This window comes from Coregonus lavaretus (genome assembly GCF_964263955.1).
Source record: "Coregonus lavaretus genome assembly, chromosome: 2".
NCBI lineage: Eukaryota > Metazoa > Chordata > Actinopteri > Salmoniformes > Salmonidae > Coregonus > Coregonus lavaretus.
In genome coordinates this window covers 10,185,841-10,257,459 of record NC_139989.1, presented here as the reverse complement: position 1 = coordinate 10,257,459, position 71,619 = coordinate 10,185,841, and the positions used below count along the sequence as shown (strand labels likewise).

The window sequence follows — 71,619 nt, the reverse complement described above, 5'->3', positions numbered from 1 at the left end:
CTCTTCTGGATCATCCAAATGCACTCTAGCAAACTTCAGACGGGCCTGGACATGTACTGGCTTAAGCAGGGGGACACGTCTGCCACTGCAGGATTTGAGTCCCTGGCGGCGTAGTGTGTTACTGATGGTAGGCTTTGTTACTTTGGTCCCAGCTCTCTGCAGGTCATTCACTAGGTCCCCCCGTGTGGTTCTGGGATTTTTGCTCACCGTTCTTGTGATCATTTTGACCCCACGGGGTGAGATCTTGCATGGAGCCCCAGATCGAGGGAGATTATCAGTGGTCTTGTATGTCTTCCATTTCCTAATAATTGCTCCCACAGTTGATTTCTTCAAACCAAGCTGCTTACCTATTGCAGATTCAGTCTTCCCAGCCTGGTGCAGTTCTACAATTTTGTTTCTGGTGTCCTTTGACAGCTCTTTGGTCTTGGCCATAGTGGAGTTTGGAGTACATTTAGTAACGAGTACATTTATGTCATTTAGCAGACGCTCTTATCCAGAGCGACTTACAGTTAGTGCATACATTATTCTTTTTTATTTTCATACTGGCCCCCCATGGGAATCGAACCCACAACCCTGGCGTTGCAAACACCATGCTCTACCAACTGAGCTACCTCCCTGCCGGCCATTCCCTCCCCTACCCTGGACGACGCTGGGCCAATTGTGCGCCGCCCCATTGGTCTCCCGGTTGCGGCCGGCTACAGCAGAGCCTGGATTCGGACCAGGATCTCTAGTGGCACAGCTAGCACTGCGATGCAGTGCCTTAGACCACTGCGCCACTCGGGAGGTTGTGGACAGGTGTCTTTTATACTGATAACAAGTTCAAACAGGTGCCATTAATACAGGTAACGAGTGGAGGACAGAGGAGCCTCTTAAAGAAGAAGTTACAGGTCTGTGAGAGCCAGAAATCTTGCTTGTTTGTAGGTGACCAAATACTTATTTTCCACCATAATTTGCAAATAAATTCATTAAAAATCCTACAATGTGATTTTCTGGATTTTCTTTCTCTCAATTTGTCTGTCATAGTTGACGTGTACCTATGATGAAAATTACAGGCCTCTCTCATCTTTTTAAGTGGGAGAACTTGCACAATTGGTGGCTGACTAAATACTTTTTCCCCCCACTGTATTAAACTATGGGTCTCCTTGTTTGAGTGTATAGAATACACTATAAATATCATGAATTACACCAACTGTGTCTACTAGTAAATGATAGATTTCACTAAATATTTAAACAAGCAACAATGTCCAGTATTTATTACAATAAATCAAAATGTGTTGCATGCCATCACATTGTAAGAGACCACTGAAACATATACAGTGCATTCGGAAAATATTCAGACCCTTTGACCTTTTCCACATTCTGTTACGTTACAACCTTATTCTAAAATGTATTTTTTTCCCTCATCAATCTACACACGATAACCCATAATGGCAAAGCGAAAACAGGTTTTTAGAAATTTTTGGAAATGTATGAAAAATAAAAAACAGAAATACCTTATTTACATAAGTATTCAGACCCTTTAGTATGAGACTCAAAATTGAGCTCAGGTGCATCCTGTTTCCATTGATCATCCTTGATTGGAGCCTTCCTGTGGTAAATTCAATTGATTGGACATGATTTGGAAAGGCACACCTGTCTATATAAGGTCCCACAGTTAGCAGTGCATGTCAGAGCAAAAACCAAGCCATGAGGTCGAAGGAATTGTCCGTAGAGCTCCGAGACAGGATTGTGTCGAGGCACAGACCTGGGGAAGGGTTCACTTTCCAACAGGACAACGACCCTAAGCACACAGCCAAGACAACGCAGGAGTGGCTTCGGGACAAGTCTCTGCATGTCCTTGAGTGGCCCAGCCAGAGCCCGGACTTGAACCCAATCTAACATCTCTGGAGAGACCTGAAAATAGCTGTGCAGCGACGCTCCCCATCCAACCTGACAGAGCTTGAGAGGATCTGCAGATAAGAATGGGGGAAACTGCTCAAATACAGGTGTGCCAAGCTTGTAGCGTCATACCCAAGAAGACTTGAGGCTGTAATTGCTGCCAAAGGTGCTTCAACAAAGTACTGAGTAAAGGGTCTGAATACTTAAATAAATGTGATATTTCAGTTGTTTATTTTTGTAAATAAATGTGCTAAAATTTCTAAAAACCTGTTTTTGTTTTGTCATTATGGGGTATTTTGTGTAGATTGATGAGGGGGAAAAAACAATTTAATCAATTTTAGAATAAGGCTGTAACGTAACAAAATGTGGTAAAAGTCAAGCGGTCTGAATACTTTCCGAATGCACTGTATATCATGCTTCTGAACCAAAATGTTTAAACCCATGACAGGGAACAATATTTCAATGTATAGTTACAGTTGAAGTCGGAAGTTTACATACACCTTAGCCAAATACATTAAAACTCAGTTTTTCACAATTCCTGACATTTAATCCTAGTAAAACATCCCTGTTTCCCAGTGGGTCAGAAGTTTACATACACTCAATTAGTATTTGGTAGCATTGCCTTTTAATTGTTTAACTTGGGTCAAACATTTCGGGTAGCCTTCCACAAGCTTCCCACAATAAGTTTGGTGAATTTTGGCCCATTACTCCTGACAGAGCTGGTGTAATTGAGTCAGGTTTGTAGGCCTCCTTGCTCGCACACGCTTTTTCAGTTCTGCCCACAAATGTTCTATAGGATTGAGGTCAGGGCTTTGTGATGGCCACTCCAATCCCTTGACTTTGTTGTCCTTAAGCCATTTTGCCACAACTTTGGAGTATGCTTGGGGTCATTGTCCATTTGGAAGACCCATTTGTGACCAAGCTTTAACTTCCTGACTGATGTCTTGAGATGTTGATTCAATATATCCACATAATTTTTCTTCCTCATGATGCCATCTATTTTGTGAAGTGCACCAGTCCCTCCTGCAGCAAAGCACCCACACAGCATGATGCTGCCACCCCCGTGCTTCACGTTTGGGATGGTGTTCTTTGGCTTGCAAGCAATCCCCTTTTTCCTCCAAACATAACGATGGTCATTATGGCCAAACAGTTCTATTTTTGTTTCATCAGACCAGAGGACATTTCTCCAAAAAGTACGATCTTTGTCCCCATGTGCAGTTGCAAACCGTAGTCTGGCTTTTTTATGGCGGTTTTGGAGCAGTGGCTTCTTCCTTGCTGAGCGGCCTTTCAGGTTATGTTGATATAGGACTTGTTTTACTGTAGATACTTTTGTACCTGTTTCCTCCAGCATCTTCACAAGGTCCTTTGCTGTTGTTCTGGGATTGATTTGCACTTTTCGCACCAAAGTACGTTCATCTCTAGGAGACAGAACGCGTCTCCTTCCTGAGTGGTATGACGGCTGCATGGTCCCATGGTGTTTATACTTGCGTACTATTGTTTGTACAGATGATCGTGGTACCTTCAGGCATGAACCAGACTTGTGGAGGTCTACAATTTTTTTTCTGAGGTCTTGGCTGATTTCTTTAGATTTTCCCATGATGTCAAGCAAAGAGGCACTGAGTTTGAAGGTAGGCCTTGAAATACATCCACAGGTACACCTCCAATTGACTCAAATGATGTCAATTAGCCTATCAGAAGCTTCTAAAGCCATGACATCATTTTCTGGAATTTTCCAAGCTGTTTAAAAGGCACAGTCAACTTCTGACCCACTGGAATTGTGATACAGTGAATTATAAGTGAAATAATCTGTCTGTAAACAATTGTTGGAAAAATTACTTGTGTCATGCAAAAAGTAGATGTCCTAACCGACTTGCCAAAACTATAGTTTGTTAACAAGAAATTTGTGGAGTGGTTGAAAAACGAGTGTTAATGACTCCAACCTAAGTGTATGTAAACTTCCGACTTCAACTGTATATGAATGATAGTATGGTTATTGGACATCATGGGTCATTTGCAACGAGCATTGGTCAAGCGTACACAAGGTAATGTATCGTTAAACCATCAATACAGCTGCAGAAGGTAACCCATACAAACGACTGGAAGTATGGAGGTAGTTTTGTGGGCCAAAAAATATGGGGTTAAACATGTGAAAAATGATTATGATTTATTTTTTTACTCTCTTTACCATTTATTAATGTGTTATTCAATGCGTTTCTATGGGCTGTAGCAGTAAAGGATAAACTCAATATTTTATCAAATTATTTATTTTTTTATTTTTGGGGGATACCTAAAGGGGTCCTAACATTCAAAATCAAATAGCTAAATAATTGATGGTATAACCATCTTAATTTTTTTTTTAGATTTTGTTGTTCTTGATGTTACTTATTTCGGGTGGGAGTAGTGAACACAGGCAATGGCCATTTCCGCAGTCTAGTATCAAGCTGGCTTGGTGGCGTAACAACATCATATCAGCTGGTCTGCTAGTTTATTTTGGTGTTCTTTTCGTTGCAACCATGGTTATTTTGTTTTGAGGAAACCAGCGCTAACACAGTGGTACCTGAGAAGTTCAGCTTGTTCGTTGCAATCAACCCTTTATACTTACAAAGCAATTGAGGTTGGGTCTGTCATCATACATGACATAAGGGAGTTTGCAAATTATAACCAATGTAATTATGTTAATTGAAAGAACTGACCTGGGAACCGGCATCACAACTCTATACCTCACTCCTCATCCTTTCCTTTCTGTGACAGAGAAGATAGATGAATTATGAGAACATTTTAATTTTACTGTGTACTGTAAAACATTTTATGCTGCCATATATTGTGTACTCTGGTTGAAATAAAAAAATGGGGAACTTATACCGGTATGTATAGTTACTTGGTAACAATGTAATAAATTATGCATTTATTACTTATTTTCTTAAGGAATCAATGGGTGAATATCGGAAATTGAAATTACTATTAAACAGTGTCCCAGACACCAGGTTGAGGCTTTTGCCATGGGAATCTGCAAAATTATAACCATTACAACTTTGTACATTGACAGCAAATTCACTGACCTTGGAACCGGCATCACGACTCTTGGCTCTCATCTTGTTGACCTGAGACTCAGCAATATCAGCCCTCTCTTCTGCCTCATCCAGTTCATGCTGAATCTTACGGAACTTGCCCAAATTGGCATTGGCTTGTTCCTCCTGTGAAAAATGTTAAATGTGATTAAATTTTCCAGCAAACACAACAATTCGATAATTACAGATGCACCAGTTGGATGATGGAAGGTTTTCTACTTACGGCCTCCTCTGAAGTTCTCTTGTAGGATTTGACCTTCAGCTGCAGTTTGTCCACCAGGTCCTGCAGACGGCTCAAATTCTTACGATCTTCCTCAGTCTGCACCCAAAAATAATGGAAAAAATAGAGTCATACTGAATACAGTATACATTTTACATTTCATTCTGAACATGTTAATAGTGCACTTTCAACTTAAAGTTTATGATGTACCTGGTAGGTGAGCTCTTTAATGCGTCTCTCATATTTACGGACTCCTTTCACAGAATCACTGCTCCTCCTTTGCTCCATTTCCACTTCAGTCTCTAGCTCTCTCACCTAAAAATACATGATCGATGTTAACACACCATTTCCAATTATTTTGTTAGTTACCACTACTTTCAATATTGAAGGTAGAAATATGACTAGAAATATGAAATGTGACTTGAATTAATAGAAGAGAATGTAGCTTAGACACATACTCTGGCCTCCAGCTTCTGGATCTGCTTCTTGCCACCCTTCATGGCGATTTGTTCAGCTTCATCCAGGCGGTGCTGCAGGTCCTTGATGGTCTGCTCCATGTTCTTTTTCATGCGCTCCAGGTGAGAACTGGTGTCCTGCTCCTTCTTCAGCTCCTCTGCCATCATGGCAGCATCAGTAATGGCCTTCTTGGCCTTTTCCTCAGCATTCCTGCACTCCTGCACAGCCTCCTCCACTTCATTCTGAAGCTGGGATGTGTCCCCCTCCAGCTTCTTCTTCTGGCTCAGTAGGCTGGTGTTCTACACATATATATGCAACGTTATTTGTATATTACCTATACATACTTCAAGTAGCAGACATTTAAGGAGAACCCTAATTGTTATCTATTATTGTCTTACCTGTGAGTGCAGCAGCTGAACTCTCTCACTAACATCCAGCAGTTCCTGCTCAGCCAGTTTGCGGCCTCTCTCAGTCTGCTCCACCAGGGCTCTCAGCTCATCCAGTTCAGCCTGAATCAGGTTGTTGCGTCTCTCCACAATGGCAATGTTCTCCTTCAAGTCATCACTGACACGAAGAGCATCATCCAGCTGCAGTTGAGAATCCTATAGAGAATTTATGATTTTATTATATTTATTTTATTGTTACACAGTGTGGCATTTTTTGAAGGCAAAAGCAATGTTTTTAATTCAATGGTGTGGAAATATTACCTTCAGATGGGAATGGAGACCCTTAAGTTGCTTCTGGGCCTCGGATGCCTGCCTGTTGGCCTGGCTGAGCTGGATCTCCATCTCATTGAGATCTCCCTCCATCTTCTTCTTCAGCCTGAGAGCTTCATTCCTGCTGCGAGTCTCTGACTCCAGGGAGCTTTGCAGGGTATCCACAACTCTCTGCTGGTTCCTCTTATTCATCTCCATTTCCTCATCCTTCTCCACCAGTTTCCGTTCAATGTCAGCTTTCACCTGATTAAACTCCAGCTGAGCTCTCATGATCTTGCCCTCCTCATGCTCCAGGGAGCCCTATGAGAACACAGCCACCCATAGTTTGTAAAATCTTAAAACTAAAATTTCACCACCAGTAAATATATTAAAGTCTCACCTCAGCTTCCTCTAGAGCAGATTGTATCTCAGCCTTCTCCTGCTCCAGCTGTTTACGGATCTTCTCCAGTTCATGGATGCTCTTTCCTCCCTCACCAAGCTGCTCAGTCAGGTCAGAAATTTCCTCTGTGGAAAGACATAATTGTACATCAAAATCTTTTTGTGATAACTGATCTCTATAACATATCAATCTTTAATTGACTAAGTTATATAGGCCATTAATTCTTATGCTCTAACCTTGGAGGTTCTTGTTCTCCCTCTTCATGGTCTCCAGATGATCCAGAGACTCCTCATAAGAGTTCTTGAGTTTGAAGAGCTCAGTGCTAAGAGATCTGGCCTCTTTCTGGGAGCTCTCCAACTCAGTCTGAGACTCCTCAAACTTCTGCTTCCACTCAGCCAGGACCTGGAAGTCATGTATTGTAGGTAGTTGGAATACAGTGTATGATTAAGATAAGATATACTTTATTGTCCATTAACTTACAGAGAACCGAAATGTGTCTTTATGCTCACAACCCAACCCCCCGTGACACACAGGGGCTGGAAGCAATGGGTCAGCTGCAGTGCAGCGCCCTTGGAGCAATTATTGGGTGTTAAGTAACTTGCTCAAGGGAACAACAGCAGGCGGTGGTACTGTAGGATGTAGGACAATGCCAGCAACACTCTGGTTGCTGGCTAACTCCGCACCAGGTTTTCCCATCTGAGGGTGTTGGCCCACATCTCTAACCACTAGGCTCCCTGCCACCCCTATCATGTACTATAATTAAGGCTAATATTATTTTTTTCTTACCTTGTCAAAGTTCCTTTGCTTCTTGTCCAGAGAGGCAGCAGCTGCATTGGATCTCTCCACATCCACCATGAGATCTTCAATCTCATTCTGGAGTCTGTGTTTAGTCTTCTCCAGGGATGAGCATTTAGCATTTACAGCTTCCACAGCTTCCTCTGCATCCTGCAGACGCTGAGCCAGCTTCTTCCTAGATTGACATAGATGAGAAACACATTTCAGAACGTCTTTTCTGGCTGATATATAATATAATGGTTGATTAACAGTTAATCAATGTATTATTTATTCATCATGTACTTTTGTGTATCGCTCATTCACCCAATATTCAACAGCCTGAAAAGTAAGAGAAAGTAAGAAAACATCCTTACTTTGCATCCTCAAGCTCCTCAGTCTTCTGGATGGCATCAGTTTCATACTTGGTTCTCCACTGAGCCACCTCAGCATTAGCCTTGGACATGCCACGCTGCAGCTCAGCCTTGGCCTCCTGCTCCTCCTCATACTGCTCCCTCAGCAGATCTGAGTCATGGCGAGCAGACTGCACTGCATGGGCAAGTGCATTCTTTGCCTGGTAATGACATTAAAAAATATATAAATGTGACTTGTTTCAGGAAACTAGGTGTATGTCGCGCGTCACTACTTCACAGGACAGGCATTTTAACCTAAAAAGGTTTTTGTGTTTTTATCAAAATGTGTTTTTTGACAGAAATGCCTTCTGGAACATGTGAACTTTCATGTGCCTTAATAACAAACTTGTATGCCATCTGTAAATGCGAGTAAAGTTGTTAAATTACGAGCCTTGTTGATTTAGCCACGGAAAAAGACCGGAACCTTCCCGCTAGCCATGATTGGCTGAGATAATGGATGTGCACGACATGTCGAGAGATGAGTTTGGATTGGTCTGCCATGTAGCATGCTTCTGTCTATAACAAAAGGCTGTTCAGTATGTGTAGGTAATCATTTCTAACACTGCTTTTTTTTAAAGATATCACTAATAACTGCAAAAGTGTTGCTAATGCTCTTGACTTTCTGGAGGACCAAGTTTTGAAATCAGTGTAATGCCCGGTGGAAGCAGAGTATGATAGCTAAGGAGATGGAGAAATGTCTGGCATTTGATTGCAAATATGCGGATGGAGTCGAAAAGAGAACACCCAGATGGCTGTTGTATAAAACACCTGTCTGGATTACATCTTCAAACTAAGCGCTGCCATGGCATCCGTGACAGAGAGGGAGAAGCGTTCATCCATGTATACGGGTAAGATAATCTAGCAAGCTACATTTTCAGATATTAGACATTTCTAATTTTGTCAGAAAGTTGTTGTCATTGGAAGTTAAAGTGTACTGTTAACTTGCTAGCTAACGTTAGCTGGCTGGCTCGCTAGCTAACGTTACATGTATGAATTGTGTCGTAATATTATTCGTATGTCAGAGCCATTTTTATTGGTAGTTATAGCCTAATGTTGGCTAGCTAGCTAACATTGAATCTAGTTGGTTAGCTACCTGCAGATTCATTCCAGGGTGGTAACGTTATGAGTTGGGATTATGGTTAATTGTTTAGCTAGCTAGCTACATGTCTAAACAAAAGACTCCACTATGCAAGGTACCATTTCGCTGTACCGTTTACACCTTCCGTATCCCGTGCATGTGACGAAGAAATTTTGATTTTATTTGATATAGTGTGTGTTTAGCAGAGACCGTAATGTGAAGAACAACATGACCTGCAAGTCAAATTAGGATACAACGTTAGGCCAACGAGACAGTGTCCAAGTTCTAAAATTCTCTTGTAGAATGCCCTGCTTTTAAAGTTTTATTTCGTCACACTCACAACCGTAAGCTATTTTCTGTAATTAGCTTGCCATTAACTTGTAAATAGTGATCTTGTTGTGGGTTTATTTTCAATAATGAATAAAATTAGCTAAAGTTAAGACGATGTTAGCTATATGATGTGGTCATTATTTGAACTGGCTAGCCAGCTAACTTAACATGAGCTACCTAGCTAACAAGCTAGAAACTAACCAAAACATTGTTTAGAAAGTTGCTTTTAGTTGCCTAGTTTGCTCATGTTTAAACAGATGGGTTTATTGGTGTTAAAATACACCAGTTATGCTATTGTGGACCACCAGGCTGCTGATGTCATGCATGTGAATCCTTAAAGAGATGGGTGGGGTTAAGGCTTAAGAGGGTGTGAACGATTCTGAATGGGTGTAGACAAAGAAGCGCTCTCCAGTACGTGTACCAAAACATTCAAGGGCCATTTCCTCACAGGTTTTCAACTTTCAAAATATAATTACTTTCCCATTGTTCCTCAACTGTAGTGTATGATACGCCATTTTCTAGCTCTGAGTCTCTACTTTTATCCAATGTAGACAACACAATTTCAAATTTTGCTACATAAACCCGAATCGAGCCGGTTGGTCACAAATGTAGTTAGATAAGGAACACGGCATTATTTGTCTAAATACCTTGACTTCCTCCTCCAGTTGTCTCTTGAGGTCTTCAATCTGCTGAACATTGGACTGCTTACCTCTGGTCAGTTGGGATACCAGAGAGTCCTTCTCCTCCAACTGTCTGGCAAGTTCACCTGTTTTCATGCAATTCAAATTATTTTAAATTATATTACTTAATCTGGTTATTTATTGTGGCTGTTCATGTGAATGTCCAGATTGTTTTTAAAATACCATTCTCAGTTTGAAGCTTTGCTTTCTGCATGGTGAAATCATTGATGGATCGCTGTCCTTCCTCAGCTTTCGTCCTGTATTCACTCATCTGGTCCTCTAGAGTGTGGCACATTTTCTCCAAGTTTGTCTAAAAACAGATTTGTTTTTGAATGACAGAACAGCGTCACTAGATTGCATCTTTAAAAAGCATGTATAGAAAACATTTTATTTCGATTTACCAATGATACCACATACTTTGGACTTGACAATCTGCTCCATGTTGGAGACCACATCATCCAGCTCCAGCCTGAGCTCACTCTTCTCTTTCTCCAGCTTCTGCTTCACTCTCTGAAGGTTGTCAATCTGTTCTCCCAGGTCAGCTACACTGTCAGCATTTTTCTTCCTCAGAGTTGCAGCTGTAGCCTCATGCTGCAGAGTAGCTTCTTCAAGGTCTCTGCGCACTTTCTGGAACTCAGCCTCCCTCTTCTTGTTCATCTCAATCTGGGCAGCAGTAGCACCACCAGCCTCCTCCAACCTCTCACTGATCTCTTCTAGTTCTCTGGCCAAGTCTGCCCTCTGTTTCTCCACCTTGGCACGGGCAGCTCTCTCAGCCTCCAGCTCTTCTTCTAATTCCTCAATGCGGGCCTGAAATGGTAGGAATTCAATTTATCTAGTTCAAATGTAACTTTAATAAATACAATGTTTTAACAATTGTTTTGAATTACCTGCAGCTCCTTCAGTTTTTTCTGAAGCTGGGCACCCAAGGCCTGCTCATCTTCAATCTTGCTGTTGAGTTGGCTCATCTCAAAGTCCTTCCTGTTGAGAAGAATATGCATTTTTAGTGTTTTCTATTGAATAATACTTTGTAAGCACATTTTGATCTGTGATCTTACTTCTTCATTCTCTCCTTCAGCTGCTGCTTGTCATTCTCCAGGTCCATTAGGCTCTCCTGGGTCAACTTCAAGTCACCCTCCAGCTTTCTCTTGGCTCGCTCAAGGTCCATTCTCACCTTCTTCTCTTGCTCCAGAGATCCTTCAAGCTGATAAAATATATATTAAACAATATTCGGAGTAACCAATTCACTGTAGCCTGTTTTTAGGATATTACTAATTTTGTTGTACTTTTTATGAATTCCTATTTCATACTCACGTCATCAACTTGCTGTTCCAGTTTGGCTTTGGCTTTGGTCAGCGTGTTGACTTTGTCCTCCTCACTTTGCAAGTCATCCAGCGTTTGCTGATGAGCCTCCTGCAGAGCCTTCTTCTCCTTGGTCAGCTTGGCAATGATTTCGTCCAGAGCTGCCATCTCCTCAGTAAGGTTTTTAACCTAAGGAAACAGAACAGTGTCATTACACTTTTATCCAAACAATTTAATTGTAGTTTTAACATCACAAGAAATAATCATTTATTTTACCTTGTTCTCTGTGGCATGCTTTTCCTTCTCCACTTTAGCCAGAGTGAGCTCTAGATCATCAATGTCCTTCTTGAGTTCTGAGCACTCATCCTCCAGCTTCCTCTTCTTTGCAGTTAGCTCTGAATTCATCTCCTCCTCATCCTCCAGTCTTTCTGTCAGCTCTTTGGCTTTGGCCTCTAGCTGGATTTTGCTCTTGATCAGACCCTCACATCTCTCTTCAGCATCAACAATAGTGTCTTCTTGCTATCAATGAGTCAATATATTGTAAGTATATAAAATTATCCCATGCTTAGACGTTTGTTTGGTGGCAAGATATTTGGACACTACAAATGACCGACAAATGCTCTCCTGATTGTATGTATCTATTTAGCAAATCATGTCTCTTTTCTCTCTGTTTTTCCATTTCTCTTGTTAGCTCTTAGCTAAAAGATAACTAGAAAGGCAATTTTGACCAAAGATGTGACTGCAAAATAACTGTAGTGCAGTTAAAGTTACTCACAGTTTGGACAGCGAGCTGCAGGTCATTCTTCTCTTGGAGAAGGGACACCATCTTTTCTTCCAGCTCCTTTTTACGAGCTTCAGATTTAGCATAAGCCTCTTTAAGCTTCAGGAATTCTTCCTTCATGTTGGCCATTTCCTTCTCAGTCTCTGCTGACTTCAACAGAGGTTTGATCTTGAAGTACATCTTCATCCAGGGCCAATTCTTGACACCCATGAAGGCACGAATGTTCCATTGGATCACAAGCAAGGCATCCCTGTGAAATTTTAATAAAATATAGTTAAATACAACCTTTCCTCACCCCTAACATATTGTCTGCAAAAGTTTAAGCTATTCTCATTCCTACCTGCGGTCAACAATTTTCTGGAACTCAATTCTGGCAAGTAGACCACGTGATCTGGCCTGGATGCCAGTGATGATAAGAGCGAGACGATCGTCTCTCATCTCCTCAAGTAGACCCAGGAGACCAGCCTTGAAGAACACCTAAAGATACACAAAGGACATAATGTGGTGCTTAGATGTTCTTGTATTTGGTAGGATTGTATCTTTCTGCCAAATGACCATAAATAACTTGAATGTGGTATCCCCCAGTTTCCCAAAACTTTCTTGCCTCTAGGAAAATGGCACAAATTGACAACAAGGTGGCCCTGTATTGAACAACTGATTTTACAACTTCCGACCCAGCATGTTGACCAAGAGTTGCTAGATTTGGCAAGGTCTTTAAAAACATGTACAGGAAGTCTATCTCAAAAAGTATGGCCACTATGCTTTTAATTGCTCACTGTATATCTGGATCTACTACATTATGGTGCTATAGCAAGTATCTATTTTTATTTCTTGACTTTACCCATTTGCCCTAGAGACAGATGAAATGAGATAAGCATGATCAGTGGTACATCAGCAGTTATTTCAAAAGGCATTGCTCAGGTTGGCCGGCTGGTGATGTATTGTTAATGTACTGCTTGGACCCTGTAATTGCTGCTACTTTTCCATCCTGGAATTTATGCTGCGTTCATAACCAAGTGGTAGGTCGCAATTTACCATTTGAATTCATTCACATGCTTTGAACTCATTGAGAAACGCCGATTGGCTAATGGCCATAAACTAAAAGTACAGCTATCATTGCTTGTAAACAAATTATAGTGTTCAAAAACCATATTTATAGATTGCTTTTTATGAATAATATTTTGTCCGATAATGCTGTTATCAAGGTAATTTCCTTAGTAAGGGACGTCAGAGGTCAGCATGTGGGAGAAGTGGGATTTCAGGATGATAGACGAGTTTCCCACTAGTAATTACCAGTTGAAGGGGAGTTCAAGTGGATTATTTGGTAAATGTGGTAAATTCCTACTTGCTACTTGGTTACGAACGCACCATTAGATAATTTACCTTAGTGTGTCCTAATCTGTACTGGGTGTGGTCAATGTCCAAAGTGCCCAGCAATTTTTCTGATGCCTTCATGTTGTCCATGAACTGACCCTCAGGGATAGCATTTGGATTGAGGATGCGGTATCTGAATTTAAATCAGAAAGCAATTATCTTCAAAAATGGAAGACTTGAATAAGTAAACAGTTGAATTTATTTTGGAAAAGAAATGAATAATTATTTTTACCTTTGTTTGAAGTCAGCATACAGGATCCTGTTGGGGAAGCCCTTTCTGCAGATCCTGATGCCTTCCAGCACACCATTGCAGCGCAGCTGGTGCATGACCAGAGGATTCTCCATGGCCCCAGGAGTCTTGGTCTCGTTGGGGATGATGCAACGCACAAAGTGGGGGTGAGTAGACCTCAAGTTGGTCATGAGTTTACCCAAGTTCTCCTGTGAGTATGACAAATGTTGAATTTTCCATCAGTGAATGAGTCTCCAAATACCTCTCGAGTCACAACGGCATTTAATACTAACATACCAATACACAACATACTGGTATTTTAAATTTAGTGCAAATATAATACATTTGTTAATTATCTTCCATGTGAAAACATCAGAAATATATTGATTTAAGCTCAGATTTACCCTGTGCAATGCAGACACAGTCTGGAAGGAAGAGCCTTTCTTCTTTTTTCCTCCAGCCGCTTTTTCTTCAGGTGCTGTATGATAATGAAATAACAATTCAAATATACGATTATTACTACTATCATGTAGATCAGGGGTCTCCTACACGTCGATAGCAAGCTACCAGTCGCTCGCAGCCAATCTATGAGTTGCTTGCCAAACAATTCTGAAAGTATATGCAATTTTCAAATTCCACTGCAAACTGTCATAAACAAATCTCACAAGTAGGCCTATCAGACACCGCAAGCTCCCAGCTACTACCAAAATCAATGGAACATTATCCCACCCCTGGTTAGCCACTATTGGCTTAAAAAGCCAAACCTGACACAATATCTGCCAATTAATTTCCAGCAATATTACCTGTCTGTTTGTGTGGTGCGTGTGTTTGTTTGTCATTCCATGTGTAGCCAGTTGATGATTACTGTATTGTGCGTTGACAGAAATACTTTCCCCAAAACCTTCTCAATTAAACATTAACTGCAAAGTAGGCTTACCTGGCAGAAGTATACAGTGTCATGATTAAGTATATAATTTGTATCTATTATTTGCAAACTTTGCTATGAAATGAGCAGCAGCATTGCTAGACCGGCACATTACACTGTACATTCTTCACATGCTAGATGCGCAATTAAAGGGGCCAGATGCGCAATTAAAGGGGAATTAAACTCAAAAATAAAAAATGGTCATCTGATGTGATATAAGCATTGACATCGACTCAGAACATCCCATTTCGTTGTTTCTCTATGAACATTTTTAATTTTGAGAGTAAAAAAAGTACAAAATCTAAAACCAGGAAAAATAAAACTGAGAAAACAATTTCAGAAAATATAAAACATAATTAGGGATAAAAACTGATTTTATAGGGCCCCCCTTATAGTTGTTTTATGAACCATTATTTTACCAGGTATATTGACAGGAAACATAGTGCACTACTTTATCTTATACACTAAGGACTCGAGGAAGAGTTGCAGGGGAGAGGAGAAGAGTGCCTATTTGAAAGCTAGAAAAAAATGATTAGCTCAAAACATGTTTCATTTTTAAAAAGTAGCTCTCATAGTAGAAAAGGTTGGAGAGACTCCTGATATAGATTGTTATGTATTTTAGTGGTTTGTAGTGTTTGCAGATAGAAACATATAGTACCTCCTTCTGCACCAGCATAGTTTGCAAAGAGGTTGGCCAGGAACTTAAGACTTGACTTCTGGAACAGTCCGACCACAGTCTCATTCAGCGGATCCTTGTTCTTCACCAGCCAGTTACCAATGTTGTAGTCAACAATGCCAGCGTAGTGAACCATGGAGAAATGGGCCTCTGGTTTACCCTTAACAATCCTAGGCTTCTGGAAGCATGCATTTTTGCCCAGATGGTTTTCATACAGCTTAGCTTTGAATGTAGCATCACTGGCCTTGGGGAACATGCACTCCTCTTCAAGGATGGACATGATACCCATGGGCTAGTGGAAGGAATATATTAAAATAAATTAATGCTAAGGGAAAAGCATTGTGAATAAATAAAATAATAATTTGTCATTGAAGCACATTTATAAAGATTGCCCTTGTAATGTTTGAAATCTCAAAGAATACTCTGTACACATCATATAAACTACTGCACAACTGAAGACACCAACCCTTTCAATGAGGTCAATGCAGGCAGCCAAGTCCATGCCAAAGTCAATGAACTCCCAGACGATGCCCTCTTTCTTATACTCTTCCTGCTCCAGCACAAACATGTGGTGGTTGAAGAACTGCTGCAGCTTCTCATTAGTGAAGTTGATGCACAGCTGCTCAAAGGTGTTGAACTGGAAGGGAAGTTCAGTTACTTTATTTTGTCAGCTGTAATGTTCTAGATGACATGTTATAAAATTTACATCAAACACTCACATCAAAGATCTCAAAGCCAGCAATGTCCAGCACACCAATGTAGTGCTGACGAGCGTTCTTAGTGTCCAATGTAAGGTTGATTCTTATCACCATCCAGAGGAACATGTTCTCGTAAATTTTCTTTGCCAGTGCACCAATAGAGTAGTACACCTACAAAATATTAAGAAAATAAAATACCAAAACATAGCCTCAACATAAACACATAGGGACAGTTTCCTAGAAACAGATTAGGCCTAGTCCTGGACTAAAAAGCATGCTCAATGGGGAATGACAGGTATGAACATCTTAGCAACTTTATAGACAAGTTTTATGCTTAATATAATTTTTTTAAAATTGGAGACTCACCTGGTTGACATTCTGACCTTTGGTGACCCACTCATTTCCAACTTTGACCCTTGGGTTACACAAGCCCTTGACCATGTCAGCAGAGTTCAGGCCCATCAGATATGCAGCTTTGTCAAGATCTAGAAAGGCCACGTTTTATGATTGAAAGAGGCAATCTAACAGATTTTTCAGATACTACTTTATAATGAAGTGAGAGGTTTTAAATCCTCAGCACTCACCCTCAGTGCCATCTGCCTCTGCTTGCTCCTCCCGCTGCTTATTCTTGAACTTCATGTTGCCGTAGTGCATGATGGCACCAGTCAGCTTATAAATGCCATTCTTCTCCTCTTGGGAGAAGCCCAGCACATCAAAGGCATCCTAGTTCCAAAAAGGCCATTGTTTTGTATTGGAGAAAGAGTTGGATACAAGTGGAAAATTATCATATGTACAGTATGTACATATTTTACTCACATCAGTAGCCATTAGCTCATCTGCATCATTAATGGAAGTTACAGCAATCTCTCCTTGGGAGATGAAGGCATAGTCATAGGGATTGCTAGTGATGAGTAGCATCTCTGAAAAGAATTGAACAGCACACTTTAATCTGTGTTCGTGCTGTGGTATAGGTCATAACATAATCTACTCAGTATTAGGGTTGGGGTCAATTAGAAAATTGGCATTGTGTTATATTATAAGTAGACAGGAAGGCAAATTAGTCAGAGGTGATTGTTTTGTGTGCATTGAATTTCAATGTTGTGTGCTTAAATGGCATTTAAATAATTGCACATTTCTGATGGACAAAGGAAATGTTCCAACATAAATCACGCTATATTGTGTTGTGAGTTTTACGTTGGGGGATGGGGGTAGCACACTGCCTGGGCTGGTTACATCATAAGAATTTAATTGATTTCATCAGAAATCTTTAGTTTAATCCAGAATTGATCTCAACCCTACTCAGTTTGATGATTCAATACTCACCCAGCAGTTCTGGTTTCTGTTGGGACAGGATCTGGTAGAAGATGTGATAGTCTCTCTCAGCCTTGAGCTGGAAAGTTACACGTGACTTCTCCAGAAGATCTGATCAGTATGGAAAGTGCTTTTGGTATTAATGTGTTTCCTGTCAAAGAGATCTGTTCAAACCTGGGCAAATTGAGTATTGTACTCACAAGTCTCAATGTCAGCAGACGAAAGCTTCCCAGTGACTCCAAAATGAATTCGGATGAATTTACCCTGGAAGTTATTGTCAAAGCAGAAATTAATAATCACATTAGATCTGGGTTCAAGTAGTATTTGTTTTCTTTTTTGAAGACCTTAGTAGGTGCGCATGATTGAGCTTGCATGGTGTAATGGAACTGATGGAATAGTCCTAAAAGTTTTAATTCCACCTATCTGGTTCTCAATCAGACACTGAAAATATTTTAAAGAAAACAAATACTATTTAAACCCAGCTCTGTTGCACACATACAGTCCCAAAAGGGAAGATTAGTTGATGGACACGAGGAAGATTAGCTGACGTCATGACATCAACTAATTGTATCCTAATAAATTTCAACCACAGAATATAACAGATAAGATTAACATGTCTGATGAGATTTAAATGATATTTGACTGCAAACAAAGACCAAACGTACAAATCGGGAGGAGTTGTCATTCCTGATGGTCTTGGCATTACCAAAAGCCTCCAGGGCAGGATTGGCCTGGATGATTTGATCCTCCAGGGTCCCCTACAAACCAACAACCATACAGTGTTAAAATGCTGCAATAAAGATCTGTAGTCAACATATGCTTATCCAGCCATGAAGAATGTTTAATTTAGGAGAAATAATGATGCAGTGATGCTTTTAGGACTTTTTTCCCACAGCAGTTGCAGAAACGTTTTTATTTTGGTGATTGTTAGTTCTCAAAGATTATCTTATTAAGAAATATATTGGTCCATTATATTTTCAACATACTTATATCTGGTTTTAATTTATCCCAAAATTATTATAATTATTTTATTTTTTAATAGTGGCGGCCACAATTCAGCACCGCTGCTAAATGCATATTGGGAAACGCTGAATGATGAACATTTGCGTTCTATTTTACCTTTTTTTCTTCTGATGCACTTTTCTTTCCACTAACAGCAGCAATACTGGCGAAGTACTGGATGACTCTCTTGGTGTTAACAGTCTTTCCAGCACCGGATTCTCCACTGGGATTTAAAAATACAAATGTTGATGTCTCAGAATTTCTCTTAACTTTAAATAGCCTCAAATCGATATAAACTTTGGTTGATGTACTTACGTGATAAGGACAGACTGATTTTCCCTGTCTGTTGAAAGAGAAGTATCAGTAAAAGTGTCATAAAAAAAAAATGTATGTCACTGTAGACTAGTGCTGAGAGATTAGTGCTTTTTGAGGTCAGTTCGGTTTAGGTTCAATTATTACATTTGTATTTTATTTGTAAACATTAAATGCATTATGAAATAATACATAAAAATAATTCTAGGTTTTTAATGGAAATTCCAAAGCCAAATAATGAAAATTAACTTGCAAAAACATTGAAAGTATTCCATGTCAGGTCCACATTGGGTAGACATCGATAGAAAAATAGAAACTTGCTATAAAACATAATAAAATATTTCAGTTGTGTAAATGACTTAGTTATTATTTAATGAATTTATTAAATTAAATAAAAATAAAAAAGTCATAATCTCATCTCTGCTCAGGCAGTAGCAGCCAACCAGCCAGACAAAGTTCTCTCTGCTCCCAGTACTGTACTGTCTTTAGTCATCCTATTTAGCTAGGATACCCTGCCTAAGCATGGTGAGAGCTGTCTGACGTACCGGTAATAATACTTTCACAAACGGTCTCTATCCCCCGCTATTATCATTGTGTTGTTTACATTCCTCTCTCATGCGGTCTATGCGGTCTGTGTGTATCTAACCTAACGTAACAGGCGCAATGGATTAAGGTCATTGTAGTTAATTACCATGTTTCTGCGCTGAAGTAGGTTGAATATTTGCTTAATGAAAACTACAACTTCCTGCAGTCCAGCGTCCCACTCTCTCATTTTGATTTGATTTCTCTAGAGAAACGGCGCGTTGGGCTCACGAAAAAACAGAACTAAATGGAATTCAAGTAACGATGGTCAATTAGTTGTTTAATAACCCCCCCCCCAAAAAAAAAAAAAAAAATCAGCACTAATGTAGATGACAAGTTATATTTTACCTGACAACATGTACTGGTAGGCATTGTCAGAGATGGAGAAGATGTGAGGTGGAGCTTCACTCCTCTTCTTGCCTCTGTAAGCATTTACAACCGACTGATCGTACACTGGCAGCCACTTGTATGGGTTGACAGTGACACAGAACAGCCCTGAGTAGGTCTGTGAAAGACGAGAATGACGCAAATTTAGTTTCATTCATTGAATGAATGATTGATTTAATGGAGATTTCAGCAGACTGGTCATTACTTACGTAGATCATCCAGGCTGCGTAACGCTCTTTGAGGTTAAACAGCACAGCGGGCTCGTGCAGGAAGGTGAACATCGCCATGTCCTCAATTTTATCAAACTTTGGCGGGTTCTGGGGGTGGACGTCGTCCTCCTTCACAGTAACAGTCTGAAAGAAGAGCAAATGAAATAGTTTTTTTTACATTTTCAATGTGCAGAAGTATTCCATTTGAGACAAATCTTAATTTGAGATTAAACACAGTGTAACATTTTCACAAATCAACCATTTATATGTAATGCCTGATTTGCATGAAAGTTAAAGATCTCAAGTTAAGATTCTGCTCTTTGTTGTCTCTTCTTAGAAGGATTTTAATAGTAAACATTAAAGCGCATAACTCAATTCAGTTTGTAACTAATTGTTAATAAATCGTAGAGTTATCCTAATAGAAAAAAGTATTATCTTATGATTTTCCAGATCATATATTTTCAGAAATGTTTTTCACCAAAATATTTACCTTTCCAAACTCCGTATCAGCAGTGACTTTAGCCCCATCTCTGCTAGTGATTGTGGCCTTGACGTACTCAACCTCAGGGTCAGGCACATAGCACTCTCTCTTTATGTCAAAGGGTCTAGTCTGGCATTCCATGCGCTCCTTGTCTGACTTACGCAGAAAGGAAGCTGCAGCGCCAAACTCTGCCATCAAACTGTCCCCCATTCTTAAACCTGTAAAAGCAGGAACAGAGCATTGAATACATACATATGTACATATTACATACATTACAATGAATACATACATATGTACATATTACATACATTACAAGGATTGAGTTAATGCAGCCCCAAACTCTACCATCAACGCATCCCCCATTCTTAAATCTGTGCAGGTATGTATCTATTATTATTAGGTTGAATTTGCTAAACTTCCCGATTTACATGTGGCTGTCCTCTCACTGTTGCCGTGGTTTGTTGTATACTAGGATTCTCATGACAAACATTTCTCAAACTTAAGAAAGAACAACTATTTAGATGTTCATACTTTACAGTATTTTTTACAATATCAACCATATTTTGATAGTTTTACATTTTATTCTGTTAATGACAAAGGGAACCATGCATATTGTGGTAATAATCTTATATCAGTGTAAAGCATTAATATTAAATAACATTAAATACATCAACAACTTTAGGGCTCCTGGGCTGTATTAGTGTTCTCCATGGAACCAGTTTTGGAATGCATAATGTAAATAAAAAATGTGGTCCCAAACATTTTCCACTAAAGACCTAAGTTAATTGGAGAATGGTATACTAGTATCACTATGTATACATGTGTACTGTATATGAGTAGTATATTGTACCATAGCATAATAGTCATGGCAGAACAAAATAACTTAAATATACGCCTAAAATAGACACGAGCGTCGAGGCAGGACAGCAGTAAACTACCAGATTTAGAGTCATAGATTAATAAGAGTTTATCTGAACAATATGAAGGTCAGCCAACCAATAGCACATTCGAAATAAAACAAAACATGTGAGGTTCACAGCAGACCAAAAGTAGCTAGGTCCACTGTAGCTGAAATATACCACTTGTGTTAGTGATGTCACTGACAACATGTAATTACTGTACAGGAGAGATGTGTTATGCAACATATACAGATCTTAATTTGACCTATATTGTCACCGCAAAATAATCCTACAGTAAAAGGATTTAATCGTCCATAATGTTGCTTGATCGGTGGTTAGGCTATTATTAGCTGGCCAAAGGTAGGCTACATGAAAAGTGCAATACCTTTTATATAAACCGTGTGTTAGTATTGGTTTTCAGTGAATTCATGTAACTCACAAAGCTCATCTGCATTTCCTGCGTTGCAGAAAAATTCTCATCAACAAAAGAGTGTGTACATCTGTACAAGTTGACTACATTGATGTGTACAGACACTCAAATGTTTGCATTAGTATGCAAATTTGGCAAGCTGTTATAGTTTTCATGAAACACATTTAAAGACTTCACGCAAACCACTAGGAGGCGTGTTGTAGAACCTCTATTTTAGAAGATTATGATCCTTACCTGTTGGTCACCCCTGGGATACGTTTGGTGGAAAGGATCTCGACTGAAAATGAAACTGACATACAAATACCAATATCAGTCAACTGACCAGCTATGTGTGGTTATGAATATTGTTAGATCCTATAATGATTATCTTTGCCCTCCTCAGCAGACTGACTCTATATGTTTACCTTCAGGATGTCCGGTGCCTTGTGTCTCCCCCTGGTCTGTCTCCCCCTGGTCTCCGACACTCTTTATGAAGAGAGTTGCTCTGCCCTATATGGAGATGGTCCATCTATTATAATAAATTAGTCTGATTATTTTAGAAGATCTGTATTTGGGGTAGAGGTGTATACCTCTTTGACCTATCAGGCTGGTTGTAACAACAGGCTATTCCAGGGTGGAAAGAGGATGCTTTGAAATGCATTGAAAGCATTACCCATGTTGTTTTACTTCTGAGATTCTCATTGTGAGGTAGCTTTGGATCGACAATAGCAAGCAGCAGGTCTTTACGGCTCCATTTTTGCCACTTCGATCAAATTGCAATCTTAGGCAATGTAGTCATCTAAAAATGCCAACATAAAGTTAAGTAATGGAAATTCTTAAAATTATGTATTTTTGTGCAATGACAAATTGCTAGTTAAAAAACATTTGGAAATGTTATAACATGTACATTTTTAAAAGATTGATTTAGTTGTTCTTGTGCTCATTTGTGAACACTTGGGCTTTTGTGCTGTTACTGCTTAACACCATTATGTTGGATTATTAAGGTGACATGAGAAGGTGTTCTTGCTGTGTGTAAGCTCATTTCATAATTTAGTTATTATGATGTAGACAACTGCAGCTGTCCTCCTTTGTTCACCATGGCAAGGTCACTCCCCAATCCATTGTCACCAAGAGTAATAACCCTAGGCCCTGTTGACCCGGCATTGTTTCCTTTCCTTTATTGTTGATGACAAAAATAATCTTGTGAAATTGTTCTTGGATGTGTCTAACATTAGTCCCAAAATGTTTTTTATTTTTTATTTTTTAAAGTTGAAACATCCTTATTTAATTTCATAACCGGTATTCAGCTGGTTATTTCAGCTTTTATGGATGTTAATGGTGTGTAATTGGATGTACAGCATAATGCAGTAAGATTATAATTGACATATGTAATCACATATTATTATCAGAGATGTTTGGAATAAAGTTTGACTCCTCTAATGTTCACTGAAGGTGAGCATAGAGAAGCTCAAGGACATTCGTATAGTAATAGAGACATGTGATTACATTTCCTGAGTACTTTCCTCTTGAAAAAGTTATAATAACCTGTGTAATGTGATGGCTAATGTGTTTAGAGTAACCTGTGTAGAATACTTAAAGCTGCAATATGTAAGTTTTTGGGCGACCTGACTAAATTCGGGATAGAAATATGTGTTATAAATCTGTCATTCTCATTGAAAGCAAGTCTAAGAAGTGGTAGATCTGTTCTATGGGCACTAAATCTATGCTTCCTGTTCTTAAGTAAAGGTTTTGTGTCTTTTACTTTCAGTTTTGTACACCAGCTACAAACAGCTGTAAAGCAATTTCACAGCAGTTTAGATGGTACGATGATTATCACATTGCTTGTTTTTTCACTAAACTGAAATTAGGCAAACTATTAGAATTTTAGATACCAGGAAATAGCAGAGCGATTTCTGTATATTGCAGTTGAGCCAAGGGGCATAATGTCTTTGATTTGCAACACACTCTTAAAGGTCGCGGTAACTGTCAATGCATTAGTGTGAAGCTGTCTACAAGCTGTCTACAAGGTGATAATATAGTGTTTGTCATCGCCAAAAAGAGTTCCCCTCCTTAAAGACCTGTGCAGGGGGCATAGAGGTGCCTTACAACTTAACACCTTGGGTCTCCCTTCAGCTGTGATGTTACCTAATTAGCTTCCAGAGCTGAATATATCACATGCTACTCAATGACACTGTTAGGGGTCCAATTCCCAGCTGTCGTGTGTGCGTGCATTAATATGTGATTTGAGGGGAAACATTTGTAGATTTTAATTTTAAAAACACGTGTGTGAACCTACACTCCCCTACATATTTATTTGGACAATGAAGCAAAAACGTTTCATTTGGCTCTATACTCCAGCATTTTGGATTTGAGATCAAACGTTTCATATGAGGCGACAGTACAGAATGTCACCTTTTATTTGACGGTATTTTCATACCTATCTGTTTTACCGTTTAGAAATTAAAGCACTTTATGTACATTATAAATGCAAAAGTATGTGGACACCCCTTCAAATGAGTGGATTCGGCTATTTTAGACACACTTGTTGGTGACAGGTGTATAAAATCGAGCACACAGCCATGCAATCTCCATAGACAAACATTGGCAGTAGAATGACTTTACTAAAGAGCTCAGTGACTTTCAACGTGGCACCATCAAAGGATGCACATTTCCAACAAGTCAGTTCGTCAACGAGAATTTTCCAGTACGTTCAACTGTACTAAAAAGCGCAGACCACATGTAACCACGCCAGCCAAGGACCTCCACATCGGCTTCTTCACCTGTGGGATCATCTGAGACCAGCCACCCGGACAGTTGACGGAACTGAGGATTATTTCTGTCTGTAATAAAGTCCTTTAGTGGGGTAAAACTCATTTTGATTGGCTGGGCCTGGCACCCCAGTGGGTGGGTCTATGCCCTCCCAGTCGCCTGGTGGGTGGTCCCTATAACACAACGCGACGACAGCAAGCGAACAAACGATGAACGAATGGACCCCAACTATGCAGACCGACATTCTGTCTGGTGATTTTTCTCTTTTACAGATGCGGTAAAATATACTAGCACCCTTGTGTGATTCACTATTTATTCTAAAATAAGTTGAAATATTATTTTTGGGGGGTGTTTACATCTTTATTTGTTTGATTTACAACTGCACAGGACCATGTAAAAAAATAGCCTGGACTAAATTATTTAAAATTCAATGATTCTTGTTTACTGTGTAATTTCTCACCTGTGGTAAGTAGCAGGTGCCTACAGGGTAAAAATAGCCATTCAACCAGTTTTGAAAAAACATAACATTATTCTCCATTACACTCCTTTGAAAAGTGCAAGGGTGTAGTTAGCTGATGTTATACTACATCTAAACAAATGAATACTTCTATTCACTTGAACAGTCTATTCTAGGCTCGACCTTTCTTTATAGGTCCTCATTCTCAGCTGTCCAGTTTGCTTGTGTTATGAGCACAGACTGAAGGAATGATGGCTGGACACCTTACCACTGTTCTGCTGTTGAAGCGTGTAACCTGACCCTCCTATGTGATTTAAAGATGGTACTATCATTAGGATATCCATGCACCTGTTCTGACTGGAAGTTCATAGAGAACTCAACTCATGTCAGCTGATGACAATTCTGTAGTCATAAGCATTTTTTTAATTTTTAAGTCATTTAGCAGACGCTCATATCCAGAGCGACTTACAGGAGCAATTAGGGTTAAGTGCCTTGCTCAAGGGCACATCGACAGATTTTTCACCTAGTCTGCTTGGGGATTAGAACCAGCAACCTTTCGTTTACTGGCACAACGCTCTTAACCACTAAGCTACCTGCCGCATGACTTGATTAAGGACACAGAGAGCAAGTCAGAGTCCCCTGCTCTACGCTGAAATATTTTACAAGGAGTACATGTGCTCCTAAGTAAAATGAATATAGGAGCACACAAAGACATTTAGGAGCACAATGAAAAGTATTCAAGGTAGTGTTTTAATGATAAGAATTGTCAGCAATTACAAAATACAGTGTTAAGGAGCACCAGAAAAATATACAGTGAGGGAAAAAAGTATTTGATCCCCTGCTGATTTTGTACGTTTGCCCACTGACAAAGACATGATCAGTCTACAATTTTAATGGTAGGTTTATTTGAACAGTGAGAGACAGAATAACAACAAAAAAATCCAGAAAAATGCATGTCAAAAATATTATAAATTGATTAGCATTTTAATGAGGGAAATAAGTATTTGACCCCTCTGCAAAACATGACTTAGTACTTGGTGGCAAAACCCTTGTTGGCAATCACAGAGGTGAGACGTTTCTTGTAGTTGGCCACCAGGTTTGCACACATCTCAGGAGGGATTTTGTCCCACTCCTCTTTGCAGATCTTCTCCAAGTCATTAAGGTTTCGAGGCTGACGTTTGGCAACTCGAACCTTCAGCTCTCTCCACAGATTTTCTATGGGATTAAGGTCTGGAGACTGGCTAGGCCACTCCAGGACATTAATGTGTTTCTTCTTGAGCCACTCCTTTGTTGCCTTGGCCGTGTGTTTTGGGTCATTGTTATGCTGGAATTCCCATCCACGACCCATTTTCAATGCCCTGGCTGAGGGAAGGAGGTTCTCACCCAAGATTTGACGGTACATGGCCCCGTCCATCGTCCCTTTGATGCGGTGAAGTTGTCCTGTCCCCTTAGCAGAAAAACACCCCCAAAGCATGTTTCCACCTCCATGTTTGACGGTGGGGATGGTGTTCTTGGGGTCATAGGCAGCATTCCTCCTCCTCCAAACATGGCGAGTTGAGTTGATGGCAAAGAGCTCGATTTTGGTCTCATCTGACCACAACACTTTCACCCAGTTCTCCTCTGAATCATTCAGATGTTCATTGGCAAACTTCAGACGGGCCTGTATATGTGCTTTCTTGAGCAGGGGGACCTTGCGGGCGCTGCAGGATTTCAGTCCTTTACGGCATAGTGTGTTACCAATTGTTTTCTTGGTGACTATGGTCCCAGCTGCCTTGAGATCATTGACAAGATCCTCCCGTGTAGTTCTGGGCTGATTCCTCACCGTTCTCATGATCATTGCAACTCCACGAGGTGAGATCTTGCATGGAGCCCCAGGCCGAGGGAGATTGACAGTTCTTTTGTGTTTCTTCCATTTGCGAATAATCGCAGCAACTGTTGTCACCTTCTCACCAAGCTGCTTGGTGATGGTCTTGTAGCCCATTCCAGCCTTATTTCCCTCATTAAAATGGAAATCAATTTATAACATTTTTGAAATGCGTTTTTCTGGATTTTGTTGTTGTTACTCTGTCTCTCACTGTTCAAATAAACCTACCATTAAAATTATAGACTGATCATTTCTTTGTCAGTGGGCAAACGTACAAAATCAGCAGGGGATGAAATACTTTTTCCCTCACTGTATTTTTAATATTGATTATATAGCCTACATTGGGCCTCTATGAATCCTAGCTACTTTTGAAGCATATGTCTTGAAGAAGCTATCTCTTTTATTTTTGTTCCACCACATTTTCTCATACAGTACTACTGGTAAAGTTACCAGGTTATTAACTAGCTAATGCTTTAACATGACTAAACAAGGTTGTTTAAGTTAAGCGGCTCGCAAGTAGTTTTAGAATGTTTATGAATGTAAAATGCGTCCCGCCAATCCGCAATAGAAAGAAAAAAATTTTTGTGCCTGTAATATGGGTAATAACTTTTGAACGGTTTGGCCTTGAAACAAGCCATTTTCGCTGTAGTAATTGTGCAACCATGACGGTCACGAATCTGCTCTCGATTTATTCTCTATACTAATCAGAGGCTGAGGTACAGCGAAGCCTAATAATTTTTCTAGGCACACTGATGCTCCCAAATTAATATTCCAGGTCTCACTGTACATTTTTTGGGATAATATACAATCATTTGCAATGTAAATCCTTGGTATCTGTCTATAGAAAGTGGAGAACATTATTACTACCTTCACTTAACAATTATGATCTACATACAACAGACCATTCATTGTATTTTGATTCCAAGATATGTTTTACAAATTTACAAACTGACAAAATAGGAATTTGCAGACCATCTAAAGATGCGCTGGGTCAAAGGTTACTTTTCAAAATGGCTGTGCTGCAGAAAAAAATGTTTGCGAAAAACTCTTGTAGGGTGATGCCAAGCGACAAGTTTGTTTGCAGTCTTGTTTTGTTTTGTGCTGCAGCGCAGGGCGACTTAAATCAGCCCAACTGTAGCTATCTACAGGCCAGGCGGGCTACATTTGTTTATTGACAGGCTAATTGTTTACTCTGTCCCACTGATATTTGCAGATATTGAATATTAGACAGTTATGCAGAATTATATCAATCACACTCTTAGTTTTGTTAGGGAGGATAACATGCAACCTACACAGAATATGTTTTGTTTGTTATGTTTGCTTTTCCTTTAGTGTTTCTGACTGAAAGTGCTGCACTATGGCTTACTTACAATTAACAGGATGACAGAAGTGTTCTGTTTGGACATAGGCAGTTACTGTGTGGTATTTACCTTATTTGTATCAATCATCAATCTCTCCTGCATGTGACTCGCAGATGCAGGTCCAGCCTCTTGCATTGGGAGAATTCCTGTCAGGCACAGCAAGCATGACCACACACAAGAGATGGTAAGAAGGTAATAATCTTTGCTAGCATTACATTGTACACTATTAAAATATCTATTGGATTTACAGTGCATTCGGAAAGTATTCAGACCCCTTGACTTTTTCCACATTTTGTTACGTTAGAGCCTTATTCTAAAATTGATTAAATAGTTGTTTTCCCCTCATCAATCTACACACAATAACCCATAATGACAAATCAAAAACAGGTTTTTAGATTTTTTTTCAAATGTATTAAAAAGGAATACATAAGTATTCAGACCCTTTACTCAGTACTTTGTTGAAGCACCTTTGGCAGCAATTACAGTCTCGAGTCTTCTTGGGTATGACGCATCAAGCTTGGCCCACCTGTATTTGGGGAGTTTCTCACATTCTTATCTGCAGATAAGCTCTGTCAGGTTGGATGGGGAGCGTCGCTACACAGCTATTTCCAGGTCTCTCCAGAGATGTTCGATCGGATTCAAGTCCGGGCTCTGGCTGGGCCACTCAAGGACATTCAGAGACTTGTCCCGAAGCCACTCCTGAGTTGTCTTGGTTGTGTGCTTTGGGTCGTTGTCCTGTTGGAAGGTGAACCTTCGCCCCAGTCCGAGGTCCTGAGCGCTCTGGAGCAAAATTTCATCAAGGATCTCTCTGTACTTTGCTCCATTCATCTTTCCCTCGATCCTGACTAGTCTCCCAGTCCCTGGCGCTGAAAAACATCCCCACAGCATGATGCTACCACCAACATTCTTCACCGTAGGGATGGTGCCAGGTTTCCTCTAGACGTGACGCTTGGCATTCAGGCCGAACAGTTCAATCTCGGTTTCATCAGACCAGAGAATCTTGTTTCTCATGGTCTGAGAGACCTTTAGGTGCCTTTTGGCAAACTCCAAGCGGGATGTCATGTGTCTTTTACTGAGGAGTGGCTTCTGTCTGGCCGCTCTACCATGAAGTCCTGATTGGTGGAGTGCTGCAGAGATGGTTTTCCTTCTCCTTCTGGAAGGTTCTCCCATCTCCACAGAGGAACGCTGGAACTCTGAGAGTGACTATCGGGTTCTTGGTCACCTCCCTGACCAAGGCCCTTCTCCCCTGATTGCTCAGTTTGGCCGCGCAGCCAGCTCTAGGAAGAGTCTTCATGGTTCCAAACTTCTTCCATTTAAGAATGATGGAGGCCACTGTGTTCTTGGGGACCTTCAATGCTGCAGACATTTTTTTCTACGGACAATTCCTTCGACCTCATGGCTTGGTTTTTGCTCTGACATGCACTGTCAACTGTGTGACCTTCTATAGACAGGTGTGTGCCTTTCCAAATCATGTCCAATCAATTGAATTTACCACAGGTGGACTCCAATCAAGTTGTAGCAACATCTCAAGGATGATCAATGGAAACAGGATGCACCTGAGCTTAATTTTGAGTCTCATAGCAAAGGGTCTGAATACTTGTGTAAATAAAGGTATTTCTGTTATTTCTTTTTAATACATTTGCAAAAAAATTAAAAATAAACTGTTTTCGCTTTATCATTATGGGGTATTGTGTGTAGATTCACGAGGACATTTGTTTATTTAATCAATTTTAGAACAAGGCTGTAACGTAACTAAATGTGGAAAAAGTCAAGGTGTCTGAATACTTTCCGAATGCACTGTATTTACCACAAATCAAATTAAATGTTTTACTCTGGACAGCAAGTGTTTTGTTTTAGAATTTTAATCTTTACAGTATGGCTCGGTGTACAGTCGGAGACTCTGTGATGTAATGGAGGATAAACACAGTTTACACACTTTTATTTGGTGAATAGGGTTTATGCACCTTTATTTTATTTTTTGTTAGTCTCATTGAGATAACAATTAGGCAATATCTGCAATCAGAATCAGGGTTACTGTGCAAAGTCAAGTGCAGTGCAATAGTTGTTTATTTTCTTTTATACAATGGGTGGGTCTAATCCTGGATGCTAATTGGTTAAAACCGAATTCCAGACAGTGTCTTTTCCACAAGTTACCACCAGTTAAAGCTATGATGTTGAAATGCCTATTAACTCTATTCCATCTCAATGCGCAATCCACTGTCTCATCAGCCCAGCCAGGCAATTTATAAACTTGATCTCCACTATAAAAGCAGCATTATCTCCCATTTCTTTTAGACTATAGCATTTGGTTTTAACAGCGGAGATTTGTTAAAAACCAACATTTGCAACATTGTTTCAATATTGAAATTTGATCTCCAGCTGTCGCATAGTAATGAACGTGTTGGGAGTCGGTATGAGTGACAGGCAGGCAGCTTTTCTCAGCCAGTCGAAATCATGAATCAGCATCATTGTTATGGACATATACAAAGAAATGTCAATAGAAAACAGGTCAAATGAAACGAAATGCAGCTAGTTTGCAATCTTTCCAGCTTCAGTTTGAAGTGATTGTCTTAGCTGTGTTGTTGGCTAGTTCCTCTAAACAACAGTGTCCTAACGAGAGCGCACATGTTCTATGCCAGGTGAAATTGCGCATCATTAGCTCATTCTTATGAATGTATCCAAATAAATGTCACTAGAAAACAGCTTAAACAAATGCTGTTATTCTGGCTGCACTGTTTGACGTGACTGTAAGTTAGCCGTAGTTGGCTAGCTAGTAAGCAGGGATAAGAACGTTGCAGGCCAGCATGGCAATAGAACATTTAGAAAGAACGACTGGGTCACGTCCGTAGATACAGAATGAAAAGACTTAACGACTGGGTCGTGTCTCTGGCAACCGAACAGATAGAACGAACGACCAGCCGGCATAGATAGCAACCCTAGATTTGTGTTGGGAAAATGTCTTGTGGAAGAATGAAATAGTATGAATAAAATTGAGGATATATTGGCACACCCGAAAGCAGACTGAACCAGGTTTTCTTCTAGGATTTTGCCTGTGCTTAGCTCTATTCTGTTTATTTTTATCCTAAAAACTCCTTAGTCCTTGCCGGTGACAAGTATACCCATAACATGATGCAGCCCCCACCATGCTTGAAAATATGAAGAGTGGTACTCAGTGATGTGTTGTGTTGAATTTACTTCAAACATTTGTATTCAGGATTCAGCTTTGTATTCAGGACAAAAAGTTCATTTGTTTGCCACATTTTTTTGCAGTATTACTTTAGTGTGTTTCTTTAGTGCCCTATGGACATTTATCCTATCATTGTTACAGTTGTAAATATTAATATATTATTATTTTATTATTGTTTCATTCACTTCTCACTTCCCCCAATGCTGCTCCCCCTATTGACATTCTACCCCCCCACGGCATTTACCCTGCCCCTGCCCCAACCCCCCAATATACTTTTATAATTGTTACAGTTGTAAATATGTATATATTGTTATTATTTTATTATTGTTTCATTCACTTCTCATTTTGACCTACACTGTTAGAGCTCGGAGCTTAAGAATTTCACTGCACCCTGCAATTACTCATCTAATCTAAACTATAGAAGTACCTGCCCTGAGACCACCTACATCAAATACTTGGATGAAACTTTTATTCTTGACACATCCAATTCTGGAAAGTTTGACCTCCGGTGTAAGAAGAACTTCCTTGAACATCCAAAGACCTCATCATCAACTTTAGGAAGGTACCTTCAGCTCCAGAGACCAGAGCATAAAATAGGTGGAGGAGTACAAACAAGTACCTCGGCTCAATAACAAACTTGGGACCCAAAGGTGGGCGAGTGTAGTAAAACATTTCAATCCATACTGTATTTGCACAAGCTAAGAAGGTTAAATGTGAATCAATCCGTTTTGCAGTCCTTTTTATAAATGTCTGATTGAGCTTGTCATCACATTTAGTATAGTTGTCTGGTTTGGCTCGCTCACATGGGCAAGTCAAAATATATTGAGAGATGTGCAGGTCAGTGGAAAGATTGTAGGAGGAAAAGCGCTCGCAAGAGGGGGAAAGAAATAGCTTTGGATTTTTACCGGCATCAGTATGGCTGTTACTGTACATCTGTTATATATTTACTATAGTTTTGCTACAACTGAAGTTCCTTCTGCGAAACTTAAAGTGATTCTATTTAATCTGTCTTTTTATTCCTTGTAGGCCTAAGTTTTTCCTCAATTTGATGTTACATTTTACTTTACTCATCTCTTGCTTATTCCTTTTGCTTTCTTCCCTCTGCACAGTAGCATATTTCAAAGTATCTTGTCTGATGGTTCAATTCAAAGTTAAGGACACATGGAGAGAACTAAGTATACTTTTAGTAACTGCATACAGATCAGGTACCTGCTTTTATTGGGTATAGGCATCTATGCATGTAAAACATTTCTCCTTGTTTTTGACATCATTGCCATGGGACATTGTATTGGCCAATAATTGTCTATTTGCAATCTGGTTAAGGTAAAGACAGATCAACCAAATTACAACCAGCTGAAGATGTCTTTTTCATGACTACATCAAGACTCCCGGGATACGGGAGTCATATTTTGATTATTATCTGGGTTGTTTTGTCCACTGTTCAGAATCAAATAATTAAAAACATCTTTCTAGAAATGTATAAAAACGACTTATTTTCTATATATCCTGACTATATATGATGGCATTAACTCCCAATTAGGCCTAGGGACAACTAATACTCACAGCACTGAAATGATGAAAGATCCCTTTCAGTAAGTATGTCAACAGATACGCAATTTGATATGATGCAGGTACTAGTGGGCAAGTCACTTTCTGTCCAGCATGCCTCTGGGCCAGGTGATTATTAGTCAATTTGAGATAAATAACCAATTTAGATTATGGAACATTAAATGTCATTTTCGTTATGTAGTTCCTGTTTGTAATGGAATCAACAACAACCCTGACGTCTATACCAGACATGGAAAAAACTTGTAACATGTTACAAGCAATACACAGAGTGGCAATTTAAATTGACTTTATTCTTCTCATGTTGCATGGAGAATAAAGAAAGGCTAAAGCACTACAGTCAATAGATTTTCAGAAAGGTCCATCCGAGAGCTTCACTCTTCATCATGTCCTTTCTGTGACAAAGAAGATAAATAAAGGTTGAGAAAATGTTATTCTGTATTTTCTGAAAAATGTCTGATTAAATACTGTTCTTCATGTAAATCTTACCATCAACTATTCCAATAAATCATTTATAAAAAACAATTTTGCTTGCCATAGTACAGAAAGTGACCACTGAAACCAAGATATGCTTTTGAAATTATGTTTCTGAACAATAATCCAATTCATATTTGATCCTGTCCTATACAATATTCAAAAAAAATATATAGAATGTGAATAATAGTATGGCTGTTGGACATCAAATACTTACAGAGCTATTGAGGTAGAGGCGGTTGTCATACCGAGGGAATTTACAAATTATGAATATTTTCATTAAAATAACTGACCTGGGAGTCAGCATCACAACTCTTGGCCTCACTCCTCATCCTTTCCCTTCTGTGACAGAGAAGATAGATGGATTATTAGAAGATTTGAATACTACTGTGTAAAGGAAAATATTTTATCCTGCCATATACTGTGTCCTTAAAATATATGATGGGAAACTTCAACAGGTATGTGTATTATGGTATGGAATACACTATGAACATCATGCTGTCCCCATACAGATACTAAACATGTATTCGCTGCACTGGCACCCCAGTGGTGGAACAAGCTACCCCATGACGCCAGGACAGCGGAGTCACTGACCACCTTCCAGAGACACTTGAAAACCTACCTCTTTAAGGAATACCTGGAATAGTATAAAAGTAATCCTTCTACCCCCCCCCCATTAAAAAAAGTAATAATAATAATAATAATATTAATTTGGGTGGTTGTCCCACTGGCAATCATAAGTTGAATGCATCAATTTGTAAGTCGCTCAGGATAAGAGCGTCTGCTAAATGACGTAAATGTAAATGTATCTGATTCTCTTTACTGTGTAATAGCCAACTCTAAGAGTTTACCAAATGTTTAAAAGGAGCAATAACGTCCAATTAAAGAATAAAAAAAACACTAATACATTTTGCTCTTCAACTACAGTATTACAGAAATGAGTTACAACTGTTAAAGCTGTTTGCCGCACAGATTCAAGGAGTGATCTAAAACAATTCTAGATTTAGCCACAATTAAAAGGGAACTCCTCTCAAAAAACATTATCAGCTATGTTGGTCCTCGTCCGGAGGTATTATTGATATCATTTTTCTATATTTTAAATACAACGATTTAGCCAAAATGTTCATGGAAAATAAATCCATGACACCATTCTGACTATTAGCATTCAATGAAAATGTCCCTTGATCTTGTCCTGTATAGTTTTAGAACACAATAGATGGCAGCAAATGAATAAACATGCATTGTTATCAATTATGAATAACAATATATATAATGATAATATGAATAGCTAGTTGATGAAATATGCCTTAACGCTTTTCAAAGTTAAGGCTTTTTTCGTGTACAGTGCCTTGCGAAAGTATTCATACCCCTTGGATTTCTTCACATTTTATTGTGTTACAAAGTGGGATTAAATTAGATTTTTTATTAATACAAATTGTATACTAAAATATAGTTGTGGCATTAATATTCAGCCCCTTTGTTTAGGCAAGCCTGAATCATTTCAGGAGTAACATTGTGAAATAGGGGTTGACATGACGTTTTTTAAGACTAACCCTTCCTCTATCCCCCATACATACATCTGCAAGGTCCCTCAGCCAACTATTGAATTTCAAGCACAGATTTAACTACACAGACCAGGGAGCTTTTCGAAAGCCTGCTAAAGAGGTGCAGTAATTGGTAGATGGGTAACAATAACAAATCAGACATTGAATATCTCTTCAAGCATGGTCAAGTTAATATTTTATACTGTGGATTATGTATTAAACCATCCAGACACATCAAAGTCGTCCTTCTGAACTGAGCTGCAGGACAGGAATGAAACAGCTCAGGGGTGTCAACATTTGGCCATAGGTGATTTAAAACAAGTTACAGAGTTCAATGGCTGTGATGGGAGAAAACTGAGGATGGATCAACAACATTGTAGTGACTCCACAATAATGACATAGAAGAAAAATACAAATATACAGAACAAAATTAATACTACAAAAATAAAAAACACAGCAAAGGAATATACTTTTTTTGCCTAAATGCAAAGCTGTATGATTGGGGCAAGTTACAGTTTTGACTTAAATCGGCTTGAAAATGTATTGCAAGACTTGAAAATTGCTGTCTAGCCATGATCCCCAACATCTTGACAGAGCTTGAATAATTATGAACAGAATAATGGGCTAATATTGCACAATCCAGGTGTATACAGCTCTTAAAGACTTACCCAATAAGACTGACAGCTATAATCCCTGCCAAAGATGTATTGACTCAGGGAGCTGAACACTTCCATTTCTATTCATCTTTGACATTACAGAGTATGCATAGATTGTGTGTGTATTTTGTGTAGATCCTTGACAAAAAATTACAGTTAAATCTATTTTAATTCCACTTTGTAACACAATAAAATGTGAAGAAATCCAAGGGGTATCAATACTTTTCCAAGGCACTGTACATTGGGACACTACAGTACAAGGGAAGTCTGCAAATGATCCTTTAGGACTCTTGAAAAAGTAACTTTACTGACCTTGGAGCCGGCATCACGACTCTTGGCTCTCATCTTATTGACCTGAGACTCAGCAATATCAGCCCTCTCTTCTGCCTCATCCAGTTCATGCTGAATCTTACGGAACTTGCCCAAATTGGCATTGGCTTGTTCCTCCTGTGAAAATTTTTAAATATAATTAAAGTTTCTAGGATAAAAAACAATTTGAAATTTACAGATGCATCGGTTGGATGATAGAAGGTTACTTACAGCCTCCTCTGAAGTTCTCTTGTAGGATTTGACCTTCAGCTGCAGTTTGTCCACCAGGTCCTGCAGACGGCTCAAATTCTTACGGTCTTCCTCAGTCTGCACACAAAAAGAATGGAAAAAATAGTAATACTGTATATGTATCTTACATGTGATTCTGAGCATCTTAAAGTTAATTGTGCCCTGTCAACTTAAAGTTTATGATGTACCTGGTATGTGAGCTCCTTGATGCGTCTCTCATATTTACGGACTCCTTTCACAGAATCACTGCTCCTCCTTTGCTCCATTTCCACTTCACTCTCTAGGTCTCTCACCTAGAAAGATATGATCAATGTTAACACACCATTTCCAATTACATTGTTAGTTACCAGTACTTTCAATATTGAAGCTAGAAATATGACTAGAAATATGAAATGTGACATTGAATTAATAGAAGAGAATGTAGCTTAGACACATACTCTGGCCTCCAGCTTCTGGATCTGCTTCTTGCCACCCTTCATGGCGATTTGTTCAGCTTCATCCAGGCGGTGCTGCAGGTCCTTGATGGTCTGCTCCATGTTCTTTTTCATGCGCTCCAGGTGAGCACTGGTGTCCTGCTCCTTCTTCAGCTCCTCTGCCATCATGGCAGCATCAGTAATGGCCTTCTTGGCCTTTTCCTCAGCATTTCTGCACTCCTGCACAGCCTCCTCCACTTCATTCTGAAGCTGGGATGTGTCCCCCTCCAGCTTCTTCTTCTGGCTCAGTAGGCTGGTGTTCTACACATGTTTATGACAAATTATTTGTATATTACCTCTACATACCTCAAGTAGCAGACATTTAAAGATGGAATCCGTAGTAGGGGAAACAGCGGCAACCGCCATTGTTATTGTTTTGTTGACAAAGCAGAGTAGAGGAGCGTCACACAACATGTTACAGTACATTTTCTGCTGTTTTATCGTGCTTGCAATGATATCCAAACGGAAAAAAACAGTGTTTGTCATTTGCAGTAACTTTTGTTGTTGTAATATCGCAAACAGACGTGGCAGTTTCACCATTAAGGATTCCAGCTTTAAGGAGAACACTAATTGTTCTATGTTACTGTCTTACCTGCGAGTGGAGCAGCTGAACTCTCTCACTAACATCCAGCAGTTCCTGCTCAGCAAGTTTGCGGCCTCTTTCAGTCTGCTCCACCAGGGCTCTCAGCTCATCCAGTTCAGCCTGAATCAGGTTGTTGCGTCTCTCCACAATGGCAAAGTTCTCCTTCAGGTCATCATTGTTACGAAGAGCATCATCCAGCTGCAGTTGAGAATCCTGTAGAGAGAATTGATTTTACTATATTTATTGTATTGTTTCACAGTGTGGTTTGGCTTTTTCTGAATGCACAAGCAATGTTTTTAATTCAATGGTGTGGAAGTAATACCTTCAGATGGGAATGGAGACCCTTAAGTTGCTTCTGGGCCTCGGATGCCTGCCTGTTGGCCTGGCTGAGCTGAATCTCCATCTCATTGAGATCTCCCTCCATCTTTTTCTTCAGCCTGAGAGCTTCGTTCCTGCTGCGAGTTTCTGACTCCAGGGAGCTTTGCAGGGTATCCACAACTCTCTGCTGGTTCCTCTTATTCATCTCCATTTCTTCATCCTTCTCCACCATCTTCCGTTCAATGTCAGCTTTCACCTGACTGAACTCCAGCTGAGCCCTCAGGATCTTGCCCTCCTCATGTTCTAGGGAGGCCTATGAGAACACAGCCACCCATAGTTTGTAAAATCTTGGTTAAATTCTGGTACTTTCACAATCTGTAAATGTTTTCTATTCTCACCTCAGCTTCCTCTAGAGCAGACTGTATCTCAGCCTTCTCCTGCTCTAGCTGTTTACGGATCTTCTCCAGCTCATGGATGCTCTTTCCTCCCTCACCAAGCTGCTCAGTCAGGTCAGAAATTTCCTCTGTGGAAAAATATAGTTGTACATCAGAATATTTTTGGGATAACTGATCTCTATAACATATAAATATTTTATTGACTAAGTTATATAGGCCATTAATTATTATGCTCTAACCTTGGAGGTTCTTGTTCTCCCTCTTCAGGGTCTCCAGATGATCCAGAGACTCCTCATAAGAGTTCTTGAGTTTGAAGAGCTCAGTGTTGAGAGATCTGGCCTCTTTCTGGGAGCTCTCCAGCTCAGTCTGAGACTCCTCAAACTTCTGCTTCCACTCAGCCAGGACCTGAAAATCATACAGGTATTTTAAGTAGTTTGAATACAGTGTATGATTAAGTACTTTATTGTCCATTAACTTACAGAGAACGAAAATGTGTCTTTATGCTCACAAGCCAACCCCCTGAGACACACAAGGGCTGGAAGCAATGGGTTAGGGGGTTAAGTGCCTTGCTCAAGGCCACAACGGCAGGTGATGGTAGGATGTAGGATGATGCCAGCAATCCTACGGCTGCCAGCTCACTCCGCACCAGGTTTTCTGGCTAGATTCTCAAACCACTAGGCCAGTGGTTCCCAACCTTTTTTGAATCATGGGACACTTTGACAGGATAAAACATTCTGCAGCCTCCCGAGTGGCTCAGCGGACTAAGGCACTGCTTCGCAGTGTTGTGGCATCACTACAGCCTTGGGGTTCGATCCCAGGCTGTGTCACAACCTGCCGTGATGGGAGTCCCATAGGGTGGTGCACAATTGGCCCAGTGTCATCCGGGTTAGGGAAGGGATTGGCCGGGGGGGATTTACTTGGTCATCGTGCTCTAGCGACTCCTTGTGGCGGGCCGTTTCTTGTAGTTGGCCACCAGGTTTGCACACATCTCAGGAGGGATTTTGTTCCACTCCTCTTTGCAGATCTTCTCCAAGTCATTAAGGTTTCGAGGCTGATGTTTGGCAACTCGAACCTTCAGCTCCCTCCACAGATGTTCTATGGGATTAAGGTCTGGAGACTGGCTAGGCCACTCCAGGAACTTAATGTGCTTCTTCTTGAGCCACTCCTTTGTTTCCTTGGCCATGTGTTTTGGGTCATTGTCATGTTGGAATACCCATCCACGACCCATTTTCAATGCCCTGGCTGAGGGAAGGAGATTCTCACCCAAGATTTGATGGTACATGGCCCCGTCCATCGTCCCTTTGATGCGGTGAAGTTGTCCTGTCCCCTTAGCAGAAAAACACCCCCAAAGCATAATGTTTCCACCTCCATGTTTGACGGTGGGGATGGTGTTCTTGGAGTCATAGGCAGCATTCCTCCTCCTCCAAACACGGCGAGTTGAGTTGATGCCAAAGAGCTCGATTTTGGTCTCATCTGACCACAACACTTTCACCCAGTTCTCCTCTGAATCATTCAGATGTTCATTGGCAAACTTCAGACGGCCCTGTATATGTGCTTTCTTAAGCAGGGGGGACCTTGCGGGCGCTGCAGGATTTCAGTCCTTTATGGCGTAGTGAGTTACCTATTGTTTTCTTGGTGACTATGGTCCCAGCTGCCTTGAGATCATTGACAAGATCCTCCCGTGTAGTTCTGGGCTGATTCCTCACCGTTCTCATGATCATTGCAACTCCACGAGGTGAGATCTTGCATGGAGCCCCAGGCCGAGGGAGATTTACAGTTCTTTTGTGTTTCTTCCATTTGCGAATAATCTCAGCAACTGTTGTCACCTTCTCACCAAGCTGCTTGGTGATGGTCTTGTAGCCCATTCCAGCCTTTTGTAGGTCTACAATCTTGTCCCTGACATCCTTGGAGAGCTCTTTGGTCTTGGCCATGGTGGAGAGTTTGGAATCTGATTGATTGATTGCTTCTGTGGAAAGGTGTCTTTTATACATTAACAAACTGAGATTAGGAGCACTCCCTTTAAGAGTGTGCTCCTAATCTCAGCTCGTTACCTGTATAAAAGACACCTGGGAGCCAGAAATCTTTCTGATTGAGAGGGGGTCAAATACTAATTTCCCTCATTAAAATGAAAATAAATTTATAACATTTTTGACATGCGTTTTTCTGGATTTTGTTGTTGTTATTCTGTCTCTCACTGTTCAAATAAACCTACCATTAAAATTATAGACTGATCATTTCTTTGTCAGTGGGCAATCGTACAAAATCAGCAGGGGATCAAATACTTTCTTCCCTCACTGTACTCATTCAAGGGTTTTTCTTTATTGTTACTATTTTCTACATAATAGTGAAGACATCAAAACTATGAAATAACACATATTGAATCATGTAGTAACCAAAAAAGTGTTAAACAAATCAAAATATATTTTAGATTTGACATTCTTCAAAGTAGCCACCCTTTGTCTTGATGACAGCTTTGCACACTCTTGGCATTCTCTCAACCAGCTTCATCAGGTCGTCACCTCGAATGCATTTCAATTAACAGGTGTGCCTTGTTAAAAGTTAATTTGTGGATTTTCTTCTTTCTTAATGCGTTTGAGCCCATCAGTTGTGTTGTGACAAGGTAGGGTTGGTATACAGAAGATAGCCCAATTTGGTAAAAGACCAAGTCCATATTATGGCAAGAACAGCTCAAATAAGCAAAGAGAAATGACAGTCCATCATTACTTTAAGACATGAAGTTCAGTCAATCCGGAGAATTTCAAGAACTTTGAAAGTTTCTTCAAGTGCAGTCGCAAAAACCATCAAGCGCTATGATGAAACGATTAGTTACCGGAGTGTAACTCCAGTTCTATGAGTGGAGCGGAGCCCCATAGGGGAGCTCTGCTCCTATTGGTTTACCCACTGCCCTAAGGCAGCATCAGCCTGAGACAAAATTATGCACACACCTGCAGCCAATAGGAGTACAGGTGTCCCTATAAGAGGGGATGCCTCCCCTCAATCAGCCTCCCGAGATATTTATCTTCAGCGAGACTAGAGAGGGTCGACAGGGCCTTAAGTCCTATGGGGCTCTGCTCCACTCATAGAACTGGAGTTACACTCCGGTAACTAATCGTTCTTTATCGTGGAGCTCCGCCCCATAGGGGAGCTCTGCTCCTATTGGTTTAAGGCGGAGTGTAGCGCTCCAAAATGTACTCCCTGCCGAGCCCAACACTTCCCATCGAAATGAAAAGGTCAGGCCTAGCAATGGCTGCAAACCAAGTCCCGCAGTACTGTGACCACTGTAACCTTACAAGTGTCACCATATACTGCGTCATCGGTTAAAAACCTGCCCCACCTAGTCCAATGGCAACACCAATGACTAGTGGGCAGATCACCAGAATATAAGCCACACTAATCTGTACTAGCAGATAGATGGTACCTCATATTCTGTTACAATACTACCGACCACTAATGGAATGACACAACGTGTCACTCTACATTGTGTATACGTTAGGCCGCCTCACTCAATCAATGGAACTCCAGAGATTAGTGGGCAGATCCCAGAACATGATTCATACTAATCTGAACCAGCAGATAGATGACATCACATTCCGTCAAATAAACATGACCGGTCTAATAGCATCGTAACCAAGTTACCACTATTATCCCTCATCATGCCGCCCCACTCCAGTGAATCACTGGTGGGCAGATCAATACATGCCCTCTACTGTACTGAAACCTGTCAGTCAGGAGTCATGCCAAAAATATGTCCTTCTATCATAAGCGGACCTGAAAGAGACCTTGTCTCTACAGTCCTGCATTCCTCTCCATTTAGCTCAAAGTCTCCCTTCAGCCACGCTGAGTACAGACTGAGCCAAAGAGTTAGAAGACATATCCAAGAGATAGAAACGGATAAATGGAGACGGTGTTGACCATGACGCCACTCTACATATATCCTCTACCCCTGTTCCTCTGAAAAGGGCAGTAGAAGCTGCTACTCCACGAGTGGAGTGAGCTCTGATACCCTGAGGCAATTGTCGCCCCGCTGCCTCGTAAGCTGTCTTAATGCCCTCACAAAGCCAATGAGACAGACGCTGTTTCGAAAGTGGTCTCCCTAGTGCAGCCGCACCGTGACACACAAACAGCTGAGGCGATGACCTAATCGCTGCTGTGCGCTCGACGTAACACGCCAAGGCGCGTACCGGGCACAGGCGATGGAGCCTTTCCTCACTCCTCTCTCTATGAGGAGGAGGAGAAAAGGCCCACAGCTCCACGGTCTGTGATCTATATGAACTCCTAATAACCTTCGGCACAAATGCCGGGTTAGGACGTAACACCGCTCTGCTCAGATCGCCATTAATGGCTAGGCAGTCGGGTCTCGTCGAAAGAGCACACAAATCACTAACACGCTTAGCCGTAGTCAAAGCGAGCAACAGTGCTGTCTTAATAGACAGCATCTTGAGGGGTATTTGATTCAATGGCTCGAACGGCGACTTACATAGCGCTTCGAGTACCAAAGCCAAATCCCACTGAGGAAGCGTGGCTCTAGGTGTTGGCCTAAGCCGCCGCGTTCCTAAAAGGAAACGTTTCACTAGAGGGTGGCTAAAGACATTGTCTCTGCCAAACCCCTCATGACAAGCTGAAATCGCCGCGAATAGATCCACCTCGGCTCTCCCGAACTGTTCCCAAATTTGGAGAACAATGTCCGGATGCAGACACCACTCGTCGTCTCGAGGACCCCCTCTTGACATGAGGTCTGCTCCTACGTTCAAGTAGCCCGGAATGTGTGCTGCTCTCAATGAGCGAAGGTGCTCGTGAGCCCACAGCCACAATTCCTCTGCCGCCTTGTGGAGAGCAGGAGACCTGACTCCTCCCTGGCGATTTATGTGGGCTACTGTGGTCCGGTTGTCTGACCAGACCAGCACATCGCGACCCCGTAGGGTAGACGCGAAGTGGGTCAGAACCAGTCGAACCGTTTCCAACTCCAATGATTGATGTGGCGACTCGAAGGAGGCCACACACCTCCTATCGCTTGGGTCTGACATGTCCCTCCCCATCCCGTCAGAGACGCATCTGTGAACACTGGGATGTAGGAGGACACTTTGCCTATCGGGACTCCGTGCGTGAGAACGCGCGAGTTTCTCCAGTAGTTCAGATCTGCACTGAGCGAGAGGGGAACCACCACCAACCGATGACGTTGACGCACTGGGTCTAGTCTTAGTTGGGCGAACCATCGCTGTATCCTGCGCATGTGCAGGAGTCCCAGCGGAACCACAGAGTGGGCTGACGACATGAGACCCAAGAGTGACATGATCGACAGCGCCGTCACCGTGTGATTCGGACGACACTTCCTCAGGGCTAGCAACAAGGCTACCCTTCGAGGGTCCGAAATTCGAGCCCTCATCGTTACAGTGTCTAGCTGTATCCCCAGGTAGACAATCTGATGACTGGGCCAGGGGGCGCTCTTTTTCCAATTCACAGCGAACCCCAGACGTGTGAGATGAATCACTGTCTGTGTTGTGTGAGTGATCGCCAGCTCTGCTGACAGGGCGAGAACCAGTAGGTCGTCTAGGTAGGCTAATAGCCGTATTCCCTGACGACGCAACGGTTCCAATGCCGCCTCCACACACTTGGAAAATGTGTGAGGTGCCAGGGCGTACGCAAATGGCATCCTCGTGTATTCGTACGCCACCCCTTGAAAGGCGAATCGCAGAAACTTCCTGTGATGCGGCTGTACCGGCACATGAAAGTACGCGTCCTTTAGGTCTATGCTCATACAAAAGTCTCCTTTCTGGACACATTCCAGTAGACGTTTTGTCGTTAGCATTCGAAAGGGCCGTTTGGTTACGCTCTCGTTGAGAATGCGTAAATCCAATATCGGCCTCATTCCCCCCATATTTTTGGCCACCAGGAAGTAGGGCGAATATAGCCCCTTGTTCCTTTGCTCATGGGGAACCATTGTGACCGCCTCCTTCGCCAAAAGTTCCGTAATCTCTGAAACCAGAGCGGCCACTTTTTCTGGCGTTTTCATCACAGTCTCCACCACTCCCCTGAACGGGGGTGAGGTCCGATGGAATTGGAGAGCATAACCCTTCTGCAACGTCTGTTCTAGCCAGCGTGAGAGGGTGCAGCTTCGCTGCCACTGCCAGCAATGCAGAGAAAGTGGCCGAGCGCGAAGCTGTGGTACATTCAGTAGGACGGACCTGTATTCCTCTATGGCCCTTGCCGCCGCTGTTCCTCGACACTGAGGAGGTGGAACAGCCCAAGGCGGGCCTCCCATGAAAGGGAGAGGAAACATTGGTGTGTTCTGAACCCAAAGGGGGGGCAGAAACGTCGGTTAATCTCGTAACCGTCGAATTCCTGCCCTCCGTGAACGCAGCACGGGTCTGAATTGCACTGACCGAGGCCACAGCCTGCGACAGGGCACCATCCCCAGTAAGCGATTGCGTCATCGTAGATGTCTGCAATTCGCTATTAGAGCCCCTCACTACAACACTCCTAGGAGTCTGTAATATGAGGTCTCTATGAGGTAACCCAAGGCGGCGCCTTGATACCTTCTTAGCCTTCACCTTCTGTGTGTGTTCAACTCTGCACCTCTGGTGGGTTGAATCACTCTGTGTGAGTATTAGCGCGTTCTGTGAGAAGTGGGGGCTCAGATACGTCAGTTATTCCCGTAACCTTCGAAATCCGGCCCTCCGTGAACGCAGCGTGGGTCTGAATCGCACTAACCGAGACCCTAGTCTGCGATAGTGCGCCATCCCCAAACCGTGGCTGTGTCCTCATGTCAACTGACTGAGGCTGTAGCCTGCTATGAGAGGCACTCACTACAACACTCCTTGGAGTCTGTAATGTGAGGTCTCTTTGAGATATACCAAGACAGCGTCTCGGTATCTTTTCTCCTTTCACCTCCTGTGTGCGTTCAGCTCTGCACCTTCGGTGGGCTGAACTACGCTCAGTGTGGTGAGTAATGGGGCGTTCAGAGAGAAGTGGGGGCGCCGATACACTGGGCACCGTCGTGACCGTGGTAATCGGGCCCTCCGTGAACGCAGCATGGGTCTGAATCGCACTAACAGAGACCTTGGTCTGTGATAGTGCGCCATCCCCAAATAGCGACTGCGTCATCATGTCAGAATCTGACAGAGACTGCTGTCTGCTCTGTGACGCACTTCTTATTGAAGTGTTATGTGTACCTACTCTAACTGCCTGTTCAGCAACGCACCCCTGGTGGGCTAAACGGCGTTTAGAGTGGTAGGTGAGAGAGGGTGAGATTTGAACGCTCTCGGACGTATTATGGAAAAGGGGCTCTTTTTTGACAAAGTCAGGTGGAGCCAACTCTTTATTACATACATCAACAACAGCATAAGCATCATCACCCATCCCTTCAACCGAAGGGTGGGGGGGAACAGTGGTCGCGTTCAAAGATGACGTGACCTCCATCCGCTCCCCCGCGTCCCGTCATGTGCGCCTCCTCTTGTGGCCTCCCTTGGGGGCCCAGGTCGGCATCTTCACCACCTCCCTTGCCGGCTGCAACGGGGCCACCGTGGCTACTGGGGGGGCTGGGCCCGCTCTCCTGCCTCCTGTGGCCGCCGACTGGCGCCGGATACGCCGCCTCGCCGTAGACCCTTGTCTACTCTGGGGGGCGGAAGTCTATGGTCCTTGTGACGGCGCAGGGCCTAACCTCCTTGCCAATGGCAAGTGTCTGGCCAACTGCTTCTTCTCCTCGTCCAGTCTTGAAAACCTCTCCGTCGCCTCCTTGACGGCGACTCCGAAAAGTCCGTCGTCAGAGAGGGGGGCGTTCAAGAGGGACGTCCTGTCTGCTTCCTTCATGGTCGTCAAAGACAACCAGAGGTGTCACTCCGCGACCACCGAGGTGGCCATGGACCTCCCCGAGCAGACGGCCGATGCCTGTGTTAGGTGTAGGATGGCGCCAGAAATCCTGGACGCCTCCTCCACCTCCTCTGGCTCCAGCTCTGTCTTACCCGTGGTTAAACGGGACAGAGCGGCTGCCAAGAGGGCAATATTGTTAGCTGCTGCTACAGCTTGGGCTCCCAAATTAAAGGACTTCTCTAACAGCTGCGCTGTGAGGCGGTCCTTTTGAGATGGCAACATGGCTTTTTTGGAAGAGGGCCAAGGACTCGAACCCGGTACGAGATACGCTGCCATGGCGCTCTCTAACCTAGGGATTCCTTTGTTTTGGCCCTGGAACCTTCCCTCCACTCTAGTGAATGGGAGGTACGTTTTAGCCGGCGAACGCGCCGCTAAAGGTGCCTCCCATGAGCCCTCGACGTATTTGGCCAATGAAGGCATGGCAGGAGCCAATGGCTCTGCCGCTCTTCTTGGCCTGGAGTACGGGCCGCCCTCCATTAAATCAACCTCCGGGGCGGAGGGAATAGGGGGCAGCGGTATCTCCAACCGTCTGGCAGCTCTCTCTATGAGACCCGGAAAATCCGCTCTCAGAGATGCTGCAGCGAAGGACAGGGCTTCTGATTTCTCAGAGCCCGTGTCGTCATAGGAACTACCAGCCCTCTCTCTATCCAAAGGATAGGGGGGCTTAAAGGTATGAGGGACGGGGTCTGACTGTTGCATTAGAATGTCAGCCTCATCCTCAAAGTCCCTATCGTCCCGAGTCTGCGCGGTCAGATGACGCCTCTGAAGCAGAGGCTAAAATCAACAGCACGTCCTCTAGGGGGATATCCTCCCTAAAAAACGCCCAACGCTGCTTCCTCTCCTTTACAGAAAGGAGGGCGCAGGAGGCGCAATTAGGGGGACTGCAGACGCCCTCTTTGGCATGCAGGGACCCTAAACACACGAAACATAAGTCGTGGGAGTCACCGGCCGCCATGGAGGAGCATCTGCATTGAGCTCTGAAAAGAGCTTTTGGGGGTGGAAAATCTCCTGGTGTGCTCATTCTAGGACGACGTCGATGAACTGGAAAATCGACGGCGTATCTTTGTCCTGAGTCTTTTCTTCGTGTCTTCTTGGCTTCTTCAGTCTAGTCCAGTCGCTGAAGATAAAGGGAGGCTGATTGAGGGGAGGCATCCCCTCTTATAGGGACACCTGTACTCCTATTGGCTGCAGGTGTGTGCATAATTTTGTCTCAGGCTGATGCTGCCTTAGGGCAGTGGGTAAACCAATAGGAGCAGAGCTCCCCTATGGGGCGGAGCTCCACGATATAGAACTGGCTCTCATGAGGACCGCCACAGGAAAGGAAGAAGCCGAGTTACCTCTGCTGCAGAGGATAAATTCATTAGAGTTAACTGCACCTCAAATTGCAGCCCAAATAAATGCTTCACAGAGTTCAAGTAACAGACACATCTCAACATCAACTGTTCAGAGGAGACTGCGTGAATCAGGCCTTCATGGTCGAATTGCTGCAAAGAAACCAACACTAAAGCACACCTATAAGAAGAAGAGACTTGCTTGGGCCAAGAAACATGAGCAATGGACATTAGACCGGTGGAAATCTGATGAGTCCAAATTTGAGATTTTTGGTTCCAACTGCCGTGTCTTTGTGAGACGCAGAGTAGGTGAACGGATGATCTCCGCATGTGTGGTTCCCACTATGAAGCATGGAGGAGGAGGTGTGATGGTGTGGGGGTGCTTTACTGGTGACCACACTCAATGAACTGTATAAGGCAATAAGCAAACAGGAAAACGCTTATCCAGAGTGGCCAGGGACTTTAATCGACGGGGCTGTAGTGGAGCAAGTTGAAAGCTTCAAGTTGTGGTCCTCTGTAGCTCAGCTGGTAGAGCACGGCGCTTGTAACGCCAAGGTAGTGGGGTCGAACCCCGGGACCACCCATATACAAAAAAAAAAAATGTATGCACGCATGACTGTAAGTCGCTTTGGATAAAAGCGTCTGCTAAATGGCATATTATTATTATTTAAGTTCTTTGGTGTCAACATCACCAACAAACTATCATGGTCCAAACATACCAAGACAGTCGTGAAGGGGCACGGCAAAGCCTATTCCCCTTCAGGAGACTGAAAAGATTTGGCATGGGTCCTCAGATCCTCAAAAGGTTCTACAGCTGCATCCTGACTGGTTGCATCACTGACTGGTATTGCAACCGCACATTGACTCTGTACCGGTACCCCCTGTATATAGCCTCGCTACTGTTATTTTACTGCTGCTCTTTCATTATTTGTAATTTTTACTTAACTATTTTTGACTTAACACTTATTTTGTAAGTAAGCATTTCACTGTAAGGTCTACACCTGTTGTATTCGGCGCATGTGACGAATAACATTTGATTTGATTTGAAATCTACGGTGGAGTTGCTTACCAAGAAGACAGTGAATGTTCCAGAGTGGCAGAGTTACAGTTTTGACTTAAATCTACTTGAACATCCTGAAAATTGTTGTCTCACAATGATCAACTACGAATTGAAAGACCTTAATGGGCAATGTTGCACAATCCAGGTATGGAAAGCTTTTACACTTACCCAGAAAGACTCACAGCTGTAATCCCTGCCAAAGGTGCTTCTACAAAGTAGTGACTCAGGGGTCTTAAAAATCATTTAAAGGAGATATTTCTGTATTTAATTTTCAATAAATGTGCAAACATTTCTAAAAACAAGCTTTCACTTTATTATTATGGGGTATTGTGTGTAGATGGGTGAGAAAAAAAATCTAATTCATCCATTTTGAATTCAGGCTGTAACACAACTAAATGTGGAATAAGTCAAGGGGTATGAATACATTCTGGAAGCACTGTACTCCCAAGCCAAAATTCCATGTGCATTCCAAATGACACATTTATAAGTGAGTGTTCCAAAAACGTACCAGTTGAAAACCACTGCACTAGGCTACCTGCCGCCCCTCATGTACTATAACGAAGGCTAATAGGACTTGTGTATTACATATGTTTTTTTCTTACCTTGTCAAAGTTCCTTTGCTTCTTGTCCAGAGAGGCAGCAGCTGCATTGGATCTCTCCACATCCACCATGAGATCTTCAATCTCATTCTGGAGTCTGTGTTTAGTCTTCTCCAGGGATGAACATTTAGCATTTACAGCTTCCACAGCTTCCTCTGCATCCTGCAGACGCTGAGCCAGCTTCTTCCTAGATTGGCATAGATGAGAAACACATTTCAGAACAGCTGACTTTTTTTCTGTCCAAATGGTTGTATAACAGGTAATCCATGTATTATTCATCATGTACATTTGTGTATCGCTCTTTCAGCCAAGGTTCAATAGCCTGAAAAATAAGAGAAAGTAAGAAAACATCCTTACTTTGCATCCTCAAGCTCCTCAGTCTTCTGGATGGCATCAGTTTCATACTTGGTTCTCCACTGAGCCACCTCAGCATTAGCCTTGGACATGCCACGCTGCAGCTCAGCCTTGGCCTCCTGCTCCTCCTCATACTGCTCCCTCAGCAGATCTGAGTCATGGCGAGCAGACTGCACTGCATGGGCAAGTGCGTTCTTTGCCTGGTAAGGAAATTTGAAAAAGGATCTGTAATTATGCTGGAAGATAAATGTGGTTAGATAAAGGACACTGCATTCTTTGTCTAAATACCTTGACTTCCTCCTCCAAATGTCTCTTGAGGTCTTCAATCTGCTGAATGTTGGACTGCTTACCTCTGGTCAGTTGGGAGACCAGAGAATCCTTCTCCTCCAACTGTCTGGCAAGTTCACCTGTTTTCATGCAATTTAAATTATTTAAAATTATATTACTTAATCTGGTTATTTATTGTGGCTGTTCATGTGAATGTCCAGGTTTTTTGTTAATATACCATTCTCAGTTTGAAGCTTTGCTTTCTGCATGGTGAAATCATTGATGGATCGCTGTCCTTCCTCAGCTTTCGTCCTGTATTCACTCATCTGGTCCTCTAGAGTGCGGCACATTTTCTCCAAGTTTGTCTAAAAGCAGATTTGTTTTTGAATGACAGAACAGCATCACAAGATTGCATCTTTAAAAAGCATGTTGAGAAAAAGCATACATTTTCTAGATTGCTCAATGATACCACATACTTTGGACTTCACAATCTGCTCCATGTTGGAGACCACATCGTCCAGCTCCAGTCTGAGCTCACTCTTCTCTTTCTCCAGCTTCTGCTTCACTCTCTGAAGGTTGTCAATCTGTTCTCCCAGGTCAGCTACACTGTCAGCATTTTTCTTCCTCAGAGTGGCAGCTGTAGCCTCATGCTGCAGAGTAGCCTCTTCAAGGTCTCTGCGCATCTTCTGGAAGTCAGCCTCCCTCTTCTTGTTCATCTCAATCTGGGCAGCAGTAGCACCACCAGCCTCCTCCAACCTCTCACTGATCTCTTCTAGTTCTCTGGCCAAGTCTGCCCTCTGTTTCTCCACCTTGGCACGGGCAGCTCTCTCAGCCTCCAGCTCTTCCTCTAATTCCTCAATGCGGGCCTGAAATGGTAGGAATGAAATTTATCTATTCAAAATGTAACTTTAACAAGTAAATTTTTTCAACAATTGTCTTGAATTACCTGCAGCTCCTTCAGTTTTTTCTGAAGCTGGGCACCCAAGGCCTGCTCATCCTCAATCTTGCTGTTGAGTTGGCTCATCTCAAAGTCCTTCCTGTTGAGAAGAATATGCATTTTTAGTGTTTTTTATTGAATAATACTTTGTAAAAACGTTTTGATCTGTGATCTTACTTCTTCATTCTCTCCTCCAGCTGCTGCTTGTCATTCTCCAGGTCCATTAGACTCTCCTGGGTCAACTTCAAGTCTCCCTCCAGCTTTCTCTTGGCTCTCTCAAGGTCCATTCTCACCTTCTTCTCTTGCTCCAGAGACCCTTCAAGCTGATAAAATATATATTGACCAATATTCAGAGTAACCAATTTACTGTAGCATATTTTGAGGATATAACTAATTTTGTTGTAATTTTTATGAATTCCTATTTGATACTCACATCATCAACTTGCTGTTCCAGTTTGGCTTTGGCTTTGGTCAGCGTGTTGACTTTGTCCTCCTCACTTTGCAAGTCATCCAGCGTTTGCTGATGAGCCTCCTGCAGCGCCTTCTTCTCCTTGGTCAGCTTGGCAATGATTTCGTCCAGAGCTGCCATCTCCTCAGTCAGGTTTTTAACCTAAGGACACAGAACATTGTCATTACACTTTCTAAAAACTAATTAATTTGAGTTTTAACAACACAAGAAAGCGTTTACCTTGTTCTCTGTGGCATGCTTTTCCTTCTCCACTTTAGCCAGAGTGAGCTCCAGATCATCAATGTCCTTCTTGAGTTCTGAGCACTCATCCTCCAGCTTCCTCTTCTTAGCAGTTAGCTCTGAATTCATCTCCTCCTCATCCTCCAGTCTTTCTGTCAGCTCTTTGGCTTTGGCCTCAAGCTGGATTTTGCTTTTGATCAGACCCTCACATCTCTCTTCAGCATCAACAATAGTGTCTTCTTGCTGTCAATGTGTCAATATATTGTAAGTAAGTCGAATTCTCCAATGCTCAGAAGTTTGTTTGGTGACACTACAAATGATCGACAAATGCTCTACTGATTGTATGTATCTATTTAGCAAATCGTGTCTCTTCTCTCTCTTGTTAGCTCTTAGCTAAAAGCTAACTAGAAAGGCCATTTTGACCAAAGATGTGACTGTAGCAAAATAACTGTAGTGCAGTTAAAGTTACTCACAGTTTGGACAGCGAGCTGCAGGTCATTCTTCTCTTGGAGAAGGGACACCATCTTTTCTTCCAGCTCCTTTTTACGGGCTTCAGATTTAGCATAAGCCTCTTTAAGCTTCAGGAATTCTTCTTTCATGTTGGCCATCTCCTTCTCAGTCTCTGCTGACTTCAGCAGAGGTTTGATCTTGAAGTACAGCTTCATCCAGGGCCAATTCTTGACACCCATGAAGGCACGAATGTTCCATTGGATCACAAGCAAGGCATCCCTACAAAATTGTAATAAAATATAGTTAATATAGCCATTCCTCACCCATAACATATTCTCTGCAAAAGTTTAAGCTATTCTCATTTCTACCTGCGGTCAACCATTTTCTGGAACTCAATTCTGGCAAGTAGACCACGTGATCTGGCCTGGAACGCAGTGATTATAAGAGCGAGACGATCGTCTCTCATCTCCTCAAGTAGACCCAGGAGACCAGCCTTGAAGAACACCTAAAGATACACAAAGGAGATAATGTGGTGCATGGATCGTCTTGTATTTAGTAGGATTGTATTTTTCTGACAGTTGACCATAAATAATTTGAATGTGGTATCCCCCAGATTTACAAATCTTGGCAGTCATGTTTAGATTGCTGATTTATATATTGACCACTATTTTCCCTGTACTGAGCAATTGATTTTACAACTTCAGACCCAGCATGTTGACCAAGAGTTACTAAATTTGGCAAGGTCTTTAAAAACAGAAAGTCCATCTCAAACAGGATGGCCACTAGGCTTTTAATTGCTACTGTAGATCTGGATCTACGACGTTGAGGCCCTATACCAAGTATAAATGTATATATCTTGACTTGACCCATTTGCCCTAGAGACAGATGACATGAGATAAGCATGATCAGTCATATAGCAGCAGTTATTTCAAGAGGCATTGCTCAGGTTGGCTGGATGGTGGAGTATTGGTAATATACTGCTTAGACCCCATAATTACTGCTACTTTTCCATCCTGCAATTTATGCTGCTTTCGTAACCAAGTGGGAGGTGTGAATTTACCAGTTGTGAAGTCGTAAATACCAGCAGCTGGATGCACGTGCTTTGAACTCATTTAGAAACGCCAAGTGATTAATGGCCTACAAGCTGCGTAATCCATAAACTAAAAGTAACATCCATATTAATAGATTGTTTTTTATAAGTAATGTTTTGTCCGAAAATGTTGTTTTCGAGGTCATTTCCTTAGTAGGTGACGTCAAGAGGTCAGCATATGCAAGAAGTGGGAGCTCAGGATGATAGACGAGTTTCCCACTAGTAATTACCATTTGGAGGGGAGTTCAAGTGGGTTATTTAGAGTCGTATGTGGTAAATTCCCACTTCCCAGTTGGTTACGAACGCACCATTAGATAATTTACCTTAGTGTGTCCTAATCTGTACTGGGTGTGGTCAATATCCAAAGAGCCCAGCAGTTTTTCTGATGCCTTCATGTTGTCCATGAACTGACCCTCAGGGATAGCTTTTGGATTGAGGATGCGGTATCTGAATTTAAATTAGAAAGCAATTATCTTCAAAAATGGAACACCTGAATAGGTAAGCAGTTGAATTTATTTTGGAAAGGAAATGAATAATTATTTTTACCTTTGTTTGAAGTCAGCATACAGGATTCTGTTGGGGAAGCCCTTTCTGCAGATCCTGATGCCTTCCAGAACACCGTTACAGCGCAGCTGGTGCATGACCAGAGGATTCTCCATGGCCCCAGGAGTCTTGGTCTCGTTGGGGATGATGCAACGTACAAAGTGAGGGTGAGTAGACCTCAAGTTGGTCATGAGTTTACCCAAGTTCTCCTGTGAGTATGACAAATGTTGAATTTTCCATCAGTGAAGGAGTCTCCAAGTACCTTACAAGTCACAGTGGCATTTAATGCTAACATGCCAATCCACAACATACTGTCAATTGTCACGATCGTCTAATGAGGAGGACCAATGCGCAGCGTTGAAGGTGAACATATTATATTTATTTAATGATCACACGATCAAAACAACAAACGAAAAACGTGACGTCTATGGTTACAACACGAACAAAATCCCACAAACCCGAATGAAAAACAGACAGTTTAAATATGGCTCCCAATCAGAGACAACCAACGAACAGCTGACACTCGTTGCCTCTGATTGGGAGTCACTAAGGCAAACATAGAAAACAACAAACCAGAACCCCCAACATAGAAACACACCACATAGAACAAACACACCCTGGCTCAACAACTAGAGTCCCATAGCCAGGGTGTGACAGTACCCCCCCCTAAAGGCGCGGACTGCGACCGCGCCTCAAAAAGAGCAAAACAGGGGAGGGCTGGGTGGGCATACCTCCTCGGCGGCGGTTCTGGCTCCGGGCTTGACCCCCACTCCTTCTCTAACCCCCCAAAGTACCCCTGGTCCGGTCTGGCCCTGCTGGCCGGAGCTGGACTGAACACTGGTGGAGCGGATTGCTCTAGCTCCTAAGTGAAGCCTCTGACCGGTGCCGGACCAGCCACCGGTGGAACAGGCACGGGCCGTGCCGGACTGACGACGCACACCACTGGCTTGGTGTGGGGAGCAGGAGCGGGCCGAGCCGGGCTGTCGAAGCGCACCCCTGACTTGGTGCGGGGAGCAGGAACGGGCCGTGCCGGACTGACGACGCACACCACTGGCTTGGTGTGGGGAGCAGGAGCTGGCCGAGCCGGGCTGTCGAAGCGCACCCCTGACTTGGTGCGGTGAGCAGGAATGGGCCGGACCGGGCTGTCGAAGCGCACCCCTGACTTGGTGCGGGGAGCAGGAACGGGCCGTGCCGGACTGACGACGCACACCACTGACTTGGTGCGGGGAGCAGGAATGGGCCGGACCGGGCTGACGACGCGCACCACTGACTTGGTGCGAGTGGCAGGAACAGGCCGGACCGTACTGGGAACACACACCACTGGCCCTACGTGGGGATCAGGAACAGGCCGGACCGGACTGGCAACACACGCCAGTACCTCTCGCCGTGCCTCTACAACCTCCTTCCCCCTGGTGACCAGTGACTCCCGTAACCTGGCGTCCTCCTCTGCCAATCCGCTTGCCCGCTCTGCCGCGGTCTCCTGCTGGCCCGTCGTCCACGGCGCTAGCCCCCCCCTAAAAAAATTCTGGGAGTCTCCCCTACCCGTGGACCAGGTCTCCATGTCCCTCGCCAGCCTTTCGCCCTTCTGCCACAAGGTCAAGCCCTTCTCCTCCTCACTCGGCTTGACCCAGTCGAGGAGGCGAAGGAGATCTGTTAGGGATCTCCCTGGCGATGGCTCCTGGACACGCTGCTTGGTCACATCTTGGTGGGATTTTCTGTCACGATCGTCTAATGAGGAGGACCAATGCGCAGCGTTGAAGGTGAACATATTATATTTATTTAATGATCACACGATCAAAACAACAAACGAAAAACGTGACGTCTATGGTTACAACACGAACAAAATCCCACAAACCCGAATGAAAAACAGACAGTTTAAATATGGCTCCCAATCAGAGACAACCAACGAACAGCTGACACTCGTTGCCTCTGATTGGGAGTCACTAAGGCAAACATAGAAAACAACAAACCAGAACCCCCAACATAGAAACACACCACATAGAACAAACACACCCTGGCTCAACAACTAGAGTCCCATAGCCAGGGTGTGACAGTCATCTCAAATATAGTTCAAATATAATACATTTGTTAATAATCTTCCATGTGAAAACATCCAAAATATATTGATTTAAGCTCAGATTTACCCTGTGCAATGCAGACACAGTCTGGAAGGAAGAGCCTTTCTTCTTTTTTCCTCCAGCCACTTTTTCTTCAGGTGCTGTATGATAATGAAATAACAATTCAAATATACTATTATTGCTACTATCATATACTGTGGATTGCTATTTATTTTAGTGTGTTGTAGTCTTTGCAGATAGAAACACATAGTACCTCCTTCTGCACCAGCATAGTTTGCAAAGAGGTTGGCCAGGAACTTAAGACTTGACTTCTGGAACAGTCCGACCACAGTCTCATTCAGGGGGTCCTTGTTCTTCACCAGCCAGTTACCAATGTTGTAGTCAACAATGCCAGCATAGTGAACCATGGAGAAATGGGCCTCTGGTTTACCCTTAACAATCCTAGGCTTCTGGAAGCATGCATTTTTGCCCAGATGGTTTTCATACAGCTTAGCTTTGAATGTATTATCACTGGCCTTGGGGAACATGCACTCCTCTTCAAGGATGGACATGATACCCATGGGCTAGTGGAAGGAATGAATGAAAATAAATTAATACTAAGGGAAAAGCATTGTGAATAAATAAAATAATAATTTGTCATTGAAGCACATTTATAAAGATTGCCCTTGTAATGTTTGAAATCTCAAAGATGACTCTGTACACATCATATAAACTACTGCACAACTGAAGCCACCAACCCTTTCAATGAGGTCAATGCAGGCAGCCAAGTCCATGCCAAAGTCAATGAACTCCCAGACGATGCCCTCTTTCTTATACTCTTCCTGCTCCAGCACAAACATGTGGTGGTTGAAGAACTGCTGCAGCTTCTCATTAGTGAAGTTGATGCACAGCTGCTCAAAGGTGTTGAACTGGAAGGGAAGTTCAGTTACTTTATTTTGTCAGCTGTAATGTTTTAGTTAAATCATTTCATGATGTGTCCTTTTAAAAAATCAAATTTACATCAAACACTCACCTCAAAGATCTCAAAGCCAGCAATGTCCAGCACACCAATGTAGTGCTGGCGAGCGTTCTTAGTGTCCAATGTAAGGTTGATTCTTATCACCATCCAGAGGAACATGTTCTCGTAAATTTTCTTTGCCAGTGCACCAATAGAGTAGTACACCTACAAAATATTAAGAAAATAAAATACCAAAACATAGCCTCAACATAAACACATAGGGACAGTTTCCTAGAAACAGATTAGGCCTAGTCCTGGACTAAAAAGCATGCTCAATGGGGAATGACACGTAGGAACATCTTAGCAACTTTATAGACAAGTTTTATGCTGAATATTAATTACTTTTTTGGGAGACTCACCTGGTTGACATTCTGACCTTTGGTGACCCACTCATTTCCAACTTTGACCCTTGGGTTACACAAGCCCTTGACCACGTCAGCAGAGTTTAGGCACATCAGATATGCAGCTTTGTCAAGATCTAGAAAGGCAATGTTTTATGATTGGAAGAGGCAATATAACAGATTTTTTTGATTTTCTGATTTTTCAGATATTACTTTATAATGAAGTGAGAGGTTGTAAATCCTCAGCACTCACCCTCAGTGCCATCTGCCTCTGCTTGCTCCTCCCGCTGCTTATTCTTAAACTTCATGTTGCCGTAGTGCATGATGGCACCAGTCAATTTATACATGCCATTCTTCTCCTCTTGGGAGAAGCCCAGCACATCAAAGGCATCCTAGTTCCGAATTAAAGGTAATTGTTTTGAATTGGAGAAGGGGTTGGAATATTATTGGATATACAGTATATAGTATGTACATATTTTACTCACATCAGTAGCCATTAGCTCATCTGCATCATTAATGGAAGTTACAGCAATCTCTCCTTGGGAGATGAAGGCATAGTCATAGGGATTGCTGGTGATGAGTAGCATCTCTGAAAATAATTGAACAGCTCAGTTTAATTTGTGTTCATTGGCATTGTGTTATATTATACATAGGCAGGTCGACAAATTAGTCCTAATCGAGTTTAGAAAAACTGCAGCTGGAGATTGTTTTGTGTGCATTGAATTTCAGTGTTGTGTGCTTAAACGACATTTAAATAATTGCACCTTTCTGATGGACAAAGGAAATGTTACGACATAAATCACCTATATTGTGTTGTGAGTTTTACAGTGGAGGGATGGGGGTAGCACACTGCCTGGGCTGGTTACATCATAAGAATTTAATTGGATTTAATCAGAAATGTTCAGTTTAATCCAGAATTGACCTCAACCCTACTCAGTTTGATGATTCAATACTCACCCAGCAGTTCTGGTTTCTGTTGGGACAGGATCTGGTAGAAGATGTGATAGTCTCTCTCAGCCTTGAGCTGGAAAGTTACACGTGACTTCTCCAGAAGATCTGATCAGTATGGAAAGTGCTTTTGGTATTAATGTTTTTCCTGTCAAAGAGATCTGTTCAAACCTGGGCAAATTGAGTATTGTACTCACAAGTCTCAATGTCAGCAGACGAAAGCTTCCCAGTGACTCCAAAATGAATTCGGATGAATTTACCCTGGAAGTTATTGTAAAAGCAGAAATTAATGAGCACATTACATCTGGGTTCAAGTAGTATTTGTTTTCTTTTTGAATACCTTATAACACATAATTGATCTTGCATGGTGTAATGGAACTGATGGAATAGTCCTAAAAGTTTAAATCCCACCTATCTGGTGCACTATGCATGCTCAATCAAACACTGAAAGTATTTAAAAGTAAATAAATACTATTTAAACCCAGCTCTGTTGTACACATACAGTCCCAAAAGGGAATATTAGCTGATGGACCTGAGCCAGATTAGCTGACGTCATGACATCAAGTAATTATATTGAAATAAAATCCAGATCCTAATAAAACTCAAACACAGAAGATAACAGATAAGTTGAACATGTTTGATAAGATTTAAATGATATTTAAATGCAAACAAAGACCAAACTTACAAATCGGGAGGAGTTGTCATTCCTGATGGTCTTGGCATTACCAAAAGCCTCCAGTGCAGGATTGGCCTGGATGATTTGATCCTCCAGGGTCCCCTACAAACCAACAACCATATAGTGTTAAAATGATGCAATAAAAATCTGTATGAACACATTTTTTATTTTGTCAACATATTCTCATTCAGCCATGAAGAATGTTGGGGGAGTGGCAAATGGCGTGGTTTTAGAGATTCAAAGCAAATTTCCTGCAATTCTATACATTTTGCCATGTGGCTGAGATTATTATTTATTCAGTTTTAAAGGTAATTTCCTTCAACAATTCTACACATTATGCCATGGCTTATGCCTTGTTCTTATGCTATCTGAGTGACTCAAACATTATTTTAAAAAATCAATGAGGGCCCCATGACATGACATTTTGGGAATTTTAGATTCTCCCTGATTATTTCGTTTTTATTTTAGTGATTGTTAGTTAAAAAGTCAACAAAAGAAATTGTGGTGGCCACGATTTAGCAGCAGCGGTGCACACATTTGCATTCTATTTTACCTTTTTTTCATCTGATGCACTTTTCTTTCCACTAACAGCAGCAATGCTGGCGAAGTACTGGATGACTCTCTTGGTGTTAACAGTCTTTCCAGCACCGGATTCTCCACTGGGATTGAAAATACAAATGTTGATGTCTCAGAAATCCTCTTAATTTGAAATAGCCTCAAATGGATATAACCTTTGGTTGATGTACTTACGTGATAAGAACAGACTGATTTTCCCTGTCTGTTGAAAGAGAAGTATCAGTAAATGTGTCATTTATAAATGTCATTTTTGATGTCAATGTAAATGGAAAGTATATTCTACCTGACAACATGTACTGGTAGGCATTGTCAGAGATGGAGAAGATGTGAGGTGGAGCTTCACTCCTCTTCTTGCCTCTGTATGCATTGACAACAGACTGATCGTACACTGGCAGCCATTTGTATGGGTTGACAGTGACACAGAACAGCCCTGAGTAGGTCTGTGGAAGACGAGGGGGATGCTGCAGATTTAGTTTCATGCATTGAATGAAGGTTTGATTTAATGGAGATATTAGCAGACTGGTCATTACTTACGTAGATCATCCAGGCTGCGTAACGCTCTTTGAGGTTAAACAGCACAGCGGGCTCGTGCAGGAAGGTGAACATCGCCATGTCCTCAATTTTATCAAACTTTGGCGGGTTCTGGGGGTGGACGTCGTCCTCCTTCACAGTAACAGTCTAAAGGAAAATAAAATGAAATTGTTTTGTTACATTTTCAAGGTGTAGAGGTATTCCATTTGAGACAAATCCTAACTTGAGATTGATAACACACAGTGTTGAATTTTCACAAATTATTCATTTACATGTAATGTCTGATTTGCATGAAAGTTAAAGATCTCAAGTTAGGATTCTGCTTTTTATTATCTCTTGTGAGAATAATTTGAATAGTAAACATTAAAGCGCATAACTCAATTCAGTTAATAAATAATAGTTCATCAAAACATAGAGTTATCCTAATAGCAAAAATGTATTATCTTATGATTTCCAGAAATGTTTTTCACTAAAATATTTACCTTTCCAAACTCAGTATCAGCAGTGACTTTAGCCCCATCTCTGCTGGTGATTGTGGCCTTGACGTACTCAACCTCAGGGTCAGGCACATAGCACTCTCTCTTTATGTCAAAGGGTCTAGTCTGGCATTCCATACGCTCCTTGTCTGACTTACGCAGATAGGACGCTGCGGCGCCAAACTCTGCCATCAAACTGTCCCCCATCCTTAAACCTGTAAAGGCAGGAACAGAGCATTGAATACATACATATGTACATATTACATACAGTACAAGGATTGAGTTAACGCAGCCCCAAACTCTACCATCAACGCGTCCCCCATTCTTAAATCTGTGCAGGTATGTATCTATTATTATTAGGTTGAATTTGCTAAACTTCCTGATTTACATGTGGCTGTCCTCTCACTGTTGCCATGGTTTGTTGTATACTAGGATTCTCATGACAAATATTTCTCAAACTTAAGAAAGCACAACCATTTAGATATTCATACTTTACAGTATTTTTTACAATATCAACCACATTTTGATAGTTTTATATTTTTATTCTGTTAATGACAAAGGGAACCATGCATTATTGTGGTAATAATCTTATATCAATGTAAAGCATTAATATGAAAGAATATTAAATACATCAACAACTTTAGGGCTCCTGGGCTGTATTAGTGTTCTCTATGGAACCAGTTTTGGAATGCATAATGTAAATAAAAAATATGGTCCCAAACATTTTCCACTAAAGACCTAAGTTAATTATAAAATGGTATGCTAGTATCACTAAGTATACATATATTGTATATGAGTAGTATATTGTACCATAGGATAATGGTCATGGACCAAACAATAGAACTTTAAAATATAAGCCTAAAATAGTGATGACACTGACAACATGTAATTACTGTACAGGAGAGATGTGTTATGCAACATATACAGATGGAGGATCTTAATTTGACCTATATTGTCAAAGCAAAACAATCCTGTAGCAACAGTATTTTAACGTTTAGTCCATAATGTTGCTTGATCGGTGGTTAGGCTGTTAGCTGGCCAAAAGTAGGCTACATGAAAAGTGCAATACTGTTAATATAACCGTCTGTTAGTGTGGGTTTTCAGTTAAATTATGTAAATCACGAAGCTCTTCAGCATTTCGTGCATTGCAGGAAAACTCATCAACAAAAGAGTCTGTACATCTGTGCAAGTTGACTAGATTGATGTGTACAGATACCAAAATGTTTGCATTACAAATTTGGCAAACTGTTATAATTTTCATGAAACACATTTAAAGACTTCACTCAAACCATTATGAGGCATGTTGTAGAACTTATTTTTTAGAAGATTATGATTCTTACCAGTTGTTGGTTACCCCTTGAATACGTTTGGTAGAAATAATTTATACTGAAAATGAAACTGACATACAAATACCAATATCAGTCAACTGACCAGTTATGTGTGGTTATAAATATTTTTAGGTCCTATAATGATTATCTTTGGCCTCCTCTGCCTCTATATGCTTACCTCCAGGATGTCCGGTGCCTTGTATCTCCCCCTGGTCTGTCTCCCCTGGTCTCCATCACTCTTTATAAAGACTATTACTCAGCCGTATATGGAGATGGGCTATGTCATGACATAAATTAGACAGCTTATTTCAAAATATCTGTATTTGGGGCTAGAGGTGTATACCTCTTTGACCTATCAGGCTGGTTGTAACAACAGGCTATTCCAGGGTGGACAGAGGATGCATTGAAAGCATTCCCCATGTTGTTTTACTTCTGAGTTTCTTATTTTGAGGTAGATTTGGATTGACAATAGCAAGCAGCAGGTCTTTACAGCTTCTTGGATGTACTTTCTTAGTGTACCATTAGTCCCAAAATGCTGAAAGATAAGTTACAATATCCTGATTTAATTTCATAACCTGTTTTCAGATAGTTATTTCAGTTTTTATGGACTTGAATGGTGTGTAATTGGATGTACAGCATAATGCAGTATGATTATCATTGACATATGTCATCACATATTATTTATTCATCAGAGATGTTTGGAATAAAGTTTGACTCCTCTAATGTTCACTGAAGGTGAGCATAGAGAAGCTCAAGGACATTCGTACATTAATAGATACATGTGATTACATTTCCTGAGTACTTTCCTCTTGAAAAAGTTATAATAACCTGTGTAATGTGATGGCTAATGTGTTTAGAGTAACCTATGTAGAATACTTAATAAGGAGTTGAGCCTAAGGGCATAAGGTCTTTGATTTGTAGTAACACTCTCTTAAAGGTCGAGATAGCTGTCAATGCATTAGTGTAAAGCTGTCTACAAGCTGTCAACAAGGTGGTAATAAGTAGTTGTCATCGCCAGAGAGAGTTCCCCTCCTTAAAGACCTGTGCAGGGGGCATAGAGGTGCCTTACAACTTAACACCTCGGATCTACCTTCAGCCGTGGTGTTACCTAATTAGCTTCCAGAGCTGAATATATCACATGCTACTCAATGACACTGTTAGGGGTCCAATTCCCAGCTGTCGTGTGTGTGTGTGTGTGTGTGTGTGTGTGTGTGTGTGTGTGTGTGTGTGTGTGTGTTAATATGTGATTGGAGGGGAAACATTTGTAGATTTGAATACAAAAAATGCCTGCATGAACCTACACTCCACCACGTAAGTATTTGGACAGTGAAGCTAAAACTTTTCATTTGGCTCTATAATCAAGCATTTTGGATTTGAGATCAAATGTTTCATATGAGGCGACAGTACAGAATGTCACCTTTTAATTGATGGTATTTTCATAAATATCTCTATTATCGTTTAGAAAAGAAAGTACTTTATGTTTCTAGTCTCCCTGTTTGAAGGTGTCATAAGTATTTGGTCAAATTCACTTACATGTTAATTAAAGTAGTCAAAGTTTAGTATTTGGTCCTAAAAATAGCCATTCAACCAGTTTAGAAAAAACTGAACATTCTTCTCCATTGCACTCCTTTGTACCGGTCAAGGGTGCCAATATATTTGACCGCATCTGTAGCTAGTTAGCTGCTGTTATTCTACATCTAAACATATGAATACTTCTATTCACTTCTATAACACTTCTATAACAGTCTATTTTAGGCTTAACCTTTGTTTATACGTCGTCAGTCTGCTTGTGTTATGAGCACTGTCTGTCAGACTGAAGGAATGATGGCTGGGCACCTTACCACTGTTCTGCTGTTGAAACATGTAATCTGACCCTCCGATGGGATTTAAAGACTATACTATCATTAGAATATCCATGCACCTGTTCTGACTGGAAGGTCATAGAGAACTCAACTCATGTCAGCTGATGATAATTTCCAAATTCATAAGCATGACCTGATGTGCTCCTAAGTTTAACATTTTAGGAGCACACAAATACATTTAGGAGCACAATGAAAATTATTAGAGGTAGTGTTTTAATGCTAAGAATTGTCGGCAATTACAAAATACAGGGTTAAGGAGCACCAGAAATAAACATTGTTAAGATTGATAATATAGCCTACATTAGGCCTATATGAATCCTAGCTACTTTTGAAGCAAATGTCCTGAATAAGCGAGTAGTTTTAGAACTGCCCATGACATGGTTTATGAATGTAAAATGCGTCCTGTCAATAGAAAGAAAAAGAAAACGCTATGGCTCATAACTTTGGAACGGTTTGAGCTAGAAACAAGCCGTTTTCTCTGTAGTAATTGTTCTATATACTACTCAGAGGTTGAGGTACAACGAAGCCTAATCATTACAACAATCATTATCTGGGTGGTGGGTTTTCTAGGCGCACTGGTGCTCCCAAATAACAATTCCAGGTCGCAGAGTAAAATATTTAGGAACATATGTGACCATTTGCAATATAAAGCCTTGGTATCTGTCTATAGAAAGTGGAGAACATTATTACTACCTTCACTGAACCAAATAATAAAAACCAAATATCTACACACGACAGACCGCTCAGTGTATTTTGATTTCAAGATATATTTTACACATTTTCAAGCTGACAGAATTAGGAATTTGCAGACTAGCTAAAGATGCGCTGGGTCAAAGGTTACTTTTCAAAATGCCTGTGCTGCTGAAAATAAAAATGGTTTATGTGAAAAACTCTCGCAGGGTGACGCCAAGTGGCAAGTTTGTTTGCAGTCATCTAAAAATAAGCTATAAAATGAAATGCATAGTTTTGAAATATGCCCCTGACAGTGTAGTTGTGTCCACTTTGCAGCACTTAAAAAATCCTGTGCTGGAGCGCAGGGAGATTTAAATCAGCCCAACTGTAGCTTTCTACAGGACATGTGGCTAGCTACATGTGTTTATTGACAGGCCAGGTGGCTAGCTACATTTGTTCATTGACATGCTAATTGTTTACTCTGTCCCACTGATATTTTCAGATTTTGAATAGTAGACAGTTATGCAGAATTAATCAATCACACTGTGTTACTTTTGTAGGGGGTCAAACATGCAAACTACACAATATAGTTTGCTTTCCCTTTAGTGTTCCTGACTGTTGGAAAGTGCTGCACTATGCCTTACTAACAATTAACAGGATGACATAAGTGTCCTGTTTGGGCGCAGGCAGTTACTGTGTGGTACTTACCTTATTTGTATCAATCATCAATCTCTCCCCCCCCCCCATGTGACTCACTGATGCAGGTCCAGCCTCTTGCATTGGGAGAATTCCTGTCTGGGACAGCAAGCATGACCACACACAAGAGATGGTAAGAAGTTAACACTCTTTGGTAGCATTAAATTTAACACAATTAAAATATTTATTGGATTCATTTACCACAAATAAAATACTTTTTTTGACTGTGCAAGTTTTTAGTATTAGAACTGTCATCTTTACAGTATGGCATGGTCTCTGTGATGTAATGACGAACTCCCGAGTGGCGCAGTTATCGCAGTGCTAGCTGTGCCACTAGAGATCCTGGTTCGAATCCAGGCTCTGTCGTAGCCGGCCGTGACCGGGAGACCCATGGGGCGGCGCACAATTGGCCCAGCGTCGTCCAGGGTAGGGGAGGGAATGGCCGGCAGGGGTGTAGCTCAGTTGGTAGAGCATGGCGTTTGCAACGCCAGGGTTGTGGGTTCGATTCCCATGGGGGTATGAAAAATTAAAAATGATGTATGCACTCACTAACTGTAAGTCGCTCTGGATAAGAGCGTCTGCTAAATGACTAAAATGTAAATGTAAATGTAATGGAGGATAAACACAGTTTACACACTTATTTTGTGAATAGGGTTTCAGCAACTTTATTTTATTGTCTAGGTTAGTCTCATTTAGATAACAATTAGGCAATATCTGATATATTGCAATATCTGCAATCAGAATCAGGGTCGCAGTGCGAAGTCAAGTGCAGTGCAATAGTTCTTTATTTGCTTATGTTTTAATCCTGACCTGAAGTGTTCTGTAAGATTTTTGATGACACTTTAAAATGTATGTTTCTACTGTACCTCATTAAACTGTTCTGTTGAATTTTCTTTATCTGATGTTGATAGGGTTTTCAAACGAATATCAGTGAACCAAGCTACTAGCCCAAACAACATCATTAACCATGATCTGAAATCATGTCATAAGGAATTATCAGGTGTGTTCTGTGAGCTGTTCAATCCCTCCCTGAGTACCAGCTTTGTGGCAATTTTGTAATTATAATTATTTTGGCAATTCAAGTTTTATCTCATTGCTGCCAGGTGGGGTGGTGCCCGAGCGCCCTTTAGAACAAGGTTTGAGACATACAGTGCTTTCAGAAAGTATTCATATCCCTTGACCACATTTTGTTGTGAGATTCCACTGCAACTCCACTGCTGCTGACCGCAAGGCTCTACAGAGGGAGGTATGCTCAGCCAAACACACCATTGGGGGAACACTGCCTGCCCTCCAGGACACCTACACTCTACGAAAAATAGAGTTCCAAAAGGGTTCTTCGGCTGTCCCCATAGGAGAAACCTTTTTGGTTCCAGGGAGATTTATTTTTGGTTCCATGTTGAACCCTCTGGGGAATGGGATCTACATGGTACCCAATAGGGTTCTACCTGGAACCGAAAAGGGTTCTTCAAAGGGTTCTCCTATGGGGACAGCAGAAGAACCCTTTAAGGTTCTAGATAGCACCTTTTTTTCTAAGAGTGTACAACACCAGGTGTTGCAGGAAGGCCAAGCAGATAAAGGGCCTCAGCCACCCGAGCCAAGGCCTGTTCCCACGGCCTGTTTACAGTTGTAAATATGTATATATTATTATTTTAATTATTGTTTTCATTCACGTCTCTTTTTGACCTGCACTGTTGGAGCTCATAGCATAGGAATTTCACTTTAGCCTGCAATTACATCTGCGACCCTGTGCATGTGATTAAAAAACTCTAATCTAATCTAAACTATAGAAGTACCTGCCCTGAGACCACCTTCATCAAATACTTGGATGACATGTTTATTCTTGACACATTCAATTTTGGAAAGTTTGACCTCTGGTGTAAGAAGAACATCCTTGAACATCCAAAGACCTCTTGCAAGAGGGGAGAAATACATTAATTTGGATCAAGTACACATCTACTGAATAATCAATATGTAATAGTACTTCCTTAAGGGTGTAGTTTTCAGGTCTTTACCTCTTAAAACCAAGAGAGCCACTAACAGTTTTTTACCGGCATCAGTTTGGCTGTTACTGTACATCTGTTATATGTTTACTATAGTTTTGCTACAACTGAAGTTCCTTCTGCGAAACATAAAGTGATTCTATTTTATCTGTCTTTTTATTCCTTGTAGGCCTAAGTTTTTCCTCAATTTGATGTTACATTTTACTTCTCATCTCTTGCTTATTCCTTTTTGCTTTCTTCCCTCTGCACAGCAGCAGATTTCAAAGTATCGTATCTGATAGTTGTCTCCATGTGTCCTTAACTTTGAATTGAACCAAATATAGGCCTCTATGTATGTAAAACAATTCTTGTTTTTTTACATCATTGCCATGGGACATCATAATGGCCAATAATTGTATATTTCTGGTTAAGGTAAAGACAGATCACCCAAATTACAACCAGCTGAAGATGTACACTACCATTCAAAAGTTTGGGGTCACTTAGAAATGTCCTTGTTTTTGAAAGAAAAGCCATTTTTTTGTCCATTAAAATAACATCAAATTGATCAGAAATACCGTGTAGACATGGTTAATGTTGTAAATGGCTATTCTAGCTGGAAACGTCTGATTTTTCATGGATATATCTACATAGGCGTACAGAGGCCCATTATCAGCAACCATCAGTCCTGTGTTCCAATGGCACATTGTGTTTGCTAATCCAAGTTTATCATTTTAAAAGGCTAATTGATCATTAGAAAACCCTTTTGCTATTATGTTAGCACAGCTGAAAACTGTTGTGCTGATTAAATAAGCAATAAAACTGGCCTTCTTGAGACTAGTTGAGTATCTGGAGAAACAGCAATTGTGGGTTCGATTACAGGCTCAAAATGGCCAGAAACAACTTTCTTCTGAAACTCGTCAGTCCATGTGAGAAATTGCCAAAAAACGAAAGATCTCCTACAACGCTGTTTCCTACTCCCTTCACAGAACAGCGCAGACTGGCTCCAACCAGAATAGAAAGAGGAGTGGGAGGCCCCGGTGCACAACTGAGCAAGAGGACAAATACATTAGAATGTCTAGTTTGAGAAACAGATGCCTCACAGGTCCTCAACTGGCAGCTTCATCAAATAGTACCCGCAAAACAGTGAAGGGGCGACTCCTTCTAGGCAGAGTTGCAAAGAAAAAGCCATATCTCAGACTGGCCAATAAAAATAAAAGATTAAGATGGGAAAAAGAACACAGACACTGGAAGATTGGAAAAAAGTGTTATGGACAGACGAATCGAAGGTTGAGGTGTTCGGATTACAAAGAAGAACATTTGAAAAGATGATGGAGGAGTGCTTGATGCTATCTGTCAAGCATGGTGGAGGCAATGTGATGGTCTGGTGGTGCTTTGGTGGTGGTTGTCACGATCGTCGGGGAGAGAGGACCAATGCGCAGCGTGGAATGTGAACATCCTTTAATTATTATGATCACACGAACAAAACAACAAACGATAACGAAACGTGAAGTCCTTGGCTACAATATAAACCATACGGAACAAGAAACCACACCAAATGAATGCCTAACGGCTACCTAAGTATGGCTCCCAATCAGAGATAACGAGCTACAGCCGTCTCTGATTGGGAGCCACCCTGGCCAACATAGAAATACAAAACTAGACTATCACACTAGCACACAAAACACAAAGAAACAACACACCCTGGCTCAACATAACAGAGTCCCAGAGCCAGGGCGTGGCAGTGGTAAAGTGGGAGATTTGTACAGGGTAAAAGGGATCTTGAAGAAGGAAGGCTATCACTCCATTTTGCAACACCATACCATTTTTTTTATTTCACCTTTATTGAACCAGGTAAGCCAGTTGAGAACAAGTTCTCATTTACAACTGCGACCTGGCCAAGATAAAGCAAAGCAGTGTGATAAAAACAATAACACAGAGTTACATATGTGGTAAACAAAACATAAAGTCAAAAATACAACAGAAAATATATATACAGTGTGTGCGAATGTAGTAAGTTATGGAGGTAAGGCAATAAATAGGCCATAGTACAAAATAGTTACAATTTCGTATTAACACTGGAAAGATAGATGTGCAAAATATGATGTGCAAATAGAGATACTGGGGTGCAAATTAGCAAAATAAATAACAATATGGTGATGAGGTAGTTGGGTGGGCTAATTTCAGAAAGGCTGTGTACAGGTGCAGTGATCGGTAAGCTGCTCTGACAACTGACGCTTAAAGTTAGTGAGGGAGATAAGAGTCTCCAGCTTCAGAGATTTTTGCAGTTCGTTCCAGTCATTGGCAGCAGAGAACTGGAAGGAATGGCGGCCAAAGGAGGTGTTGGCTTTGGGGATGACCAGTGAGATATACCTGCTGGAGCGCAGACTACGGGTGGGTGTTGCTATGGTGACCAGTGAGCTAAGATAAGACAGGGATTTGCCTAGCAGTGATTTATAGATGACCTGGACCAGTGGGTTTGGCGACGAATATGTAGTGAGGGCCAGCCAACAAGAGCGTACAGGTGACAAAACAGATGGCACTGTGATAGACTACATCCAATTTGCTGAGTGGAGTGTTGGAGGCTATTTTGTAAATGACATCGCCGAAGTCAAGGATCGGTAGGATAGTCAGTTTTACGAGGGCATGTTTGGCAGCATGAGTGAAGGAGGCTTTTTTTGCGAAATAGGAAGCCGATTCTAGATCTAACTTTTGATTGGAGATGCTTAATGTGAGTCTGGAAGGAGAGTTTACAGTCTAACCAGACACCTAGGTATTTGTAGTTGTCCACATACTCTAGGTCAGACCCGCCAAGAGTAGTGATTCTAGTCGGGTGGGCGGGTGCAAGCAGCGTTCGGTTGAAGAGCATGAATTTAGTTTTACTAGTGTTTAAGAGCAGTTGGAGGCTACGGAAGGAGTGTTGTATGACGTTGAAGCTCCTTTGGAGGTTTGTTAACACAGTGTCCAATGAAGGGCCAGATGTATTGTGTGTCGTCCGCATAGAGGTGGATCCGAGCGTCACCAGCAGCAAGAGCGACATCATTGATATACACAGAGAATAGAGTCGACCCAAGAATTGAACCCTGTGGCACCCCCATAGAGACGGCCAGAGGTCCAGACAACAGGCCCTCCGATTTGACACATTGAACTCTATCTGAGAAGTAGTTGGTGAACCAGGCGAGGCAGTCATTAGAGAAACCAAGGCTATTTAGATCGCCAATAAGAATGCGGTGGTTGACAGAGTCGAAAGCCTTGGCCAGGTCGATGAAGACGGCTGCGCAGTACTGTCTTTTATCGATCGCGTTTATAATATCGTTTAGGACCTTGAGCGTGGCTGAGGTGCACCCATGACCAGCTCGGAAACCGGATTGCATAGCGGAGAAGGTACGGTGGGATTCGAAATGGTCGGTGATCTGTTTGTTAACTTGGCTTTCAAATACTTTCGAAAGGCAGGGCAGGATGAATATACACAGTGGGGAGAACAAGTATTTGATACACTGCCGATTTTGCAGGTTTTCCTACTTACAAAGCATGTAGATTGTAGACCTGCACAAGGCTGTAGACCTGCACAAGGCTGGGATGGGCTACAGGACAATTGGCAAGCAGCTTGGTGAGAAGGAAACAACTGTTGGCGCAATTATTAGAAAATGGAAGAAGTTCAAGATGACGGTCAATCACCCTCGGTCTGGGGCTCCATGCAAGATTTCACCTCGTGGGGCATCAATGATCATGAGGAAGGTGAGGGATCAGCCCAGAACTACACGGCAGGACCTGGTCAATGACCTGTAGAGAGCTGGGACCACAGTCTCAAAGAAAACCATTAGTAACACACTACGCCGTCATGGATTAAAATCCTGCAGCGCATGCAAGGTCCCCCTGCTAAAGCCAGTGCATGTCCAGGCCCATCTGAAGTTTGCCAATGACCATCTGGATGATCCAGAGGAGGAATGGGAGAAGGTCATGCGGTCTGATGAGACAAAAATAGAGCTTTTTGGTCTAAACTCCACTCGCCGTGTTTGGAGGAAGATGAAGGATGAGTACAACCCCAAGAACACCATCCCAACCGTGAAGCATGGAGGTGGAAACATCATTTTTTGGGGATGCTTTTCTGCAAAGAGGACAGGACGACTGCACCGTATTGAGGGGAGGATGGATAGGGCCATGTATCGCGAGATCTTGGCCAACAACCTCCTTCCGTCAGTAAGAGCATTGAAGATGGGTCGTGGCTGGGTCTTCCAGCATGACAATGACCCGAATCTCTGGGGATCTCAGACGTTACGAAAGAGAGGTTAAACAGGCTAGTAATAGGGGTTGCGACAATTTCGGCGGCTAATTTTAGAAAGAAAGGGTCCAGATTGTCTAGCCCAGCTGATTTGTAGTGGTCCAGATTTTTCAGCTCTTTCAGAACATCAGCTGTCTGAATTTGTGTGAAGGCGAAGCAGCGGGGGGGGGGGGGGGGGGGGGGGGGGGGCATGGGCAAGTTGCAGCGGAGGGTGCAGAGCTGGTGGCTGGGGTAGTGGTAGCCAGGTGGAAAGCAGGGCCAGCCATAGCAAAATGCTTGTTGAAATTCTCGATTATTGTAGATTTATCGGTGGTGACAGTGTTTCCTAGCGTCAGTGCAGTGGGCAGTTGGTAGGAGGTGCTCTTATTTTCCATGGACTTTACAGTGTCCCAAAACTTTTTGGAGTTAGTGCTACAGGATGCAAATTTCTGTTTGAAAAAGCTAGCCTTTGCTTTCCTAACTGATTGTGTATATTGGTTCCTGACTTCCCTAAAAAGTTGCATATCGCGGGGGCTGTTTGATGCTAATGCAGTACGCCACAGGATATTTTTGTGCTGGTCAAGGGCAGTCAAGTCTGAGGAGAACCAGGGGCTATATCTGTTCTTAGTTCTGAATTTTTTGAATGGGGCATGCTTATTTAAGATTGAGAGGAAAGCACTTTTAAAGAACAACCAGGCATCCTCTACTGACGGAATGAGGTCAATATCCATCCAGGATACCCGGGCCAGGTCAATTAGAAAGGCCTGCTCGCTAAAGTGTTTTAGGGAGCGTTTGACAGTGATGAGGGGTGGTCGTTTGATCGCGGACCCATTACGGACGCAAGCAATAAGGCAGTGATCGCTGAGATCCTGGTTGAAGACGGCGGAGGTGTATTTAGACGGTAAATTTGTCAGGATGATATCTATGAGGGTGCCCATGTTTACAGATTTAGGGTTGTACCTGGTAGGTTCGTTGATAATTTGTGTGAGATTGAGGGCATCTAGTTTAGATTGTAGGTTGGCCGGGGTGTTAAACATATCCCAGTTTAGGTCACCAAGCAGTACGAACTCTGAGGATAGATGGGGGGCAATCAGTTCACATATGGTGTCCAGGGCACAGCCATACCCTGTGGACGGCGCTTGATTGGAGCCAATTTCCTCCTACAACTGGACAATGTCCCAAAGCACAGCTCCAAACTATGCAAGAACTATTTAGGGAAGAAGCAGTCAGCTGGTATTCTGTCTATAA

General features: G+C 41.9%; 2 protein-coding genes across 8 annotated transcripts in view; both read right to left on the bottom strand.

Annotated features, from left to right (window-relative positions):
• Positions 1–20,465, bottom strand: part of LOC311102051 (myosin-7-like) — a gene marked incomplete at both ends in the record, with an annotated part of 21,364 nt that extends 899 nt beyond the window's left edge. The window contains 37 exons of one of the 4 annotated variants that reach the window (XM_084143268.1): positions 4,600–4,620; positions 4,938–5,072; positions 5,170–5,265; positions 5,377–5,481; positions 5,625–5,921; positions 6,021–6,224; positions 6,330–6,638; positions 6,718–6,842; positions 6,954–7,119; positions 7,504–7,687; positions 7,866–8,062; positions 9,957–10,075; positions 10,173–10,299; positions 10,407–10,796; positions 10,877–10,967; positions 11,045–11,190; positions 11,301–11,477; positions 11,565–11,807; positions 12,064–12,319; positions 12,410–12,546; positions 13,453–13,576; positions 13,676–13,881; positions 14,077–14,150; positions 15,256–15,565; positions 15,740–15,910; positions 15,993–16,142; positions 16,338–16,456; positions 16,556–16,694; positions 16,788–16,891; positions 17,295–17,393; positions 17,483–17,546; positions 17,948–18,040; positions 18,402–18,507; positions 18,600–18,627; positions 19,527–19,683; positions 19,775–19,918; positions 20,265–20,465. In XM_084143268.1, coding sequence (XP_083999394.1) covers positions 4,600–4,620; positions 4,938–5,072; positions 5,170–5,265; positions 5,377–5,481; positions 5,625–5,921; positions 6,021–6,224; positions 6,330–6,638; positions 6,718–6,842; positions 6,954–7,119; positions 7,504–7,687; positions 7,866–8,062; positions 9,957–10,075; positions 10,173–10,299; positions 10,407–10,796; positions 10,877–10,967; positions 11,045–11,190; positions 11,301–11,477; positions 11,565–11,807; positions 12,064–12,319; positions 12,410–12,546; positions 13,453–13,576; positions 13,676–13,881; positions 14,077–14,150; positions 15,256–15,565; positions 15,740–15,910; positions 15,993–16,142; positions 16,338–16,456; positions 16,556–16,694; positions 16,788–16,891; positions 17,295–17,393; positions 17,483–17,546; positions 17,948–18,040; positions 18,402–18,507; positions 18,600–18,627; positions 19,527–19,683; positions 19,775–19,918; positions 20,265–20,465 — 5,814 coding nt within the window. Of the gene's footprint in view, positions 1–4,599; positions 4,621–4,937; positions 5,073–5,169; positions 5,266–5,376; positions 5,482–5,624; positions 5,922–6,020; positions 6,225–6,329; positions 6,639–6,717; positions 6,843–6,953; positions 7,120–7,503; positions 7,688–7,865; positions 8,063–9,956; positions 10,076–10,172; positions 10,300–10,406; positions 10,797–10,876; positions 10,968–11,044; positions 11,191–11,300; positions 11,478–11,564; positions 11,808–12,063; positions 12,320–12,409; positions 12,547–13,452; positions 13,577–13,675; positions 13,882–14,076; positions 14,151–15,246; positions 15,566–15,739; positions 15,911–15,992; positions 16,143–16,337; positions 16,457–16,555; positions 16,695–16,787; positions 16,892–17,294; positions 17,394–17,482; positions 17,547–17,947; positions 18,041–18,401; positions 18,508–18,599; positions 18,628–19,526; positions 19,684–19,774; positions 19,919–20,264 lie in introns of those variants that run through there. The other 3 variants (XM_084143266.1, XM_084143267.1, XM_084143269.1) reach the window with 3 other exon arrangements.
• Positions 20,466–33,141: 12,676 nt separating this feature from the next.
• Positions 33,142–59,783, bottom strand: LOC311101982 (myosin-7-like; the record flags this gene model as incomplete). 4 transcript variants are annotated; one of them, XM_084143207.1, is made up of 37 exons in its annotated part: positions 33,142–33,162; positions 35,754–35,888; positions 35,982–36,077; positions 36,188–36,292; positions 36,437–36,733; positions 37,065–37,268; positions 37,378–37,686; positions 37,772–37,896; positions 38,008–38,173; positions 48,628–48,811; positions 48,982–49,178; positions 49,267–49,385; positions 49,484–49,610; positions 49,722–50,111; positions 50,192–50,282; positions 50,360–50,505; positions 50,616–50,792; positions 50,871–51,113; positions 51,344–51,599; positions 51,689–51,825; positions 52,734–52,857; positions 52,957–53,162; positions 55,098–55,171; positions 55,276–55,594; positions 55,769–55,939; positions 56,044–56,193; positions 56,388–56,506; positions 56,623–56,761; positions 56,855–56,958; positions 57,327–57,425; positions 57,515–57,578; positions 58,003–58,095; positions 58,547–58,652; positions 58,744–58,771; positions 58,853–59,009; positions 59,104–59,247; positions 59,583–59,783. In XM_084143207.1, 37 exons carry the CDS (start codon positions 59,781–59,783, stop codon positions 33,142–33,144), a joined length of 5,823 nt encoding a protein of 1,940 aa, XP_083999333.1. The 4 variants fall into 4 exon arrangements, with proteins under 4 accessions (XP_083999333.1, XP_083999334.1, XP_083999336.1 ...); XM_084143208.1 differs by having other exon boundaries at positions 55,285–55,594; XM_084143210.1 differs by having other exon boundaries at positions 55,098–55,156; positions 55,285–55,594.
• Positions 59,784–71,619: the final 11,836 nt, after the last annotated feature.